This window comes from Erpetoichthys calabaricus, chromosome 1 (genome assembly GCF_900747795.2).
Source record: "Erpetoichthys calabaricus chromosome 1, fErpCal1.3, whole genome shotgun sequence".
Taxonomy (NCBI): Eukaryota; Metazoa; Chordata; class Cladistia; order Polypteriformes; family Polypteridae; genus Erpetoichthys; species Erpetoichthys calabaricus.
In genome coordinates this window covers 45,885,999-45,958,087 of record NC_041394.2, presented here as the reverse complement: position 1 = coordinate 45,958,087, position 72,089 = coordinate 45,885,999, and positions in this window count along the sequence as shown.

The following is a 72,089-nucleotide window of genomic DNA, read 5'->3' as shown; positions in this document are numbered from 1 at the left end:
GGTTGAGTCTGGGCTATTAATATGGTTAATAAGAGAAAAAAGTGGAGTCAGGGTGGCCGGAACAGGAACTAATGTGGCAGGAAGATGGATTCTGGGTACTGGAAATGTCGTCATCAGGGGTTGCCGGAAGTGACGTCAACAGTGGATGGGCCAGTGATGATGTCATTGAGAGATGGAGTCTTCAGCTGAACTGCAGAGGAACAAGAGGAGAAAAGATCAGGTGATTGTGCCAACCAATGGTCTCACTGACGAATAACACTATTTGAGCCTGTAAACTCTTCCTTAGGAGACTGTGTTCTTTTAATGTGAGAAGTGACATCCTTCATATCTTCTATAACTCTATGATGGCCAGTGTGATTTTCTACACTGTGATTTGCTGGGATGGTAACATCACTTCAAATAAGACCCACCGAATTAACAAGCTAATTAAAAGGGCAGGCTCAGTTATGGGACACACTCTGGACCACCTGGAGGTCGTAGTGAAGAAGAGAATGAAGACAAAACTGATGTGCAGTTATAAACAATGCTGCACATCTGCATGACACACCAACACTGAGGACTTTCAGACAACGAATCATTCAGCAGAAGTGTATTAAGAAACACTATGGGGGCTCATTTATACCAACAGCGATATGCCTTCATAACGCCTCACTATTACTGTGACAGCCAAGTCAAAGGTTTTTTTTTTTTTTTAAATTTCTTCCTTTTAAGTCATTCTGGTGTGTGTTCAGACTATAGTGTGTGTGTGTGTGTGTGTGTGTGAATATATTTATTTATCTATCTATACATTAATATATATATTTATTTATTTAAATACCTTTTGTAAAAAGCCAAATTACCCCAGGGACAAATTAAGTTCTATCTATTAATAATAAAAGTTAAATAGCTCCAAAAAACCAATAAACAGTACAAAAATGTGCAGAAATGACTCTGCAATTAATTAAAATCAAAGATCAATATAACAGTCCACTGTCATAGGTCTCCTTAATTCTGTTGTCTGTGGCCAAAAGCCAGAGTGAGACTGAGAATAACTGTGATTAAAATATTTTGCATTTCAAAAAAATTATTTGTTTCAATGTATTTGAAAAGTTCAAAAATTTGATGACTACAATCGGATACTACCTATCTAGCACCAGGCATAACCCCTTTTACCTCCAGAATAGCTCACGTTGTTTGAAGCATGGATTCAACAAATTCCTTCAAACGTTTATTACAGATTTTCATTCTGTTATCCTCCCATTCCACTTCATTAATTTTTTTTCTTTTTAAAATTTGTGCTGTTTGAATTGTGCACTATTTTTAAAAATTTGTTTTTACCGTAGGAATTTTGACATGTGCTGAATCTGATTCTGTTTTTTTAAGTATTTATTTCAGACGTATTTAGAGGTGTGTGTTTATTTCTTTTTTCAATGCCATTTTGTTTTGTGCATGGTGTGTCCAACTTTTGTAACTTGCGACTCACTAAGGTTACTGACCGGGACTATGTAGTAGTGCCTTGAATTGTGTTACAGTATAAAATGTTATCGCTGTGCACTCTTGAGTCATCCACGACTAGATGAATATTTGTATAGTCTTGTGTGTGCTTTGCTTTATGCTGTTTTGACTTTCTGAAATATAAACTTCTTGCTTTAGTTTTCTCGACTACACTTTTTGGTTTCTGCTTCTGCTTTGGAAAAAGATATGACTGATTTTTTTGGTAATGAATTTTCATTTCATCTCTTAATCCCAATTTAAGACTATTTCTGCTTTTACTACCAAAGGTGTTCTTGGGTTATCTGGAGACGGTGCAGACCATTAAAGTGAACTGAAGTCACAGTTATTCTTGGAGATGATGTTGACTTTGTGACCCTTGGCTAATCAGTATGGGGGTGAATGAGGTGTTCACTGGAGGGTGGTGGACAGTGCATGCAAGAATTCTTTTAGCTGACTGCATATAACATGTAAAAGAGTTTCACATTGTGTGTTTTTCTTATATTGTTTGATTACTTCAGTGAATACAGAAAACCTTGTACCCTAAGTTCTTGTCAATAAGCCGCGGCTTATCTAAGGAAAAAAGTTGTGAAAATGAAAAAATAGAATATCGGCTTATACATAAGTCCGGCTTATACATCCATCGCGGGGGTTGCGTTCCAGAGCCACCCGCGAAATAAGAATATCCGCGAAGTAGAAACCATATGTTTATATGGTTATTTTTATATTGTCATGCTTGGGTCACAGATTTGCGCAGAAACACAGGAGGTTGTAGAGAGACAGGAACATTATTCAAACACTGCAAACAAACATTTGTCTCTTTTTCAAAAGTTTAAACTGTGCTCCATGACAAGACAGAGATGACAGTTCCGTCTCACAATTAAAAGAATGCAAACATATCTTCCTCTTCAAAGGAGTGAAGCAAACAAATCAATATGTCTGTTTGGCTTTTAAGTATGCGAAGCACCGCGGCACAAAGCTGTTGAAGGCGGCAGCTCACACCCCCTCCGTCAGGAGCAGACAAAGAGAGAGAGAGGGAGAGTTTGTTTTTCAGTCAAAAATCAATACGTGCCCTTCGAGCTTTTAAGTATGCGAAGCACTGTGCAGCATGTCTTTTCAGGAATCAGCTTTACAAAAGATAGCAACGTGAAGATAATCTTTCAGCATTTTTAGACGAGCGTCCGTATCGTCTAGGTGTGCAAACAGCCCCCCTGCTCAATCCCCCTACGTCAGGATCACAGATAGTCAGCACAAGAGAGAGAGAACAGTAAGCCGGGTAGCTTCTCAGCCATCTGGCAATAGCGTCCCTTGTATGAAATCAACTGGGCAAACCAACTGAGGAAGCATGTACCAGAAATTAAAAGACCCATTGTCCGCAGAAATCCGCGATATATATTTAAATATGCTTACATATAAAATCACAATTTAAATGACCGCTACGCGCTCGTGTTGATTCGGCGACGCCCAGAGCAGAAAGAACGCGCTCCAACCGCGCCATGCGGGGAGTGAGAGAGACGGCAATATCTCACACTCTCTCCCCCCTTAAAGAAATTAAATGGGCGCGAGTGAGACCACTGACCTCCCTCCCTTCTATTAGTTATAGGTTATAGTACGTTCGGCTTATCCATGAGTCCGGCTTATCTATGATACGATTTTATTTTAAAAATTCGTATGATTTTTGGTCTCCGGCTAATACATGAGTCCGGCTTATAGACAAGAACCTAGGGTAATAGGAATAATCAGCCTTTGAGTACTCCTATCAGTTGCACAGAAGAAAGTCACACCAGTCACACCCATTAATTTAAAGTAAGATGGTTGCCATGCTTGGGCTTTCTCATTGTCCATTTTAATGATGACAACAGAGGCTGTCCAACTAAAATTAGTTGTAGCCAATTGTGCTGTTTCTTGTTTCCTGGGGCAGTCACAGGAAAAACACTCTTTCAAATGGCTTTTAAATATGGAAGAAACACAATCTCAGTTTGCTTACAGCTTGTTGTGTGGGATCAGCAGCGGACTGTACTGCATAAGACACTTATTGCACGTTGCTTTGAAGTTTTAAATTCAGCTCACTCCACTTCTCATTCATTCTCTCTCTGTCCAGATTCTTGTGTGTTTGAATAAAAAGCTCCAATACCGAATAAAGCCTGAATACTGTTTCTCCAAGTGCCAGAATAAAAGTATCTTTGCGTAGTTCTCTCCTGCCTGTCCTGAATGTCTGACATCTTATATTCCAAATTGTAACCTTAGATCTTCAAAGGAGTGTCTGTTTAGAATTCCAAGAGCTAAACTTAAAAGAAGTGGTGAGGCGGCCTTCTGCTGTTATGCACCTAAAATCTGGAATGGCTTGCCAATAGGAATTCGCCAGGCTGATACGGTGGAGCACTTCAAAAAACTGCTAAAAACACATTACTTTAACATGGCTTTCTCATAACTTCATTTTAATTTAATCCTGATGCTCTGCAAATTCAACTAATTATCATTACTATTCATTGTGGCTCCAAAATCCGTACTAACCCCTACTTTCTCTTCTGTCCTTTTCCAGTTTTCTGTGGTGGCGATCTGTGCCACCACCACCTAATCAAAGCACTATGATGTCCCTACATTGATGGATTAAAGGCCAGAAGTCCATGTAACCGTCATCATCAAGTCCTTCCATAAAAACCCTGAATACAATGAGGACTGATCATTTATGTTACGTAGAATGCCTAGAGGGGGCTGGGTGGTCTCGTGGCCTGGAACCCCTGCAGATTTTTTTTTCTCTCCAGCCGTCTGGAGTATTTTTTGTTTTTTCTGTCCTCCCTGGCCATCAGACCTTACTTTTATTCTATGTTAATTAGTGTTCTCTTATTTTAATTCTTACTTTGCCTTTTTTCTCTTTCTTCATCATGTAAAGCATCTTTGAGCTACATTAGTTGTATGAAAATGTGCTATAGAAATACAGTGGTGTGAAAAACTATTTGCCCCCTTCCTGATTTCTTATTCTTTTGCATGTTTGTCACACAAAATGTTTCTGATCATCAAACACATTTAACCATTAGTCAAATATAACACAAGTAAACACAAAATGCAGTTTGTAAATGGTGGTTTTTATTATTTAGGGAGAAAAAAAAATCCAAACCTACATGGCCCTGTGTGAAAAAGTAATTGCCCCCTGAACCTAATAACTGGTTGGGCCACCCTTAGCAGCAATAACTGCAATCAAGCGTTTGCGATAACTTGCAATGAGTCTTTTACAGCGCTCTGGAGGAATTTTGGCCCACTCATCTTTGCAAAATTGTTGTAATTCAGCTTTATTTGAGGGTTTTCTAGCATGAACCGCCTTTTTAAGGTCATGCCATAGCATCTCAATTGGATTCAGGTCAGGACTTTGACTAGGCCACTCCAAAGTCTTCATTTTGTTTTTCTTCAGCCATTCAGAGGTGGATTTGCTGGTGTGTTTTGGGTCATTGTCCTGTTGCAGCACCCAAGATCGCTTCAGCTTGAGTTGACAAACAGATGGCCGGACATTCTCCTTCAGGATTTTTTGGTAGACAGTAGAATTCATGGTTCCATCTATCACAGCAAGCCTTCCAGGTCCTGAAGCAGCAAAACAACCCCAGACCATCACACTACCACCACCATATTTTACTGTTGATATGATGTTCTTTTTCTGAAATGCTGTGTTCCTTTTACGCCAGATGTAACGGGACATTTGCCTTCCAAAAAGTTCAACTTTTGACTCATCAGTCCACAAGGTATTTTCCCAAAAGTCTTGGCAATCATTGAGATGTTTCTTAGCAAAATTGAGACGAGCCCTAATGTTCTTTTTGCTTAACAGTGGTTTGCGTCTTGGAAATCTGCCATGCAGGCCGTTTTTGCCCAGTCTCTTTCTTATGGTGGAGTCGTGAACACTGACCTTAATTGAGGCAAGTGAGGCCTGCAGTTCTTTAGACGTTGTCCTGGGGTCTTTTGTGACCTCTCGGATGAGTCGTCTCTGCGCTCTTGGGGTAATTTTGGTCGGCCGGCCACTCCTGGGAAGGTTCACCACTGTTCCATGTTTTTGCCATTTGTGGATAATGGCTCTCACTGTGGTTCGCTGGAGTCCCAAAGCTTTAGAAATGGCTTTATAACCTTTACCATACTGATAGATCTCAATTACTTCTGTTCTCATTTGTTCCTGAATTTCTTTGGATCTTGGCATGATGTCTAGCTTTTGAGGTGCTTTTGGTCTACTTCTCTGTGTCAGGCAGCTCCTATTTAAGTGATTTCTTGATTGAAACAGGTGTGGCAGTAATCAGGCCTGGGGGTGGCTACGGAAATTGAACTCAGGTGTGATACACCACAGTTAGGTTATTTTTTAACAAGGGGGCAATTACTTTTTCACACAGGGCCATGTAGGTTTGGATTTTTTTTCTCTCTAAATAATAAACACCATCATTTAAAAACTGCATTTTGTGTTTACTTGTGTTATATTTGACTAATGGTTAAATGTGTTTGATGATCAGAAACATTTTGTGTGACAAACATGCAAAAGAATAAGAAATCAGGAAGGGGGCAAATAGTTTTTTACACCACTGTAAATGTTGTTGTTGCCTGCCTTCTGTGCAACTCAGAAACCTAAACATGACAAGTGGTATCAGGTATGAGGTGTTGCACAAATGGATCCTGTGACAACTAGGGGATATTGCAGCACCCCAAACCCCAGACACAACCTCACAGTCCCAGTTTTATTCTTACAAATAGCTTTCCAATAGGCTTCAAACGTGACATAAACACAATAAAATTATTTTTCTCTCTCCTTTCGTCTCTCTTTAAAAGTCTCTTTGCCCAGTTCTCTCCTGCCTGTCATTTGTACAACTCAGAAACACAAAAATGACAAATGGTACCAGGAGTGGGATGTTGCACAAATGGACCCTTATCAACAAGCAGCTGTCCAGCATGCAGCCAAAGCAGCCTAACAACCATAGGATGTTCCCTGACCCAAAGGATAGGGCACCCATTTCTATTCATGCCAGAGATATGATCTTAAAGGGGACATCCTGTTTTGCTTTGAGCGCACAGTTACAATAATGTGCTGGGACAGTAGAAAGTGGGTTCTCATCGTGGCTCCTCTTTTGACCAGTGATGCTCAACAAGCTCTAAGCTAAATCTGCTTTTTCCATATTTGAAAGTTGTTCGAAAGAGTGTTTTCCCTGCAACTGAACTGACCCCAGTGAATAAAGTACAGCGCGCTCTATGACAATATATATAGTCTGTTCCTGGAAATGATATACAAAGATGAGATGGAGATCAGAAAAATCTTGAAATAATGACTACTGTTTTGAAGTAATCAAATGCTTGGAGAAGTGAATTTTTCATTTGATTTTGAATATTCAGATTGCAACCTGGTTCCTAATCACATCTAGATAGATAGATAGATAGATAGATAGATAGATAGATAGATAGATAGATAGATAGATAGATAGATAGATAGATAGATAGATAGATAGATAGATAGATAGATAGATAGATAGATACTTTATTAATCCCAATGGGAAATTCACATACTCTGCATTGGAATATAAATAATTTGGTAGGGTGCTGAAATAGCACATTTTTACTGCTTACAAATTTCATCTTTTATTACAAGCTTTACTTTCTTTGTAAAATTGTTTTAAAAAAAGTATGGATAAAAAAAAGTTGAAAAAACGCACACTTGCCCTTAATGTTATCAATAATCATCTGGTATCCTTCAGAGTAGTTGGTGTGATTCATTTTGTAAGGTGTTTAAAACAATGATATTCCTATTTTAAAATGTATTAATTAGCATACATAGAATTTGAGATCAATTGCAAAAGAAGACAGACAGGTCAATAGACGGCAGGTCAGGGCCTGTTTTTGTCCTAGATTTTTTTTTCTCAAAAAGTTGTCAAAGTGCTGTGCCAGACCTTTTTGTTTTGCACTGGAAAAAATACAAAGGTTATATTTCACAAGCAAACACATTTTGCCTTGAGCCATTGAGGCCCTGAAATGTGCATCCTTTCATATAATTCCACAGAGTTTGGAGGTTCACCAAGTAAATGTTGGTCTTGGCGTTCTCTCATTCTCATTGTGCAGTAATGATTTGCTTTTCCTGCGTGCCCTGTCAGGATGTTCCCAGTCATGTTCAGTTGCATTTTAATTCATGAGGTTTTTGGCACATGCTGTTGTCCTTTTCAGCAGATAACACACTGTAGGCAGATGTACAGTTCTCAATTTGGAAGCAATGACATTAATTTAGGGTTCTTCCAAATGTTTCTCTGAATATTCCCGTTTCTGATGTACAGTAATTATGGCTTGATTCAGTCCATCCAATGTATCTTTAATGAAAAATAAATGCTTGCTTTTCTAATCAATAGGCTAGACTTACCATTCTGTCCAGTGTACCCCAGAAAGGATTTATCAAATCAGAATAAATTCTGTAAACTACTACAAATGCAGGAGCACACTCACTGACCAAGACCACCAAGGAAAGAACACATTACACAAATTTAAATACCCTTTCATTGGTTGTCTGGCAGATTTATAACTTATTTTATGAATCATTTATTTTGCCTAGAAGAGAACCACTAGGGGTCACTCCAGTTTAAAAAGAGATGAAGATCTATCAATATCATTCTCTATTGTAAACTAAAACTGGGGGAGGTAGGCAGAGAAAGAACATAAAGCCAATATATAAACAACATGGAGTCCATGGTCTACAGGGTTTCACCCGTTCTTTAAGGCTGGGTGGCTCCCCTACTTACCACTACTAAAAATGTGGGTTCGCTTCCCGGTTCCTCCCTGTATGGATAGCGCTTTGAGTACTGAGAAAAGCGCTATATAAATGTAATGAATTATTATTATTATTAAAATGACACACACTTTTACCTTTTTGCTCCACTGGACACATTTTTGTGAACTTCTACTGAAATGTCCAAACACAGAAATTAGTTTTGGAAAAGAATAAACAGAGGTGCCAGAATATCCCCAAAATGATGCAGTCATGCAGTGACCCTACTTATAAACAGACAGAAAAGGAAAGGAACAAAATCAGTGACAAGCAGCAACCTGGTTCCTAACATTTACATTTATTTGCTTAATAGACGCTTTTACCCAAAGTGACTTACAAAAGAGGTTGACATAATTGAGTAAACATTGGTCTGGGGAACTGTTTGGGAACAAGTGGTATAGGACAAGGTTACAAAATTGATCATGTGAACAGAAGAGCTCAGAAAAAAATATAAGCTAGTTACAACTTCTATGTTATGAGACCCAACATATCAGTTAGACAAAAATTTACCAAATAAGAGAGTCTTCAAACTCTTCTTAAACACACTGAGAGAGTAAGAATTTTGAATAGAGACGGCAGATCATTCCACTAAGCCAGCTACATATGAAAAGAGTCTGGACTGAGATTTTACATCACCAAACACCCTTCAACAGCAGACCTGAGTGGTCAAGAAGGTGCACAGGAACTTTGAAGTGTCCCCATATATTGTATACGGGTGTGGTCCCAATGGCTACTCTGTAGGTAAGCATTAAGAATTTGAACTGTATTTGTGCCACTACAGAAAGCCAATGTCTGAAAAGAGGAGTGACATGTTCCAGTCTCAGCTGGTTGAACACAAGGAACCTCATGTATAAATGGTGCATATGCACAAAACTGTTGTGTACACCCATGCCACGCTAACATCGAAATTTATAAAAACTAAACTTGGTGTAATGCCATGTACATTTTCACGGCAGCCTCAGGCAAAGTGTACGCACGTTTCTGCACAGTATTGTAAACGGGCAGCACCCAGTGTCAAAAGCAGTCCTACCGTATTTGTGTGATTTCCCTTTTTTTCAAATTTGCATCCATGATGCATGATTTATCAAATACGCTGAAAAAAAATACATATCGTTTACAAATTTAATTCACTTGATTGTAACTAATCTGTAGCAATATAATGGTGCATGGAATGGCCAAACTATTTCAACTACCATGGCTACTTTAGCATTGTTAGAAGACATTGCAAGAAAGCATATATTTAGAGATCATACTGATTTGTTGTCCCATGACAATGAATGGCTTCTAAGTTAATTTAAATTTCCAATAGCTATGTTTTTGGAGCTGTATGGTGATCTGGTACTGGGTTTACAAAGGGAGAGTTTGAGGAATTGTGCTCTACCTGCTCCTTTGCAAGTTCTGTCCACCCTTGGGTTTTTAGCTACAGGAACTGGCGGACCGATCAGGTATTTCTCAGTCATCATTTAGTCACACTATGCCAGCTGTATAGGATGGTATTATTCGCATGTCATCAGGAGATTTGCTTACACTGTAGTTGAAAGGGCAAACATTAAAGTGCAATTCGTAGTAAAGTCCAGTTTTCCAAATGTAATCGGAGCAGTTGACTATAGGCACATTGATATAAAGGCTCCTTCAGAGAATTAATTTTCTTATGTAAATGAAAAAATTTTCACTCTATTAATGTGAAAATTATCTATGGTGGGAAAATGCATTTAATTGATATTGTGGCAAGTTATAAAAGTGTCTCACCAATAATTGTAGCAGCTTGCTGCTCAAACAGTGTAAACCAAGGAATTCCACTGCCTCCTCCAGTGGTGTTGATACTCAGATGATGAGCTGCAACTCACCTTTTCACATCGACTTTGATATCTGAACAATTCTTTTTTTTATTTCGGGCACTGTGTGACTTTCTGAAATTGAACTTTTCAACTCTGCCATACTGTGCTACTCCCATCATTTTGCCTTTATTGCTTATACCACTGCTTAAGCCACCAAAAAGTATGTTTTCCCTTGCCTCCACTTAAAAGAGCAAGCCCTCCAGTTTGCATTTGCTGAAATACTTCTTTTTTACACGTGCTTTTGTCATTGTTTTTTAACAAAACACCGAACATATTCAAATACAGAAGACAGAATTCTGGGAGGAGTCAGGGTGGGGCTGTAGGCTCATGCATGTGTGTTAAAATTCACTTTGATTGGGATTTATAAAGGTAAAAGTGCATAGAACTTTGCATACACAAGTTTTATGCATTTGAATTTTTTGTGTGTATACACATTTCTAGTTTTGCCCATATGCCATGTTTTAGTGTGAGTTCTACTCAAGGCATTATACATGAGGCCCCAGATGTGTTGCTGCCTTTTTAATCATCTGCAGCAGCTTGGTGACACATGCTAGTGCTGCTTCCGGCAAACAGCTGCAATAGTCCAGACGTGATAAGAGCAAGGCCTGGACAAAGAGTTGTGCTGTATATTCTGTCAGATATTGTCTGATCTTGTGTATGTTGCAAGACCAAGAGACTGCAGCAACATGGTCCCTAAAAGGGCAGCTGGTCATTGATCACCACCCCAAGGTGTACTGTATTGGCGGGTGTGAGCAATAATGAGTCAAGCTCAAAAGAGATGGGGAGATGAATAGACAGACGAGCTGGGATAACAAGAAGGTTCATCAAGAAATGGTGTTCATTCATCCAGGTTTACAATGTCAGTGAGCAATGCAGAGATTCTAGCTGATACAATGTGGTCTTCAGTTGATACCTACTGGTCCTGCCAAATACAGTATGTGTCAGATGTCCCTTCATCTACACTAGTACTGAATATCCCACTGATCCATGATATAGAAATGTTCAAGAAGAACTAAGTTATGAGAGGAGAATTTTTTCCTTACATTATAGGAAAAAGACACTTGTGGCAGCAATGGTGCCTCAAGAAAAAACCTATGTTGTACATGAAGAGTCAAAGGGCAGAGAGGTCTAGGAGTATATATGTTGTAAAAACTGAAATATTCATAAATAGGACACTGGAAAGAGAATTAGTGACTAAGGGACAGTATATACAGTACAATTTGTAGAAATATACCTTTAGGGGAACATTGGGTGAAAAATATCAGAAGCCATTTCCACAGAAAGAGGTTTCTAATGTGTAAGATTACAGATTTAAAAAGAATATGTTGGTGGTTTGAAACTTTTTGAGGCAAGACTGGGTGGAACTTATGAGGCCATACAGAATAAACAGGGAGAGGTTATGAATTGCCTTTGACTTACATCTCAAAGCATCTCAGTTAGAAGATTTGCATTGTGGTGAACTGCCTGTGGTCAGTCACAAATCTGCAATGTCAGGCTCAGAAGTGGCCTCCTTACAGTGTGAGCTAATAGGAGAACTTCTTTAGTCAGCGGTGAAGAATTTGCCTTCCTGGTGATGTCAACTGATCTCCATTTGTTTCTGTTCCCACGTTTTCTGCATAACATCGCTACTACACTTCATCTGTCCACAGTGCAAAATCCACACTTGTCACCAACTATCTCAGTTTGAAGATTTGCTCTGTGACCTGCTGGAAGTGAATCACAAACCCATAACATCTGGCTCGGAAATTAGCTATTTGCATATATATATATATATATATATATATATATATATATATATATATATATATACACCCCCTCCACGTAATGTTTTGCTATATATTGCCTTTCATTCTTGTAAGTCTAAGCATTATCCTCTGATGAAGACCCCTGGCAGGGGTTGAAAGCTCAGGAATAAAAACTACTTTATGATACGTGATTCATTTTTTCACCCTTTGTGGATCTCCAGCTGCAAATATGCAAACCGTATCACAGACTTTCTCTTCCATTTGTACAACCTTCGGGCAAGAAGCCCTCCAATGTATTAGATGATGGGAAACTTCGGCAATCCGTGAAACACACAGCTATGAACAACTGTTCTTCCTCCATAGTTGTATCAGGCATGATGTAACTCCGAAATGCTTACTATTCAAACCACCAACGAACACCCCGAAGATGTCAACCATCACGCAACAATTTACAAAATGAGTTTTATATGAACTTATTATGGAAACACACCGCCAATGAAGCTTTTACAGATCTGAAACTACAAAGCAACATTCTAAACTCTTCACAACATGCGGACAAACGATTACAGAGGAATGGACCAAACAGATCCAGGACATAGCTTCCAAAAACTGTATTTCTAAATGACATACACTCAACAAAAATGGAATAAACTCACTGGAAATCAACATACTAACAAACCCCAATCCGGAGTATACAACCTATCCAAAAGACAGCTCTCCACCACAGAACACAATATTCTCTCCAGAGGATTAAAATTCAACTACAAAGACGCATCTGACATGAACTACCTAGGTTCCTTGGAACACATCTTATTAACCGAAAAAATACCGACAGGAAATGCACAGGAAATAAGGTGCAACGTCGCCAGCCAGCTACACACAGGACAACCGACCACACATATTTCGGCAAGTGAACAGAAAGCTCTATGATCGCTACGGAATGACAACAGCATCATTATCACATCAGCCGACAAAGGACGCGCAACTGTCATCTTAGACAAAGAACAATACACCACAGCTATGGAAGAAATGCTTTCTGACACTAATACTTATCAACAGCTGAGTAATGACCCAACAAAAACTACACTTAATAGAATAAACAATGCTCTGACCAAACTCCGAAATAACAACCGCCTGGATGCACAGAATTATTACAAAATGAAATCCAGTGATGCTAACTGCCCTGAATTTTACGGGCTCCCAAAAATACATAAAACACCACTGAAATTCAGACCAGTGGTCAGCCTAATAGGCGGACCATCTTACAACTTGTCAAAAAGACTTTTCCAGTTACTCAAACGTTTAACTTATGACTCTGAATATTCGATGAACAGCGCTGAGTTGGCATTACAGCACTTGAAAGATGTATCCATCGCCGAGGACGAGATCATGGTCTCGTTTGACGTTGTGTCGCTATACACCATGATTCCGATTCACCTGGCCACAGAAACACTATTAATGAGACTGGAAAGCGACCCCACCATAGAGACAAAAACTAAACTGTCAATTAAAGACATAATGCACCTAATATCACTTTGGCAAAAAACTCACTTTCATTTCAACGGCAAATACTACACTCAGAAAGAAGGCATGCCAATGGGATCGCCGTTATCAGGACTTCTAGCGGAATTGGTAATGCAGCGATTTGAAAACATGGCTCTATCCCAGTTCACACCCAAAATTTGGATACGCTATGTAGACGATACATTCGTCAAATTAAAAAATGACCAGCTGAATGAATTCTACAACCACATCAACACAATATTCCCTGCAATCCAATTCACGATGGAAAAAGAAATTAACCGACACATCAGCTTCCTGGACATCTACATCAAAAGAAATAATGATGCCATCCTGACCACAAGTGTTTACCGTAAAGAATGCTATGCAGACAAGATATTACACTTTACCAGCAACCACCTGGTATCTCATAAACGGAGCTGTGTTAAAACTCTATTCAGAAGAGTCCACACCCATTGTAATACGAAGGAAACAAAAATGAATGAGAGACGCCATCTCTTCCATCTTTTCACTTCAATCGGATACTCAAAAACATTCATTAATCATAGCTTACACAGAAGACGCCAAAAAACTCAGCAAACAATCGACTTGAATCAGAACCCCCACCCCACCTGGCACTCACTCCCTTATCACCACAAAGTGTCTGAAGGTACAGTGCGCATCCTGGCCAAGTCAGGCTTAAGAATAGCACACAAACCAACAAACAATTTGCGCACGGTCCTCTTTAATGCTAAAAACAAGAGTTCGATAACAGAAACACGAAATGCAGGTTATAGCATTCCATGCAGTTCTTGCTCAGCAGTATACATAGGACAAACTTCAACAAGAATCGCAACACGTATACAGGAACATCGCAACGCCATCAGAAGAAAGGAATCACTTTCATTGATCTACACGCATACTAAATCAACAGGACATACATTTAACTGGGACAATGTACAAGTAAAATTTAAGGCCAGTACTAAAAGTGGCAGAGAGCTGGTCGAATCTTGGCTATCAAATGAGAACGTCATCAACAGACACTTGGACATAAATCCAGCATATGCAAACTTAAGAAGAACATGTTCATCTATACATATTAATAAAAGGCAAAGCCCTCACTGACTCACTGACTGACTGACTGACTGACTCATCACTAATTCTCGAACTTCCTGTGTAGGTGGAAGGCTAAAATTTGGCAGGCTCATTCCTTACAGCTTACTTACAAAAGTTACGCAGGTTTCATTTCGAAATTCTACGCGTAATGGTCATAACTGGAACATGTTTTTTGTCCATATACTCTAATGGAGGAGGCGGAGTCACGTATCGCGTCATCACGCCTCCTACGTAATCACGTGAACTAAAAACAAGGAAGACATTTACAGCACGAGTCAAACGCGGGAACGAAGGTAAATGACGTTAATATTTGAGTGTCTTTTAATACTGTGTAAGCATAAATATTAACACATGTGCAATTAAACGTGTGCATTTACAGGGTGATTTCTCAGGCTTAAAAGCTCGCCTTTTATCAAACGCGGGAACAAAGGTAAATGACGTTGTTCACTGTCTTTTAATACTGTGTAAGCATACATATTAACACATGTGCAATTAAACGTGTGCATTTACGGGGTGATTTCTCAGGCTTAAAAGCTCGCCTTTTACTAAAAAGGTAAATGCAAACTATTTTCATTCTGAAGGGCACAAACCACGTTAGATTTCAGACGTTAAACGTGCAAAAATGTCGGTACACCAGATAAATAAGCACAACATATTATCAGTTGTATTGTATGCTTACAATACATATAGAAATGTGTTAATCGTTAACTAATATTATGGGATGGTGTTTTTCGACTCGCGCCTTGATTTAAACGATTGCATTTCTTGGTGGGTTTGCGTAGCTTATTGTCAATATCTTTACACCTCTTTTTAAGACTTAATTTAAAAAGATTTTCTTTTGTTCTTAATTAAAATTTAAAAGCAATACTTCACCGCTTCGAAGCCCCTCTAGCGCTGACGTCCGAGGTTCGATTACCGTAAGCGAGTGCAGTGAGTGTGTACGCCTGATGAGCCAAGAATAAGGGGGAAAGACGTGTCGCGTACTCTTTGCATTATTTGACAGTAAACTATTTTCAATCATTCTATGATTTGCTTCTCACAACTGAAGGCACCGTGGCTGATGTTACGTCACTTGCTGGACAACCATAAGCGTTACCTGGTAGGTAACCAGCCACTCACTTCACTCCCTTACGGGAATCGAACCTCTGAGGTTTTCTTTTGTTCTTAATTAAAATTTAAAAGGAATACTTCACCACTGCTAAGCCCCTCTAGCGCTGACGTCCGAGGTTTGATTACCGTAAGCAAGTGCAGTGAGTGTGTACGCCTGATGAGCCAAGAATAAGGGGGAAAGACGTGTCGCGTACTCTTTGCATTATTTGACAGTAAACTATTTTCAACCATTCTATGATCTGCTTCTCACAACTGAAGGCACCGTGGCTGATGTTACCTCACTTCCTGGCCAACCATAAGCGTTACCTGGTAGGTAACCAGCCACTCACTTCACTCCCTTACGGGAATCGAACCTCGGACGTCAGTGCTACAGGCAAAGCCCCTAAAATTGCGCCACGGCGTGTGGTTCGTTTATTTGACAACATGTAGATTGGGGTAATTACATTCACGGCATTCGTAGTCTGATTCACAATCTGATTGTATGGGTGGTTACCTACCAGGTAAAGCTTATAGTTGGCCACCAAGTCAGGTCGAAGTGATCACTCGAGTGAAGGCAGCTTCACAAAAAAACAGATCCTTAACAAACTGTTATTAGTATATTTTCCCTCAATTTAAAAAGGTTTTCTTTTCTTCTTCATAAAAATTTTAAAGCGGTACTTCGCCGGTGCGAAGCGTGTGACACATACAGACATATTCATGAGTGCAGGTACTAAGAAAAGAAAGCACCGTGTAAACCTAAAGTTTAAATTAAGTTCATAGACCTACAAAAGGTTGCCATTCATTTGAGGCAAGATTGCTTTTCTTCTGTACAACTATACGTTGCATTCTCAAGAGTGTGCTTGTACGGCTTCGGATATAAATATATATATATATATATATATATATATATATACAGTGGTGTGAAAAACTATTTGCCCCCTTCCTGATTTCTTATTCTTTTGCATGTTTGTCACACAAAATGTTTCTGATCATCAAACACATTTAACCATTAGTCAAATATAACACAAGTAAACACAAAATGCAGTTTTTAAATGATGGTTTTTATTATTTAGGGAGAAAAAAAATCCAAACCTACATGGCCCTGTGTGAAAAAGTAATTGCCCCCTTGTTAAAAAATAACCTAACTGTGGTGTATCACACCTGAGTTCAATTTCCGTAGCCACCCCCAGGCCTGATTACTGCCACACCTGTTTCAATCAAGAAATCACTTAAATAGGAGCTGCCTGACACAGAGAAGTAGACCAAAAGCACCTCAAAAGCTAGACATCATGCCAAGATCCAAAGAAATTCAGGAACAAATGAGAACAGAAGTAATTGAGATCTATCAGTCTGGTAAAGGTTATAAAGCCATTTCTAAAGCTTTGGGACTCCAGCGAACCACAGTGAGAGCCATTATCCACAAATGGCAAAAACATGGAACAGTGGTGAACCTTCCCAGGAGTGGCCGGCCGACCAAAATTACCCCAAGAGCGCAGAGACGACTCATCCGAGAGGTCACAAAAGACCCCAGGACAACGTCTAAAGAACTGCAGGCCTCACTTGCCTCAATTAAGGTCAGTGTTCACGACTCCACCATAAGAAAGAGACTGGGCAAAAACGGCCTGCATGGCAGATTTCCAAGACGCAAACCACTGTTAAGCAAAAAGAACATTAGGGCTCGTCTCAATTTTGCTAAGAAACATCTCAATGATTGTCAAGACTTTTGGGAAAATACCTTGTGGACTGATGAGTCAAAAGTTGAACTTTTTGGAAGGCAAATGTCCCGTTACATCTGGCGTAAAAGGAACACAGCATTTCAGAAAAAGAACATCATACCAACAGTAAAATATGGTGGTGGTAGTGTGATGGTCTGGGGTTGTTTTGCTGCTTCAGGACCTGGAAGGCTTGCTGTGATAGATGGAACCATGAATTCTACTGTCTACCAAAAAATCCTGAAGGAGAACGTCCGGCCATCTGTTCGTCAACTCAAGCTGAAGCGATCTTGGGTGCTGCAACAGGACAATGACCCAAAACACACCAGCAAATCCACCTCTGAATGGCTGAAGAAAAACAAAATGAAGACTTTGGAGTGGCCTAGTCAAAGTCCTGACCTGAATCCAATTGAGATGCTATGGCATGACCTTAAAAAGGCGGTTCATGCTAGAAAACCCTCAAATAAAGCTGAATTACAACAATTTTGCAAAGATGAGTGGGCCAAAATTCCTCCAGAGCGCTGTAAAAGACTCATTGCAAGTTATCGCAAACGCTTGATTGCAGTTATTGCTGCTAAGGGTGGCCCAACCAGTTATTAGGTTCAGGGGGCAATTACTTTTTCACACAGGGCCATGTAGGTTTGGATTTTTTTTTCTCCCTAAATAATAAAAACCACCATTTACAAACTGCATTTTGTGTTTACTTGTGTTATATTTGACTAATGGTTAAATGTGTTTGATGATCAGAAACATTTTGTGTGACAAACATGCAAAAGAATAAGAAATCAGGAAGGGGGCAAATAGTTTTTCACACCACTGTATGTATATATATATATATATATATATGTATGTCTATATATAAATATGTAAGCTTATAAGTACTGCCTTACTTCTCTTTAAGAAAGGAAAATGTAATGATACTTGATTTAAACGATTCCATGTCTTCCTGGGTTTGCTTAGCTTATTGTCAATATCTTTACACCTTTTTTTAAGACTTATTGACTCAGACGGGCTTTCACGAAAAAAGTTAGGGCTTTGCTACAGGATACACCCTCCACAAGTTAAGCAAGTAAAAATAAAATATATATTTCTGTTTTATTTAAACCTTTTAAGTTCGTATGCATAGCCCCATTTGGCTGTTTAATTTTTTTTTTATTTCTTCAGTAATATTTAATCTCCTTAAAGAAAAAGAACATATCTATTTTACTTTTTTTGTATCTCTTGTAATATTTTAGTGTAAAAGGATAACCAGTATTTAAACCTTTTATGTTACTTTATAAATTTATTTTACACAATGTTGAAAAATTAATAAGAAAGCTACATATTTTGGCAGCTGCTGCTTTAATTTTCAATGAAATGAAAAAACCTCTCCAAGAGAAAACGTCAATGAAGAAGAAACAGTTTGCACTATCTAAAAAGGAGAAACCCTCATTTATAAAAGTTTGCTGCAGATGACTTAACTGAAAATAAATGAATAGTTCCTATGTGTATAATACATATTTATCTATTTTACTTATGCCTTTATTCCAGCAACTTGCAACATCTGAGGTACAATTTATTACATTACTTTTGTTTTTTGCAGCACAGGCAGGTGAAGTGACTTCCTCAGGGTCACACAGTGGTGTCAGTACCACGATTTGAACTGACAAGCTCCGGGTTTACTGAAATATTACTGAAAAAAAAAACGAAAACGGGCAAATAGGGCTATGCATACCATTATCCAACCCGCCATATCCTAAATACAGGAGCCAAAAAGTAGATATGTATATATACTGTATATATGTGAATGTATGTATGTATGTATGTATGTCTATATTTATATCTATATATATATATATGTAGATATGTAAATTTGTATATGTATATATATATGTATATGTGGATGTGTATATGTATATATATGTATATGTAGATATGTGTATACAGTGGTGTGAAAAAACTATTTGCCCCCTTCCTGATTTCTTATTCTTTTGCATGTTTGTCACACAAAATGTTTCTGATCATCAAACACATTTAACCATTAGTCAAATATAACACAAGTAAACACAAAATGCAGTTTTTAAATGATGGTTTTTATTATTTAGGGAGAAAAAAAATCCAAACCTACATGGCCCTGTGTGAAAAAGTAATTGCCCCCTTGTTAAAAAATAACCTAACTGTGGTGTATCACACCTGAGTTCAATTTCCGTAGCCACCCCCAGGCCTGATTACTGCCACACCTGTTTCAATCAAGAAATCACTTAAATAGGAGCTGCCTGACACAGAGAAGTAGACCAAAAGCACCTCAAAAGGTAGACATCATGCCAAGATCCAAAGAAATTCAGGAACAAATGAGAACAGAAGTAATTGAGATCTATCAGTCTGGTAAAGGTTATAAAGCCATTTCTAAAGCTTTGGGACTCCAGCGAACCACAGTGAGAGCCATTATCCACAAATGGCAAAAACATGGAACAGTGGTGAACCTTCCCAGGAGTGGCCGGCCGACCAAAATTACCCCAAGAGCGCAGAGACGACTCATCCGAGAGGTCACAAAAGACCCCCAGGACAACGTCTAAAGAACTGCAGGCCTCGCTTGCCTCAATTAAGGTCAGTGTTCACGACTCCACCATAAGAAAGAGACTGGGCAAAAACGGCCTGCATGGCAGATTTCCAAGACGCAAACCACTGTTAAGCAAAAAGAACATTAGGGCTCGTCTCAATTTTGCTAAGAAACATCTCAATGATTGCCAAGACTTTTGGGAAAATACCTTGTGGACTGATGAGACAAAAGTTGAACTTTTTGGAAGGCAAATGTCCCATTACATCTGGCGTAAAAGGAACACAGCATTTCAGAAAAAGAACATCATACCAACAGTAAAATATGGTGGTGGTAGTGTGATGGTCTGGGGTTGTTTTGCTGCTTCAGGACCTGGAAGGCTTGCTGTGATAGATGGAACCATGAATTCTACTGTCTACCAAAAAATCCTGAAGGAGAATGTCCGGCCATCTGTTCGTCAACTCAAGCTGAAGCGATCTTGGGTGCTGCAACAGGACAATGACCCAAAACACACCAGCAAATCCACCTCTGAATGGCTGAAGAAAAACAAAATGAAGACTTTGGAGTGGCCTAGTCAAAGTCCTGACCTGAATCCAATTGAGATGCTATGGCATGACCTTAACAAGGCGGTTCATGCTAGAAAACCCTCAAATAAAGCTGAATTACAACAATTTTGCAAAGATGAGTGGGCCAAAATTCCTCCAGAGCGCTGTAAAAGACTCATTGCAAGTTATCGCAAACGCTTGATTGCAGTTATTGCTGCTAAGGGTGGCCCAACCAGTTATTAGGTTCAGGGGGCAATTACTTTATCACACAGGGCCATGTAGGTTTGGATTTTTTTTTCTCCCTAAATAATAAAAACCACCATTTACAAACTGCATTTTGTGTTTACTTGTGTTATATATGACTAATGGTTAAATGTGTTTGATGATCAGAAACATTTTGTGTGACAAACATGCAAAAGAATAAGAAATCAGGAAGGGGGCAAATAGTTTTTCACACCACTGTATGTAGATATGTATATATATATGTATATATGTTTATGTATATATATGTTTACATAACCTCTTTAACACACTACTTCTCCGCTGCGAAGTATATCCGAAGCCGTGCAAGCACACTCTTGAGAATGCAACGTATAGTTGTACAGAAGAAAAGCAATCTTGCCTCAAATGAATGGCAACCTTTTGTAGGTCTATGAACTTAATTTAAACTTTAGGTTTACACGGTGCTTTCTTTCCTTAGTACCTGCACTCATGAATATGTCTGTATGTGTCAGTCGGTCAAATCCATGCGCTTCGCACCGGCGAAGTACCGCTTTAAAATTTTTATTAAGAAGAAAAGAAAACCTTTTTAAATTGAGGGAAAATATACTAATAACAGTTTGTTAAGGATCTGTTTTTTTGTGAAGCTGCCTTCACTCGAGTGATCACTTCGACCTGACTTGGTGGCCAACTATAAGCGTTACCTGGTAGGTAACCACCCATACAATCAGATTGTGAATCAGACTACGAATGCCGTGAATGTAATTACCCCAATCTACATGTTGTCAAATAAACGAACCACACGCCGTGGCGCGGAATGTAATTACCCCAATCAACATGTTGTCAAATAAATGAACCACACACCGTGGCGCAATTTTAGGGGCTTTGCCTGTAGCACTGACATCCGAGGTTCGATTCCCGTAAGGGAGTGAAGTGAGTGGCTGGTTACCTACCAGGTAACGCTTATGGTTGGCCAGGAAGTGAGGTAACATCAGCCACGGTGCCTTCAGTTGTGAGAAGCAGATCACAGAATGGTTGAAAATAGTTTACTGTCAAATAATGCAAAGAGTATGCGACACGTCTTTCCCCCTTATTCTTGGCTCATCAGGCGTACACACTCACTGCACTCGCTTACCGTAATCGAACCTCGGACGTCAGCGCTAGAGGGGCTTCGCAGTCGTGAAGTATTGCTTTTAAATTTTAATTAAGAACAAAAGAAAACCTTTTTAAATTAAGTCTTAAAAAGAGGTGTAAAGATATTGACAATAAGCTACGCAAACCCACCAAGAAATGCAATCGTTTAAATCAAGGCGCTGAGTGTCAAAACCGTGGATGGTAAAGAAGACAGTGTTAATGCCATCTCTGGTTGTGGTATCTATCTATCGATCTATCGAGTCGAAAAACACCATCCCATAATATTAGTTAACGATTAACACATTTCTATATGTATTGTAAGCATACAATACAACTGATAATATGTTGCGCTTATTTATCTGGTGTACCGACATTTTTGCGCGTTTAACGTCTGAAATCTAAATCTGAATGAAAATAGTTTGCATTTACCTTTTTAGTAAAAGGCGAGCTTTTAAGCCTGAGAAATCACCCCGTAAATGCACACGTTTAATTGCACATGTGTTAATATGTATGCTTACACAGTATTAAAAGACAGTGAACAACGTCATTTACCTTTGTTCCCGCGTTTGATAAAAGGCGAGCTTTTAAGCCTGAGAAATCACCCCGTAAATGCACACGTTTAATTGCACATGTGTTAATATTTATGCTTACACAGTATTAAAAGACACTGAAAAATTAACGTCATTTACCTTCGTTCCCGCGTTTGACTCGTGCTGTAAATGTCTTCCTTGTTTTTAGTTCACGTGATTACGTAGGAGGCGTGATGACGCGATACGTGACTCCGCCTCCTCCATTAGAGTATATGGACAAAAAACATGTTCCAGTTATGACCATTACGTGTAGAATTTCGAAATGAAACCTGCGTAACTTTTGTAAGTAAGCTGTAAGGAATGAGCCTGCCAAATTTCAGCCTTCCACCTACACAGGAAGTTCGAGAATTAGTGATGAGTCAGTCAGTCAGTCAGTCAGTCAGTCAGTGAGGGCTTTGCCTTTTATTAATATGTATGTATATATATATATATATATATATATATATATATATAGAGAGAGAGAGAGAGAGAGAGAGATAAATATAAACAAACAAACAACAAAAAGAAATACACAAAAAAACTTCTGGCTTGACTAAGAGAGCTGCTGCCGTAAATCACAGACTTGTAGGTAGTACTAAGACATGGTCAGATCTGCTCAATTGTTCTGCAGGTTTACATTTAAAGGCACTGATATTCAAATAAAGCAAGTCCAGCTTGTTATCTCCATAAATCTAACATGCAAATTGAAGTTTGCTTGTTCAGGTGTACATCTGGGTAAGTCAACAGGGTCATTCTAGGGTGAGAATGATTCTGTCTATAGAATACAGTCATCCCTCACCTATTGCGGGAGTTATGTTCCAGAACCCCCCCCCACGAAACGTGAAAATCTGCGAAGTAAAAACCATATGTTTATATGGTTATGTTTATATATTTTAAGCCCTTATAAACTCTCTCACACTCTTATAAACATTTTCCGCACAGTTATACAGCATAAACCTTTTGTATTCTCTTAGATATTAGATAAGATTCGTTGAAATTATGTATGTAAAGACACTGTTTATGTACAGTAAAACCTAAATATTATAGATAAGATATTGAGCGTCTCCGATATCACATATGTTACATGTTATGTTACAGCCATTATGATAGACAGGCCACCAACAATAAATACGTACAATGCAAGAAAAATTGTATACAGTAAAATGTGTGTACAGTGACACTAAATGTACGTACATGTACTAAGTAATGTACGTAGAAAATTAGTTATGGTTACTCACCAACAATGACACGACGACTTGTCCAATAACAATGAGTTTAATTTTACTGCACAACAAAGGAGAGCGTTACAGCTCTTCTAAAGGAGCCTCTTCAGGCGACTGTGTAGCACCGCCGTTGTTCTTCTTCCGGCAGTCTTCAATCCAAATCCCTAAAGCAGATTCCATCCAGACTACCGCCTTATTACATCCACTTACAACTCGTTTTGCGCCCTGGTTAAAGTACACTGCGGCCGTAGATCTTATATTTTTTTCTTCCTTTTTAAATAAAAAGAATCGTGGACTCATTGATGCCGTAATGGCGTCCTACAGCGGCGTAACTGTTCCCTTCCTTCAACATATCCAAAACTTTTACCTTTTCAGCAATCGTTAGCATCTTCCGTTGGCGCTTGGGCACGGCCCCTGAAGCAGTAGCAGGTGCAGATCATTTTGGAGCCATAACGAAGGGCTTGACTATGCACAAAGATAAACACAAAATAGCACAAAAGTTAACTCTTTACACAGTGAAACATGTTGATGCTGAATGAGCGAGATGAGGCTTCCTGGTTAATGCAGCGGAATCGAATTCGCCGCTCTGTCGCTGAGCCAATCAGCACACAGGAACTTAACTGCGTGCTCTGATTGGGTAGCTTCTCAGCCATCTGCCAATAGCGTCCCTTGTATGAAATCAACTGGGTAAACCAACTGAGGAAGCATGTACCAGAAGTAAAAAGACCCATTGTCCAAGCAGAAATCCGAGAAGCAGCGAAAAATCCGCATTATATATTTAGATATGCTTACATATAAAATCCGCAATAGAGTGAAGCCGCGAAAGTCGAAGCGGGATATAGCGAGGAACTATTGTATTAGTAAAGAGTGAATCACTTCTGCTCCTTAGTCAATAAGCATTAATAATGATGATGTAACCTGGGCAGTAATGATGAATCTCCCTGGGCACTAAAATGGAAAAATTCAGTAAGTATTTCAATGACTGGATAGTATTTTATTTTTACCATTGCTCATTCACTCATTTCCAGTACCCCTCCTGCCTTTTCCAGTCTGTCTGATTCTGTCCAGCATTAAAATACCATCTAAAATGAGAAGTTCAAGTTGGGTCTCCACATTAAACAAATGCCACAGTAGTTGAACTTTCTAACTTCTTCCATCTTTGCTATGTATTTTTCCCATCTTTGGATGAACTGCTGCTGCACTAAGGTGCAACAGACCATGGTGATCACAGTGCAACCAGCTGAGTACAGGAACATTTACTATATCCCACTTTATGTTCTCAGAGTCTCTTACACTCTCAGATGATATAGATATAAGTAGCCATCAGATTCTTCCAATCTTCTTTTGCATACTCAGTTCCCAGCTTGTCCAAGGGGCAGTTGATACAGGCTGACTACTTGGGTCTGCATCTGCGATGACAGAAGCATATTCTCGGTTTTAAAAATGTATTTAAAATTAATAGTAAAACAAGCCAGAGGGCAAATCTTAATATTTATATTAAAAATTACATACAATGGTTGATAAAAAAAGGAAAGTTGTCACCAAAAGAAAAAAAGTGAATGAGTGACAATGACAGACAGACAGACAGACAGACAGAGCTCCTGCAAAAGGTAGTCATTAGTGTGGCATCAGGAATAAACAATTAGAATTCAAAATGCTTATAGGAATAAATGAGTTCTTAAATCTGTTACCCTTTAACCCTTGGGAACTTAAATCTCAGGAAAAAGAGGATGGCTACTGTCTGACAAAATCAAGTCACTCCCATTCCTGACTTGGTTATAATACAGCTTAGTGACAACGGGCTGCTTAAAACCAGCAATTTTACTAACAGTTTTTATAATAATATTGTTTAGACAGTTTATGTGTTAATGCCAAGATTGCCAAACCAACATATAAAAGCAAATGTGACAATAAATTCAACAGAAGACTTTTAAAATTCTCATTGTGTTTTTGTTCACTATAAACCAGTTGAGTTTCCTTAGAAATACATTTCTGCTTCTTCTTACAAATTTGTTCTGTGTTAAGATCAAAGGTTGCCATGTTATCAATGATTATCCCTAGATATTTGTAGGGCTCCACTATCCCCATTTATTACTGTTGGGCTGAGGGGAACACCTAAAGGCTACAGTCATATCCTTGATCAATGAGATTCAAAGCTGTAAAAAGCAACAATCACACTATTGATCAAACTCATCAACAAGTGACCCATTACTGTACTCCTTACCTTGTAAAAAAATCACAATCAGTTATCTGCAAATTTCAAGATGTGTCAGTTCTTATGTGAACTCCTGGAGAAATTTGTGTACAAAATAAACAGAAGAGGAGACAGCAATCTTGGGGTAATTCAGTGAATACAGTAAACAGCCAACCACACTCACTGTGTTCAGTTAGTAAAAAAGTCCAGAATCCAGCCCACCAAGTTACGGTCAAAACAAACTCAGTTTGTCAGCTAAAATATACAATACTACAAAAAAGTTACTAAAGTAGGTGAAAATGACTAAAAACAACCATGTGGATGAGCAGAAAGACGAATGTTGGACCTCATATTATAAAATTACTGATGAAAAATTTTTAAAAATCATCACAAGTAAGAAAAGACATAACATTGCTGAGGTTTGCTGATGAATTGGGTGCAACATTAAAAATACCAAATAGAATTTCACCTGTGTGACAGTTACTGTCAGAAAAACACCGTGCCTTCAGAGTCTTATCAGCCTCCTGATGTTTGTCTAAATAACTTCTCAGAATGTCACAAAATACCTGAAGTACATCTTTCTTTCATTTCCTCTTTGACTTCCTACTCACCCACCTGAGAGAAAACAGATGCCTTTCTTAAGCCATGGATGTACTTATATTTTTCATTTCCTTTTTTACTGGACTCAGAACAATTAAGGTTGAATTGACTGATGAAATCCTCAGTGCAAAAATTCAGGACAAGACGTCAATCATAGAAATGGAGCAAGCAGCCATGTAGATATTAGAGAAGTGACTGGCAATAGAAGAGGTAAGAAAACAGGAACAGTATATTAGGGTGGAAACACTATATAGCATAACATTCACCAGTGTTGACATTACTATAAAATACATTATAATAAGGAATATGGTGTGCAAAGAGACAACAAACAGAAAAAAATCCCTACCTTTCCACTGTTAAAGCAATGCAGGCAGACATATTTAAATGAAAAATGTGAAAGACTTCTTGAAATGATAAAAGTAACTGTCAGTATGTGCTGCCCTTATATCCCAATTTATGCCCACACCCATAGCACTGTCCCTTACAGATGGATCAGAACACGCAAACAGCTTTACATAACATCTCATATGCATGACTAAGATCATTCTCCATCACAGCAGGCATTCATTCCATTTGCCCAAGGCACAACAAGAATGATGACTCACCGGGCAGAACATGATACCAAACCCTGCCTCCATGACAGGCACAGACACAAGGCACAGCTGTACATATTGTTTATGCATAGGAAAAAAATGAAAACTATATGAAAACAGCAAAAACTAAGCAAGTAACCAAGTAAAGATAGGTACACTTCTATCCAAACAACCAACAATGAAGTGATGAAGACCATGGAGCGGCTGCTGCTTCACCACCTGAGGCCACAGGTCCAACATGCCCTCGACCCTCTGCAGTTCGCATACCAGGAGAAAGTGGGAGCGGAAGATGCCATCATCTATATGCTACATCGATCCCTCTCCCACTTGGACAAAGGCAGTGGCGCTGTAAAAATTATGTTTCTAGACTTCTCTAGCGCCTTCAACACCATCCAACCTCTGCTCCTTAGGGACAAGCTGACAGAGATGGGAGTAGATTCATACCTGGTGGCATGGATCGTGGACTATCTTACAAACAGACCTCAGTATGTGCGTCTCGGGAATTGCAGATCTGACATTGTGGTCAGCAACACAGGAGCGCCGCAGGGGACTGTACTTTCTCCGATCCTATTCAGCCTATATACATCGGACTTCCAATATAACTCGGAGTCCTGCCACGTGCAAAAGTTTGCTGATGACACTGCTATCGTGGGCTGCATCAGGAGTGGGCAGGAGGAGGAGTATAGAAAACTCATCAAGGACTTTGTTAAATGGTGCGACTTAAACCACCTACAACTGAACACCAGCAAAACCAAGGAACTGGTGGTGGATTTTAGGAGACCCAGGCCTCTCATGGACCCCGTGATCATCAGAGGTGACTGTGTGCAGAGGGTGCAGACCTATAAATACCTGGGAGTGCAGATGGACGATAAATTGGACTGGACTGCCAATACTGATTCTCTGTGCAAGAAAGGACAGAGCCGCCTGTACTTCCTTAGAAGACTGGCATTCTTCAACATCTGCAGTAAGATGCTGCAGGAGTTCTATCAGATGGTTGTGGCGAGTGCCCTCTTCTACGCAGTGGTGTGCTGGGGAGGCAGCATAAGAAGAAGGATGCCTCACGCCTGGACAAACTGGTGAGGAAGGCAGGCTCTATTGTTGGCATAGAGATGGACGGTTTGACATCCGTAGCAGAGCAACGGGCACTCAGCAGGCTCCTATCAATTATGGAGAATCCACTACATCCATTAAACAGTGTCATCTCCAGACAGAGGAGCAGTTTCAGCGACAGACTGCTGTCACTGTCCTGCTCCACTGACAGACAGAGAAGATCATTCCTCCCCCCAAACAATGCGACTCTTCAATTCCACCAGAGGGGGTAAACGTTGAACATTATTCAAGTTATTGTCTGTTTTTTACCTGCATTTTTATTACTCTTTTAATTTAATATTTTTTTGCTGCTGGAGTATGTGAATTTCCCCCTGGGATTAATAAAGTATCTATCTATCTATCTATCTATCTATCTATCTATCTATCTATCTATCTATCTATCTATCTATCTATCTATCTATCTATCTATCTATCTATCTATCTATCTATCTAACATACTATTTGTGGCTTAGATTGCAGTCTTTGCCAAAGAACAACGCTGGTAAAATAGATTTCTACCCTTTGTTGTGTGGTAAAAGGTTTTCATGGGTTAAAATACATAGAAATTGTTAATATATTGTTTTGAAAAAAGATGTACCGGTAATAATAATAATAATAATAATAATATAGGCCAAACATGGCACTGATACAGCCAAAAAATTCTAGCTGGCTTGTGACCCTAGCAGCAATTTTTTTCCAAAATGTTTTCCTCGTCTCTGAACAAAACATATTTTTTTTAATCTAGGGATTGGCTAAAAAAAGTCAGTAAACTGAAAACTTGCCTTTAATTTGCTCATAAGAACATCAATCATGATAAAGACTTCCTCAGGATGTGAGAGCTGTACCATAATTATGACATGGTGACTGATGAGTCATGTATCATTGGAAAGCTGAGAATTTCCACCTTTATGCTAAGTTTGAATCAACTTCATATACTGTATTCAGTTGATTTATAATAAGCTAATAACATCCTGCCAGGTAAATCGGCTCAGTGGCATCAATAAAGATCCCCCCCATTTGTAGCATGGCACAAAAGCAAGTATCACATGTCTATGGAAATAGCAGATTTACTGTTCATGACACATTTTCATACATATAACCAATCTAAAATAAAGAGGGCCACAATTATGGTCTGTGGATCTATAAAGCACTCCATTTCCAGGGGGACAGGGAGATATAATTTATAGATTTATAGACTTTAGAGATTTTTCTGCAATGACACAGCACACAGATAATTTGACATATTTATGGAATAGATAGATAGATAGATAGATAGATAGATAGATAGATAGATAGATAGATAGATAGATAGATAGATAGATAGATAGATAGATAGATAGATAGATACTTTATTAATCCCAAATGGGAAATTCACATACTCCAGCAGCAGCATACTGATACAAAAAACAATATTAAATTAAAGAGTAATAAAAATGCAGGTAAAAACAGACAATAACTTTGAATAATGTTAACATTTACCTCCTCGGGTGGAATTGAAGAGTCGCATAGTTTGGGGGAGGAACGATCTCCTCAGTCTGTCAGTGGAGCAGGACATTGACAGCAGTCTGTCACTGAAGCTGCTCCTCTGTCTGGAGATGATACTGTTCAGTGGATGCAGTGGATTCTCCATGATTGACAGGAGCCTGCTGAGTGCCCGTCGCTCTGCCACGGATGTCAAGCTGTCCAGCTCCATGCCAACAATAGAGCCTGCCTTCCTCACCAGTTTGTCCAGGCGTGAGGCATCCTTCTTCTTAATGCTGCCTCCCCAGCACACCACCGTGTAGAAGAGGGCGCTCGCCACAACCGTCTTATAGAACATCTGCAGCATCTTATTGCAGATGTTGAAGGACGCCAGCCTTCTCAGGAAGTACAGGCGGCTCTGTCCTTTCTTACACAGAGCATCAGTATTGGCAGTCCAGTCCAATTTATCATCCAGCTACACTCCCAGGTATTTATAGGTCTGCACCCTCTGCACACAGTCACCTCTGATGATCACGGGGTCCATGAGGGCTCTCAGTAGGTTTCACAGTTTTTTATGAGAATCTATAATCACGTGATACATTGAACTGATCTATAATAAAAAATATTGGTCAAATAGGGTTTTATCATAATTTTTTGACATTTCTACAGCACCATTTTACTTAGTTTTTGATCAAAGATAATCCTTTTTTGTGTATTTTTGAATGGCTTCACCTGGTAACAGCCCACACCTCATTGTTACCACATGACGACTGGAAGTTCATTTTAAGACCCAAGTTTTATTTAAAGTTTTTGCCATTATTCTTTGGCCTTTAAACATAACCAAGGCATAATTTTAGGGGTTTGAGAGGCCAAAAAACAACATTTATTTTTTATTTAGATATATCATCCTCTTTAATAAAATCCCTTTGTGCGTCCAGGTGTCCGTGTGTGTGTGTCTTCTGGTGAAGTGCGCATGCACGGGGCTTCTGGTGAAGTGCGCATGCGCGGGGCACGGTGCGATGCGCGATATTACTGTCAGAGAAAGTTAGAGGCGTTTTACGGAAATACAAACCAGTATTACTGTGAGAGAAAATTAAAGGTACACAACACAGTGACGCATATTACAGCCACATACAAGCTAGTATTACTGTCAGAGGAGATTAAAGGCATATTACCGACGCGCACGCCTGTATTAACTCCAGAGAAAATTAAAGGTATATTACGGACGTACAAGCCAGCGGACGTACAAGACAGTATTACTGTCACAGAAAATTAAAGACACACAATACACGGCGGCAGCCCACGAAGAACAGTCAGCTCAGCAAGTAAACATCAACAAAATAAAGGCTGAAAGAAAGAAAAATACCACCAACAAAAATAATGAGGTCAAAGACCCTTGCCATTTAATATAGACTGTTCCTACTAATGTTTATGCACTACTGTTCTAGCGCCCGTTATTGTAACGGGCTAAATGACTAGTTCTTAATAATATTAAAAGTAAATACATTCTGTAGTTCACAGAGTCTTTATAAATAAAAAAGATTTATTCAGCACAAAAAATACTCTTCCACAAGAGTGGATCTCTGTAAGTACACAAAAGGCAAAAAGGAGTTTCTTGTAACACAAAAGGCAATCTAAGTAAAGAGGTCCCAATACAGATATTTGAAGAATGGTAAAAAAACAGAAAAAGGTGAAAAATCTAAAGAATCACAAAAGCACAGAACAATACAAAGATACTCACACCTGTGTCGGTGCAGGTCAGCTTTATGCTTCCACTCTTGTCTGGGAGCCTCCTGTCGATAATATAACTGGATGAGCTTGGCAAATGAGGACAACACACACACAAAGCAAAGGGACGGTGAAAAAGTGAATAGTGCTTTTATTAAAAGACAATTCAAGAACTAAAGTATTCAAAAAAATTGTACAGTGCTTCCAAAAATGCCCAATAAATAAATAATCCATTAAAATGAAAAGATGGTGGTGGAGAGAGACAGTCCATAAAAACAGTGAGCCACCAATGCTTCCCTTTAAACCTGAAGTCTCCTCCCCTTATCTTGTCTGGACCTTGTAGATGGAGAAGACGCCCACCGACAGGTGCAGTTAAACTTCTTATCTGGGCTCTGTTCAATGCCACCATTCCTTCAGTGTCTGCACGGCAACTCGATAAGCCCCACATGCCACTCCTGCTGCTCACCTTCGGCCTCTGAGGGGAGATGCCGTAAATCAGGCTGTGCCTAATCCCAAAAAAGCGCTCTGTAGGAGCACTCCTATCCCAATCCCTGGCTCCGACGGCCCTGAGACTCACTCCCGACCACCCGCCTCACTCCATAAGCTTGTGTGTTCTCGCTTTCCGTTTCTGCCTCTCTGTCTTCCCTTTCCTTCTAATTTCTTTTGCGTCTACACTGACCAGTCTGTTTTACCTCTCAATCCTTCTCCAATCAGCTTTTTTTTTTCTCTCGCAGTCATGATTCCCTTTTAAAATAGAGATGTGGCACAACAATGGGAATCAGTAGCTCCCGGCAGCAATTAGGGTTGTGGGTGATCCTGCATTTGTGCACTAGGTGCAAGGCTGTCTGCTCCCGCATGAGAACTGCTCTCGATATGCTATCATGCCACAAAGACACAAGTGCAGTAATTAGTCATTTAAAATGCACCAGCCAGGCATGGACCTCACTTTACCACATCACCCAATACATTTAAAATGAACCACCAGGAACTGTGGGAGACCCTCTGGATTTATAGGGCAGAGGGTAGTTACTTGTGGTGATTAGCAGGCGGCCCCGCCACATGGAATATAACACAGACAGCCTACATACATAATCAAAATCAAAAACAAACAATAATTCACATAATCAACACAACTAACATTAACATAAATAAAAGAATCAAGAAAGAACAAAGCAGACATTACACATGAATTTGAACCCCTGCCAGAATCCTGGCTGAAATATAACAGTGCTGAACCTCCTTTCACATGTGCTGGTGAAAGCCAACTCAGAAGGATTGGATGAAAGCAAGAGTTAATGGGAACCAAACCATAAGTGCACCTATTTTGATTCTGAGAACTACTAATTGTAACTTAATAGTTATGATAAAGCCAGCTAGTGTTTTATGGTATTGGTATCACTGTAACTGAAAGGTAACTAGCTAAAGACCTTATTCATCTTGACCACATGAATTGAAAGATCAGAATTCATATGTTATAGGCTTTTTCATAGAGGAGAGAAAAAGTTCTGTTTCTCTTAGCAGAGAGATAGAATTCATAAGTTATGTGCTTTTTCTATTGAAGAGAAAATGTTCCGCAACACTAGCTTAAATATACAATTTGCGTTGTTTGTTATTGTCCTTCATTTTTGTATCTATTATAAAGTGGAGACAAGATAATGTCAAAAGATTTGGGTAGTCTAGCTGGCGACCCTATATAATTACAAAAGTTATAAACAAAAAACATGCAACAAGTTGAAGACACGTCTTTTCAGACAAGAGCTTGAAATCAAACTCCCCTCAAAATGGCCGAACTTCTAGTCATATGGGTTCCAGGCAGGAAGTGTCAGGTCCAAGAGGGCGGACAACTGAAGTGACATCAGTGGTGGAATGACCGTCACGCTTCTAAGTGACACTTTATAAATATATATGTTTATATACGGTACTTCCATATATCCATCTTCTATTATCCTTATGTTAAAAATAAATTGTATTATTTGTTGTATTACAGAAAGTGTGCTAGGGTTATTTATTGAAACACAGCCAATCACAACATCTGAACCACACACAGAGAAAGTGAAAGTTATTTAATGTAGACTTTTGCCAAGTTAATAACATTGTCCATAAACTGTACCAATCACTTCATAGTTCTGGCATTCTGGTGTAAAAGACAGCCGGGTTCCATGCCCGGCAGGGACGCCTCTGCTGCATCTGTTCCGGGGGAGCCACCACGGGCAGCTCAATACCTCCCCCGGGACGCTTGGTGGCAGCCTCCCTGGCAGATGATGATTCCCCAGCCTGGCGCATGGCTCCATGGGACATGGAGTCCTCCACAGCCTGGTTGGGGGCTTGGATGGCTGCCAGGGGGAGCTGCATGGAGTCAGCAGCCTGGCTGGTCATATCTTCAGCCCCACCCGGAAGGGCAATTAGGACCAGGTGGCCAAGCACCTGGAACGCTTCTGGGTGGGGTATAAAAAGGGCCAGCCACCATCACTCGAGAGCCAGAGTCGGGAGGAGGAGGACTAAGCCTGAGGAGGAGTGGTGGTGCTGAGGTGGAGAGAAGAAGTGTGGTTTGTTGTGCTATATTGAAGTGCTTTTGGGACTGTGTTGGGCCTGTGGGACACGGGGAAGGCGTGCCCCATGGCTGAAGAAGAATAAAAGCTGTTTTAATTAAGTACGTGCCTCTGCCTGAGTCTGTGCCAGGTCGGGCGCTATATAGCGCTCATATTACACTAGTTAGAAGGTGATATAGAGGTTCCTCACACATCCTACATCGGGCAACTCTATTTAAAATGGTAGCATTATGTCCTCAAGTTTTTGGATTTTATGAGAGAATTTATTTACGTTAGTTAGAGATTCAAAATCTTTTTTACACAGTCAACACTGTTTATTTGACTTTGACTTCTGATTAGCAATTTGGGTTTGGTTTCTTCAGATTAATTATTTATTCAGGCACTTGACCTCCCGAATCAGAGTGTCTGGCTCGTCACTTTGCCCTTCCATCATTTCTGCCATTTTTTCCACCTCAGCAGTAGAATAGCCTACTAACCCATCCACTTTGTGTGTGAGCATCTTTCTTACTTCCAATATAACATATTTTACCCAAAACCATGTGGCCTCCAATGATGGTGCCTCTCTTAGCTAGACATTTTACAAGGTTGTCTCCATTCTGAACTTTTGTTAAAATTCCCCTCTTACCACAGTACTGTTCCTCATTTGCCAGCCTGCTTTCACTTAAGAAGGGCCATATTCTGGTGAAGCTGTTTTTGCAAGGGCTTTCAGATATTTGTTTAGGCACACCTATTGAAGGAAGATTTCTGAGAAATGATCAGTGGAGTAAACCTTTAGTCATGACCTGGATGTGGAAAAATAAAAGTATGTCTATGGGTCTGACTTTTTGATTCACCCTGTGATTTAATGAAGCATGTTTAACAGCAGAAGAAAGTTGCAGAGACTTCTTTGATTTCAGAGCCAACGAAAATAAAAAACGTTCCAAAACAATGCAGAAACCCATCCTGCCTTTTGTCTTAATCTCATCCTCTGGATACAAAATGAACACAGCACTTTTATCTGATCGAAGCCCTGCTAGACATGCACAGAATGTAGCCGATTATTCATCAGTCATGCTCATACGCATTGCAGATGAACCTTTTGGTTTGAAAAGCTCCCAGTTTCAGGTCACTCAATGTGTGTGACCCACACATTTTTGCCTGGTAAGCAGTGGACCCACTCAGGACAGTGGACTTGTCTTGCTCCAAGGTTTCAGGCAGAGCCTCCTCCTGTTATTAAACGTTTTGCATACCAGAGCTTATAGCCTCCTTTGAAAGAGAATGGGAGTTTAGGAGATTGTTTAAGGCCACCCAGTGTTAAAGCCACTGAAGCAGACAGGCAGTCTTCCAGGGCCACTTTGACGTGACAGGCATTCAGCCAGAAGGAAGAAGGCGTTACAGATGTACAGAGTGCCAGATACATTTTGATGATTATGCCTTTATTTTACACAACACCTTTTATAGTGAGAGCTATCCTAAGACACTTTGAAAAAGGATATTGCAAGACTAAAATAGTTTTTTTACCTTAAGCATCGGTGCGCACTTGGCGGCAGCTTTTAAAGCAGAATCACTAGCCACATTTGTTACAACTTAAATTAATATTAAAATGACTTTAAAAAGGAAACAGTTTTTTTGGCAATCGTCGTTAAATGAGAAACTGCTTGCTAGTCTATGCACTTTTAAAGTCTTTTGGAGTCTCCAGGAATAATGATGTGTGACCTGCACACATCTGTGTTTGATTCCAGTTATCCCACTGCTTATTGAAAGCAGCTGGGTTGTCGTATCACAAGCACCTTGCATTGTATTAAGGCACTTAGTCCAATCCTTTCTCTTTTATTTTTTTCTTCCCTAAAATGCAAACTGGATATCATCCCACCCTCTACCCAGCGGGCTCCTTTTTGCCCTGCTAGAAACCTACGTTTTTCAAAGCAGAAAAGCGAAAGCTGAATTGGGTGTGACACCATTGCAGCTTATTACCGATGCTAGTAAACTTTCAATGTGGCAGGAAGATGCTGAGGACAGCTTTGACACTTTATTGTAAAGGCAACCTGTTCAGGGTGCTGCTCAGGAGACCCAAAGACTGCTGTTTTGAAGAACAAATGAAAAAATTCTGACACATGTCTTCCATCTGTAGATTTCCGGGTTACAGTGCAATATAAGACAGGAAAGAGTGCTATTTAGGTGACACGTTTTACTTTTCTGTTTTATGTAGTGATGTCATTTGTGTGAAGTATTAGGCATAATTTGATTGCACCAAGGACCTAGAAATGGGTGTACTGACACTGCTACAGCATCTCAAAGATGGGAGTCTTGGAATCCAAGGATGAATACAAGGATGAAAGGGGTCCGTCTTCATAATGGACTGCACACCAAAAACTTGTGAATGACTGTGTTACAATTGACAATGGATGTCTGGATGATTATTTTTTCCCAGGGATGTCGCTGACTGGAGTTTTTATATCCCTGCAAACAAGGGGTCATCAATGCATTTGACATGGGGTAACCCTGGCTCATAAAGCTCACAAACTGTTACAGGCACACTCCCTTATTTACTCCTCAACTCCCTCATCCAATCATCCACTCGTTTAAATCAAAAACAATCAGTTAGTCAATTTTAAATCTGTCAATCGTTGGTCTTGTCCGTTACAGGAGATGAACATCTGAAGCGAAGCTCTGTTGCAGCGGCTTTACTTTTTCTCTTTTTTCTTATTATCCCGAGGTATCCTGTATTTACCCAACCCGAGGAGTTTCTACTACAGTATATAAACATGAGTAACAAGAAAGGGGGTCAGAAAGAAATGGAAAAGAAACCTAAAGCTACATCCAAGTCTAAACAGGCATCAAGTCCAAGTGCAAGAACAGGTCCTAGAACAGGCAGGCGAAAGCACAGACTTCCCAGGACCCCACTCCGCTGCATCGTCTCCAATCGAGAGCGAAAATGGGAGCGAAGGTGCAAGTGATGCAGGTCACAATAGCTCTCCGATTCCAGAAGATCACTTGAAACTAGACATGGCCTTGCAGTCCGTGCTTTCATCTACTCCTCACGAGCCGGAGGCATCAGCTGTAACTGGGGTTGCCACTTCACCCGCGGAGCACGAAAGCCGAAACGATTTGTCTGAACTGAAGGAAATGATCACAACATTGGCCACGGCCACGGTCACGGCCATAAGTGAGCTCAAGAAAGACATTCAGAAAAATATGAAGAAAGAAATAAATGGCTTGCTTAAGTCAAACGAGAAGCTGCGGCTGGAGATACAAGTGGTGTGGCAGGATAATAAAAACTTGGAAAAACACATATATAATCGCTTTGATGCAACCTTTATTCAGGAAAATGCGTCTAAACTGAGAGAAGTTGCCGATCAGCTGGAAGACGTTAAGCAGACATTCACAACTCAAATTGAAACAGCGGAATATTTTGCATCTACCGCTGATGGAAAAGCTACAGCTGCGAATTTCGAATGCAAAAAACTTGGAGACAGACTTGCGGCTCTGGAAGATGAATGCAGAAGGAATAATATTAGAATCGAAGGTCTACCTGAGAATCGTGAAAGTCCAAACCCAGTGAAACTCGTAGCTGAATTATTCTCAAAAATAATTGGAGAGGACTTTAAATCAGATACTGAGATAGCAGCAGCTTATTGCATACTTCGATCAAATACTTCTAAACCTAGGACTCTAATTGTCCGCTTCAAGAGATTACAATTTAAGCTTAATATAATGGCACTTCTCAGACAGAAACAAGAGATTATATTTGAAAATAACCACATCCGTATTTTCCCTGATTACTCACCCTCAACAACTGCAAAACGTGCAGCTTTTTACAACATTAAACAGCGGTTACGGAAAGCCGATATCAGATACAGCTTCTTGTATCCTGCCAAACTGAAAGTAGATATTCAAGACAAATATCACATCTTCTCAACCAAGGAGGAAGCAGAAAAGGAGTTAAGAAAGCTGATCCCGACACTTTTTTGAAATACGAGTGAGTCGCATCCTGTGATGGCATGGCAAGAAGGTATTACCTGCTGTCTGATCCACTTGCAACGATATGGGTACCATAATGATACATCCTTTTCTCTTCTTGGACACTTTTTGTTTATGTTTTAATTACAATTATAGGCGTATGTGTGGAAGAAATTAAAGTAGTTTTTTTTTTTTTTTACTATTCTAAAGGAGACTGTTTAACATCATACCCTTGGTTTACTGTTATTGTTATTATTGAATTACGGTTTACTATGCTTATCCAGGGCCACTTTTTAACACCATTCCCTGGGCTTACTGTCTTAATATTTAAGACTATTGAAGATTATATTTTATGCTTATAGTATTTAGACTTTATCGGCAATAGATTTCTCTACTTTTTAATCCTCAAACGCTGCTGCTGGGGGGCTTGTTTTGTTTTGGACGTGCTCTGTCTCTAGGTATGTCAGAGGATTGGGACTTTGTGAAGTGGGGTCCAGCCTCAAGTGGGGAGGCTAAATGGGAGGGGGGATAAGGGGGGGAGAGAAAGAGAGCAAGCTATATCTAATCTATCCTTTTAATCCTTGTAATTATAACTACCAACGTAACAATAAGCTGCATGGCAATAACTTGTGGGAAAATTGGAAATTAAGGTTAAAGCTGTCTCACTTCCAGTTAAGACTACAAAATGACATCAAAAATTCAGAATCAATGTCTCCATGATGGGACAGTTAACATTGTGAGCTGGAATGTTAAAGGCCTGAATCACGAATTAAAGAGAAAGAAAGGATTCTCTCACCAAACAGGCTAAAATAGTATTTTTACAGGAGACCCACTTACTAAGCAAGGATCATTTCCGGCTGCAAAAAGACTGGATTGGCCAAATGTTCCATTCCAGCTTTACAACAACAACAACAACATCTATTTATATAGCACATTTTCATACAAAAAGTAGCTAAAAAGTGCTTTACATAATGAAGAGAAGAAAAATAAAAGACAAAATAAGAAATTAAAATAAGACAACATTAGTTAACATAGAAAGGAATAAGGTCCGATGGCCAGGGTGGACAGAAAAAAAAAAAAAAAAAACTCCAGAAGGCTGGAGAAAAAAATAAAATCTGTAGGGGTTCCAGGCCACGAGACCGCTCAGTCCCCTCTGGGCATTCTACCTAACATAAATGAAATAGTCCTCTTTGTAGTTCAGGTTTTTCACGGAGTCACTTGATGCCGATGGTCATACAGACTTCTGGCTTTTAATCCATCCATCATTGTTGGAACATCATGGTGCTTTGGGTAGATGGTGGTGGCACACGCCACCACCAACAGGACACCGGAAAAGGAAACAGAAGAAAGAGTAGGGGTGAGTACAGATTTTGAATGAATAGTTATTATAATGAATTGGATATACAGAGTATCAGGAATAAATTACAGTGAAGTTATGAGAAGGCCATGTTAAAGTAATATGTTTTCAGTAGTTTTTTAAAGTGCTCCACTGTATTAGCCTGGCGAATTCCTATTGGCAGGCTATTGCAGATTTTAGGTGCATAACAGCAGAAGGCCGCCTCACCACTTCTTTTAAGTTTTGCTCTTGGAATTCTAAGGAGACACTCAGTTGAGGATCTGAGGTTACGATTTGGAATATAAGGTGTCAGACATTCCGATATATAAGCCGGGGCGAGATTATTTAAAGCTTTATAAACCATAAGCAGAATTTTAAAGTCAATTCTTAATGACACAGGTAACCAGTGTAGTGACATCAAAACTGGAGAAATGTGTTCGGATTTTCTTTTCCTGGTAAGGATTCTAGCAGCTGCATTCTGCACTAGTTGCAAACGATTGATGTCTTTTTTGGGTAGACCTGAGAGGAGTGCGTTACAGTAATCTAGCCGACTGAAAACAAACGTATGAACTAATTTCTCTGCATCTTTCGATGATATAAGAGGTCTAACTTTTGCTATGTTTCTTAGGTGAAAAAATGCTGTCCTAGTGATCTGATTAATATGCGATTTAAAATTCAGATTACAATCAACGGTTACCCCTAAGCTTTTTACCTCCGATTTGACTTTTAATCCTAATGCATCCAGTTTATTTCTAATAGCCTCATTGTATCCATTATTGCCAATCACTAAGATTTCGGTTTTTTCTTTATTTAATTTGAGAAAGTTACTATTCATCCATTCTGAGATACAAGTTAGACATTGTGTTAGCGAATCAAGAGATTTGGGGTCATCAGGTGCTATTGATAAATACAGCTGTGTGTCATCAGCATAGCTGTGGTAGCTCACGTTGTGCCCTGAGATAATCTGACCTAATGGAAGCATGTAGATTGAGAAGAGCAGTGGACCCAGGATAGAGCCTTGTGGAACACCATATAGAATATCATGTGTCTTTGAGTTATAATTACCACAACTAACAAAGAATTTTCTCCCTGCCAGGTAGGATTCAAACCAATTTAAGACACTGCCAGAGAGGCCCACCCATTGACTAAGGCGATTCTTAAGAATATTATGATCAATGGTGTCAAATGCGGCACTCAGATCTAAGAGGATGAGAACAGATAAATGGCCTCTGTCTGCATTTACCCGCAAGTCATTTACTACTTTAACAAGTGCAGTTTCTGTGCTGTGATTTGTTCTAAAACCTGACTGAAATTTACAAAGAAAACTAGAGGTGTGGGAATTCTCATACATAGAACAGTCTCATTTGTAGTATCAGATGTAGTATCTGATCCTGAAGGGAGAAATGATATTTTCTTGGGCATTTATTTAACTGTAAAGTAATTTTGATAAATGCTTATGCACCCAATGTCAATGATAGGGAATTCATGCAAAATGTATTTGCATCCATTCCCAATGTGAACACTCATAAAATTATAATGGCTGGGGACTCTAATTGTGTTTTAAAACCACTCTTAGATAGGTCTCCTGTCACAGGGGGGATGACATCTAACACTGCAAAGATAATTACACAGTTTGTAACTGACCACAACTTATCAGACCCCTGGCGGTTTCTAAACCCAAACTCAAGAACATACTCCTACTACTCACCAGTGCATCATTGCTACTCAAGAATTGATTATTTCTTTAAATAATAATTTGAAGAAATAATTTTAGATAATAATTTCTTGCCTATTATTAAATCTTGCAAGTACGATGCTATTGTTATTTCCGACTCTGCCCCTCTGATCTTGGAGCTAAAATCATTATGCCCGACATACTCATCTCGCAGATGGCGTCTTAACCCACTTCTATTAGCAGACGAGAACTGTATAGAATTTATATCAAAACAAATCAGTTTCTTCCTAGAGACAAATACATCCTCAGAGGTCTCTGCAGGAATACTCTGGGAAACTCTAAAGAGGACAGATTATTTCATATCTTTCCCATAGAAATAAATTAGACACCAATAAGCTATCAGAGCTAACCAGCAAAATAACTAGAATAGATCAAGAACATGCCAGGTGTCCAAGTAAGGCTCTTCATAGGAAAAGGCAGGCTCTGCATTCAGAACTCAACCTCTTAATATGGTACTGTATATATCAGACCCACAAAATACTGTGCCTGCAGTCTTAACAGTATTTACAGAATTTCAAAAGATCTCTGGTCTCAGAATTAATTTGAATAAAAGTGTGCTCTTTCCAGTGAATTCTCAAGCATAGAATATTAGATTGGACACCTTCCTTTTTATTATTGCAGATCAGTTTTAAAACCTAGTAAACATAAATCTCTTTATCAACAAAATTTCACCATCTGTATGGAAAAAATTAAGCAAGATTTGCATAGATGGTCAACTCTTCATCTCACTCTAGCTGGAAGAATTAACATTGTTAAGATGAATATCCTTCCTAAGCTTCTCTTTTTATTTCAAAACATTCCAATATACACCAATAAATAATTTTTTAACTGGAAGTGAGACAGCTTTTACCTTAATTTCCTATTTCCCCACGGGTAATTGCCATGCAGCCTATTGTTACGTTGGTAGTTATAATTATAAGGATTAAAAGGATAGATTAGATATAGCCTGCTCTCTTTCTCTCCCCCCCTTATCCCCCCCCATTTTGCCTCCCCATGTGAGGCTGGATCCCACTTCACAAAGTCCCGGTCCTCTGACATACCTAGAGACAGAGCATGTCCAAAGCAAGACAAGCCCCCATGCAGCGGCGTTTGAGGATTAGAAAGTAGAGATTGGTCTCGTCTGTTGCGAGAGATGGACATCTGAAACTGAGCTCCGTTAGCAGCGGTGTTATTTTGAAATATTATTTCTTTATTATCCTGAGATATGCTGTATTTATTCAACCCGAGGGTTCTACTACAGTATATACAAGCATATATAAACATGGTCGGTAAGAAAGGGGCTCAGAAAGAAATGGAAAAGAAAACTAAAGCTACATCCAAGCCCAGAACAGCAAGTCCAAGTTCAAGCTCAAGGTACGGCCTTTCAGAGACTGACCTGGAACAGATGGGCGAAAGCCCTGACTCCTCAGGACCACGGTCCGCTGCATCGTCTTCAGTTGAGAGCGAAATGGGGAGCGAAAGTGCAAGTGACGCAGGTCTCGATAGCTCGCCAATTGGGGAAGATCATTTGAAACTGGAAAAGGCCTTGCAGTCCGCGCTTTCACCTACTCCACGCGAGCCAGGTAAATCATCTGTAATAGAGCCTGCCGCTTCGCATACGCTGCACGAAAGCAGAAATGATCTGTCCGAACTGAAGGTGATGATCGCTGAGCTCAAGCAAGAAAAGAAAAGGGAGAAGGCAAGTGAAAAGGCAAGTGAGAAGCTGTGGCAAGAGCTGCGGCAGGATAATAAAGACTCTTTGAGAGATTATTATGTAAGCTAGATGTGATGGCACTCCTCAGACACAAGCAAGAAATTATATTTGAAAATAACCACATTCGTATCTTCCCTGATTTCTCTCCCGCAACAGCTGCTAAACCTTCTACAACATCAAACAGCGGTTACGGCAAGCCGATATCAAATACAGCCTCTTGTATCCTGCCAAACTGAAAGTGGATATTCAAGGCCAATACTACGTCTTCTGAAGCAAGAAGGAAGCAGAAAAGGAATTAAGAAAACTGATCTGGAGACTATTCTGAAACACAATAGTGAGTCACATCCTGTCATGGCATGGCAAGGAGATACCACCTGCTGTCTGATCCACTAGTAATGATATGGGTATTATAATTATACATTCTTTACATTACTCGGACGCTTTCTGTTTATGTCTTAATTACAGTTGTAGACGTGTGTGGAAGAAATTCATTTTTTTTTCTTTTTACTACCCTAAAGGGGACTGATTAACATCATACCCTTGGTTTATTGTTATTGTTGCATTAGGATTTACTATGCATATCCTGGACCACTTTCTAACACCATTCCCTGGGTTTATTATCTTAATACTTTAAGATTGCTGAAGATTTTATGTATTATGCTTATAGTATGTTAACGATTATATTTTAGGCATATAGTATTTAGACTGTATTGGCAATAGACAAATGTTAAGTTTGAATGCAAAATAGGAGGTCTGAAAATCGAAGGTACACCTTATGAAAATGATTTAGGAGTCGTAGTGGATACAGCAGTATCCACTAACCAACAGTGTCCAGAAACCATTAAGAAGGCTAGAAGAATATTAGGTTATATAATACAATGTGTAGAGTACAAGTCCAAGGAGGTTATGCTCAAGTTTTATAAGGCAAAAGTGAGGGCTCATTTGGAGTACTGTGTGCAATTTTGGTCTCCAGGTTACAAAAAGGACATAGCAGCATTACAAAAAGTCAAGAGAACAGCAACTCGGCTGATTCTAGGACTACATGAAGTGAATTCTGAGGCAAGATTAAAAGATCTGAGCCTTTTCAGTTTAAGAAAAAGATGATGAAGTATTTAAAATTATTAAGGGAAGTAATACGGTGGATCAAGACTGTTATTTTAAAATGAGTTAATCAAGAACACAGGGACACAGTTGGAAACTTGTTAAGGGTAAATTTTGAACAAAAATTAGGAAGTTTTTCTTTACACAGAGAACCATAGACACATGGAATAAGTTACCAAGTAGTGTGACAGGCAGTAGATCTTTAGAGGCATTCAAAACTAAATGTTATTTTAGATTGACTCTGTGTGGTCATAAAAGATCCCTGGGCATCATTCATAAACCATAGGGTGTATCCTGAGAGTTGCCTAAAAGGAAAAGAATAACTCCTAAAACACAATCTGTAGTAAGAAACCTGAGTGGAAAATATTCAGAAAACCAAAAATCACACAGTGAGAAACACTACATGCTATTGACTCCAAACAACTATGGTAAAATGTATAGCTGCCTGAGATTCTAGTGTTTTGGACTTAAATAGCCAAAATGGGGTCTTAGGAGTGGTAACATCAGGATGGCCCAGCCTTTTAAGGTTACCAGTCACAGAGCACATGGAATGTAATTATGTTTAAAGAGCTATTAAATGTGCTATTTCAATTTTAGACAGAAAAAGGTTAAAACTGGCAGATCAAAAATATTTGCGATGAAGCCAAAACAAGAAACAAAATATGTAGTCAGAATAATATGAGGAAAAGTCAAAACCAGAAGGAACATTAAACAAAAAGAGATTGTAGCAAGCACTAATAATGAAATGATTGCTTGGCCAAATTTTATAGATGTTGCATTATTATTCAAACATTACAACCTCAAAGGACATGTCCCTAAAAATGCAGGCAAAAATAAATATCAGTGTCATAGTCTAAGACCCCCAAAACCCTGAAACTTAGTGGCAGATCTCTAAAACTGGTTGAGAGAATAAGAAAAATTAAGAACAGAAAGAAATTTATAAGATAACATCATTACAAAAACCAAATGAATCCAACAAAAATAAATTAAAAAGATGAAAAATCCATCCATCCATCCATCCATTGTCTCCCGCTTATCCGAGGTCGGGTCGCGGGGGGCAGCAGCTTGAGCAGAGATGCCCAGACTTCCCTCTCCCCGGCCACTTCTTCTAGCCCTTCCGGGAGAATCCCAAGGCGTTCCCAGGCCAGTCGAGAGACATAGTCCCTCCAGCGTGTCCTGGGTCTTCCCTGGGGCCTCCTCCCGGTTGGACGTGCCCGGAACATCTCACCAGGGAGGCGTCCAGGAGGCATCCTGATCAGATGCCTGAGCCACCTCATCTGACTCCTCTTGATGTGGAGGAGCAGCGGCTCTACTCTGAGCCCCTCCCGGATGACTGAGCTTCTCACCCTATCTTTAAGGGAAAGCCCAGACACCCTGTGGAGGAAACTCATTTCAGCCGCTTGTATTCGCGATCTCGTTCTTTCGGTCACTACCCATAGCTCATGACCATAGGTGAGGGTAGGAACATAGATCGACTGGTAAATTGAGAGCTTCGCCTTGCGGCTCAGCTCCTTTTTCACCACGACAGACCGATGCAACGCCCGCATTACTGCGGATGCCGCACCAATCCGCCTGTCGATCTCATGCTCCATTCTTCCCTCACTCGTGAACAAGACCCCGAGATACTTGAACTCCTCCACTTGGGGCAGGATCTCGCTACCAACCCTGAGAGGGCACTCCACCCTTTTCCAGCTGAGGACCATGGTCTCGGATTTGGAGGTGCTGATTCTCATCCCAGCCGCTTCACACTCGGCTGCGAACCGATCCAGAGAGAGCTGAAGATCACGGCCTGATGAAGCAAACAGGACAACATCATCTGCAAAAAGCAGTGACCCAATCCTGAGCCCACCAAACCGGACCCCCTCAACACCCTGGCTGCGCCTAGAAATTCTGTCCATAAAAGTTATGAACAGAATCGGTGACAAAGGGCATGAAAAATAAAAATTCAAAAATAATAAAACAACAAATAAATACCACCAAGGCAAAAAAAAAAAAAAACACGGACTGTAAAACACCAGGGGGGTATTTTTCGTACGTGGATTACTCGTTTAGCCGGATGTAATTGTTGACGATTTGGCCTGATCCTGGATCTGTCGGTTTTTCGAAATTCTTGCTGGAACTGTTGTCATAGCAACACATCCTAATCCTCAAACCTGCTCGGAGCAGGTTTGTTTTCTGTAAACAAGGATTAGCTCACACACTTAATCAGTGTCCGTGCATGGAATTTATTCAGTCATGGCTTCACCGTTCATGAATGAGTGACCAATTGATATCGGCATGCAAATTATAAGAAGAGAATTTCATATAGAGAGTGTTTTGCGCAATCATCAAGTTCCTTTATTGCTCCCAGAGGAAATTCTTTTCAAAAGATACCGCTTTAGCCGAGGGGGAATATTGTACCTCAAAGATTTATTACCACTTTATGTTCAAAGTCAAACTAGGCAAAGTCGGGCTCTCACAACCACACAGACAGTATGCATTGCTTTGAGGTTTTCTGCGAGCGGTACTTTTTTATATACTGTAGGCGATGCGGAAAATCTATCTAAAAGTGCAGTTTGCCAGGCAGTTCGTAAAGTCTGTTTGGCTCTGAAATATTTCCTTCCGGTTTTCATAGTGTTTCCTGGACACCTGCGTGTTCAGACAATAAAAGAGGCGTTTCATGCCATTGCAGTTAGGTAATACATAGGTAAAAACACCCACAGTTCCATAAAGAATATCACAATCAGCCTAACATTCTCATTACCCAGGATTTCCAAATGTGATTGGGGCACATGGGACTGATCAGAGTGGAGTTTGATCAAACATTATTTGGAAAATGTACCTCTCCTTCTGATGAATAATCAGACACAGTGTCTTCATCAAATATTTGACCTTCATCAATATCTCGGTGGTCAGACACAGGTTCAAGGGATATGACATTCCCTGCAAATGACCCAACAAAAAAAAGAGGGCTGTATGGAACCTACCTATGGTACACATTGAGGACAAATATATGCAATGACCATCCTTTACCTGAAATGAAGTGACCACTGCATCCTGCCACTGGTTCTGGGGATGATCTTCCCCCTGGAATGCCCTCAGAAACAGGGTGATGGGCATTTTGCTGGAGAGCCAACTCTTCTGCAGGGGTTAGGTCTGGACCGCGAGGACCTCCACCTGTTTTTTGCTTGTCTGCCTTCTTATTAGTTTTAAAATTAATGTTTTTTATATTATATATGATTATTTATGTCAACAATTCTTTAAATAGTTATATACCAATATCTACCAATTTAAAGTATATTCTTGTACTTCACTTTAACCTGTTCCCATGTTCTCCTTGTACTCACGTTTGATCTGGAATTATGACATATTAAATAATAATTAATCTGACACATAGGAAATGAAACACTGCATTCAGTAAGTACAATGCACACTACTTAGTGTTTAATTTGTCGGCCACTTTTTGCCAGCCGTCTTTTCTGGTTTGGGCTGCTTTTGCAGTGTTACCGCTTGTGCATATCAAATCTTGAAATTCTTCATGTCCTTTGAATAAAAGGTCTTGCTCCGCTTGTGTGAAAAAAAATGCGCCTGTTCTTTCGTCATTTTGTTACAGCCTATCAAAGACTTGCAGATCATGTTTTCTAGACTCAATATATATGGGCTTTTCAATCAGCGCAGGCGCACACATTAATCTCGGATGATTAGATCCAGCTAGACTAATCTACTACACAGCTGCATTTGATAAACCGACTTATCCCGGATGAGTTTCACTGCCATTAAATCATCCAAGATGAGCTCAAGAACGAGCTTAAGAAGGATCCATATTACTAACCGAGAATGCTAAACCGGATGGATGCAGGGACATCCGGCCATGGGCCGTAGCCGCAAAAAGACGTACTGCTCAGGCGCCCCAAGAAATGAGGCTCCGCGAGAGGCGGCCGCGACCACAGAAAAAAGGAGTGAGCACAGAAAAAAGGAGTCAAAGAAATGAGGCCCCGCGACCACAGAAAAAAAGGAGTCAGCACAGAAAAAAGGAGTCAAACGCAGGCGACACATAGCGCCGCACGTAACCCATTGCACACAAAACTAGCACACAAAAAAAAAGAAGCCGCTCGCGCCCCCCTGCAAGAAACCCCCCCCCCCCCCCCCACAGGCACCAGACGGGACACACACAAAGAGGAGGATTCAACAAGCCCCTGGCACACAAACAGAAAGAAGACGCTCGCGCCCCACCAATCCAAATGCTCAGACGCCGCAAAAGCACACAGCACCGCACGAATCCCATTGCACACGAAACGGGACCCACACAAACAGGAAGATTTAACAAGCTTCTAACGCACCAAAAAAGAGAAGCTGTGACCGCCACGCCAGGCCCATTAGAGACGAGACATGGCACACGAAACGTTCACAACAACGACAAATCAGACCCACAAACACACTAACATCAATAAGAAGTGACACCCAAAGCCCCATTTCTAAAGGAACCGTCCATATTAAACATACGTCATCTCAACACCTTCACACTAGGCAGCATAGGTGGATCTCCTTACAATAAAACACTATTAACCGTTCAACTGCAGAAAAGGCTCCATATTAACAGTGAGTGCGATCCTCCTTATTACTTATCCATATTTCGCATGCTGAGGAACAAACAAGTCATGAATACACGCTCACGGGTACAAAACGATTCGGCTCGGATAACGGGACCAAACACACGAACCCGCATGAAACAACAAAATACACGGCGGCGCATCTGCATTACATCCTACAATAGTTCATTTGATTTTGCATCTACCGGAGTAAATATCAGGTCACCAAAAGGCAATGACCCATACTGCTTTCGCGTATGTGGACAAATATTACATCGCATTGGAACAGTGCACCCTGAAACAAATCAAGAACGCAAATATGCACAAATCACATCGGCACCTACAAAGCGCTTCTGAAACCGCGGAAGAAAAAATGTCTCGGCTCCAAAAACACATGTCACTCCTTATTCCAAATACCGGGCCCAATCACAGAAACATCGGTATCCACTATGACAATGCACAGTAACAATGCACGTGACATCCGTCTTGCCACACTATTAATTATAGATGAATGTACAATGGCATCCAGTCACTTACTCAACACCATTGATAAACTTCTACAAACGTTGATGAATAATAATATTCCCTTTGCGGGAAAGGTACTTTTATTAGGAGGAGATTTTAGACAGTGCTTAACTATTACTCCACTTACAATGCGCTCAGCTATTGTTCAGTCCACCTTAAAATACGCGGACAATTGCCATTGCATTGATGAATAATAATATTCCCTTTGGAGTGAAGGTACTTTTATTAGGAGTAGATTTTAGACAGTGCTTACCTATTGCTCCACATGCCATGCGCTCAGATATTATTCAGTCCACCTTAAAATACGCGACGACGTCATATAAACAACATGAGACCGAACTACAATACATATACAGGCGCGAGACCTAATTGGTGATAATACGAAGAAACGAACAGTCCGCATATTAACAGTGAGTTCGATCCTACTTATTACTTATCCATATTCCTAACGATAAAGATCAAACAAGTCATCAATTCACGATCACGGATACAAAACTAGATGGCTCGAGTAACGGGACCACAAACACGAACCTGCATCAAACAAAAAAATTCACCTCGGCGCGCTTCTAAAACCGCGGAACAGAAAATGTTACGCGAACAATTGGCTTTGCTTTCTAAAGATACACTTGGTACAAAACATGCGATTTCCAGATCCCGAATATAACAGTTGGTTATTACAACTAGAACATTGTTCACTCACCAATACAGATGGACTTCACCCAGATATTATTACAATTCCTCAACCCTTCATCTGCGACGACTTACTTACGGAGATATTTGGAACAGTGCTCTCATTAGACCAAATGCCCCTTTTAACACAACGCACTATATTATGTCCAAAAAATATTAATGTTGATCACATTAATAACCAGGTCATTTCATTACTTCCTGGAGAGGCACGGCTCTTTCTAAGCTCTGACAAAGTTGACTCTGATGACGACAATGAACATCTAAATTTCCCCTTAGAATATTTGAACACTATTAACCCAGCCAGATTACCACAACACAATCTTAACCTTAAAAACGGAACAATAATCATGCTATTAAGAAACCTTAACACTAAACAGGGTTTATGCAATGGCACACGTTTTAGTCGTCAACACCATGACACACAATGTTATTCAAGCGACAGTTCTTACAGGATCACATGCTAACAATACTGTTCTCATTCCTAGAATTGACCTTATGAGTTCTGACCTAGAATTACCTTTTACATTGAAACGCCGACACTTCCCCATTAAACCTCCATTTGCCATGACCATCAACAAATCACAAGTACAAACCATGGACAAGGTTGGCATCTACCTCTCTGAGCCCATTTTTGGACATGGACAACTTTATGTTGCCTTCTCACGTGTTCGACGTTCATCTGACGTTAAAGTTAAAGTTATAAATGCTCCATGCCAAGGAAGACTCATTCAAGGACAGGACACCATCTTTACTACTAATGTTGTGTACAAAGAAATATTCCAATAAACCATTACTCTGTGCCAAACACTGTATTTTTTGCTTTCTATATGCATCATCCACACCTGCACACTATTCTATATCTAATTCATACATCTCACTCTTTGTCATGCCCCAACGCCAGGGGTTAGCGAGCGAAGCGAGCAGGGGGCGGAGCCCCCTAGTAACAAAGATAAGGAAACGCGTCTATTTAAACATTTTGACGTGAACTTTAAAGGCATGTTGGAGAAATTAGTGGAACACATCGAAGAAACTAATTCCAAACTGAAAATGCTTGCTGACCAGATTAATGATGTTTCAGATCAGCTGGAAGACGTTAAGCAGGGACTCACGGCTCGAGTTGAAACAGCGGAACAACTGGCGTCTAACGCCGATTAAAAAGCCACAGCTGCGAATTCCGAATGCAAAAAACTTGGAGACAGACTTGCAGCCCTGGAAGATGGGTGCAGAAGAAACGAGAAAGCTCAAGCTCAAGCCCAGTGAAATTTGCAGTAGAATTACTGTCTAAAATAATTGGAGATGACTTTAAACTCGACATTGAGATAGCCACGGCTTATCGCACAAACAGACCAAGCACCTTTAAAACTAGGTCTTTTATTGTCCGCTTCAAGCGACTACGATGTAAGCTTGATGTGATGGCACTTCTCAGACACAAGCAAGAGATTATATTCGAAAATAATCTTATTCGTATTTTTCCCGACTTCTCACCATCAACAGCTGCAAAACGTAGAGCCTACATTGACATTAAAAAGTTGCTACGGATAGCCGATATCAAATACAGCCTCTTGTATCCCGCCAAACTGAAAGTGGAACTTCAAGATCAATATTATATTTTCCTATGCAAAGAAGAAGCTGAAAAGGAACTAAAGAAGCTGTTTCCGACACTTTTTTGAAAGTTAATAAGGAGCCGTATTCTATCAAGGCATGGGAAGGACCTATGATCTGCTCTCTGGATCCATGTTTAAAGAGACTGGTATTATAATTATACATCCTTTTCTTTATCTGGACTTTATATGTTTATGTTTTAAATAGAGTTATAGACGTGAGTGTGAAAATGTGGAAGTAATTAAAGTAGGATTGTTTTTTTTTTCTATTCTTTTCTTTTTTTTTTCTTTTTATTCTACTATACCTTAAAGTAGACTGTTTAACATCATACCCTTGGTTTATTGCTTTTTCTACTATTTATACTATTACCATTATACTATTACAGTAGGAATTACCAGGTTTATCCTAGACTAGTTTTTAAAATCATTCCCAGGTTTGATTCTTCTTTTTTTTTTTTTAATCTTAATATCTTAACTTAAAAGCGCTGAAGATTATTTCAAGCTTAAATACTGTTAATGATAATAGTTTCGGCAGATAATATTAAGAATTTAGCTGCAAACGATATCTCTGTTTTAATTCTCTAACGCCGCTGCAGGGTTGGGTTTGTTTTGTTTTGGACGTGCTCTGTCTCTTCGTATGTCAGAGGACTGGGACATCGCGAAGTGGGATCTAGCCTCATGTGGGGAGGCTAAATGGGAGGGGGGGATAAGGGGGGGGAGAGAAAGAGAGCAACTTATATCTAATCTATCCTTTTAATCCTTGTAATTATAACTACCAATGTAACAATAAGCTGCATGGCAATAACTTGTGGGAAAATTGGAAATTAAGGTTAAATTTGTCTCACTTCCAGTTAAGACTACAAAATGACATCAAAAATTCAGAATCAATGTCTCCATGATGGGACAGTTAACTTTGTGAGCTGGAATGTTAAAGGCCTGAATCACGAATTAAAGAGAAAGAAAGTATGCTCTCACCTAACAGGCTTAAACGCTAAAATAGTATTTTTACAGGAGACCCACTTACTAACCAAGGATCAGTTCAGATTACAAAAAGACTGGACTGGCCAAATGTTCCATTCTAGCTTTATAAAGAAAACTAGAGGGGTGGGAATTCTCATACATAGAACAGTTCCATTTGTAGCATCAGATGTAGTGTCGGACCCTGAAGGGAGATATGTGATGGTCATGGGCAACTTATATAACAGTAAAATGATTTTGATAAATGTTTATGCACCCAATGTTGATGATAAGGAATTCATGCAAAATCTATTTGCATCCATTCCCAATGTGAACACTCATAAAATTATAATGGCTGGGGACTTTAATTGTGTTTTTAATCCACTCTTAGAAAGGACTCCTGTGACAGAGGGGAAGACATCTAATACTGCAAAGATAATTACACAGTTTTTGAATGATCACAACTTATCAGACCCCTGGAGGTTTCTTAACCCAAACTCAAGAACATATTCGTTCTACTCACCAGTGCATTATAGCTACTCAAGAATTGATTATTTTTTTATAGATAATAATTTCCTGCCTACAATTAAATCATGCAAATATGACACAATTGTTATCTCTGACCATGCCCCTCTAGTCTTGGAGCTAAAATCAATAAGCCCCTCACACTCACCTCGCAGATGGCGTCTTAACCCTCTTTTATTGGCAGACGAGAACTGCACAGAATTTATATCCAAACAAATCAGCTTTTTCCTAGAGACAAACACGTCCACAGAGGTTTCTGCAGGAACACTCTGGGAAACTCTAAAGGCCTTCTTAAGAGGACAGATTATTTCATATCTTTCCCACAGAAATAAATTAGAAACCAAGAAAGTGTCAGAGCTAAGAAATGAAATTACTAGAATAGATGAAGAACAAGCCAGGCGTCCAAATGAAGTTCTCCACAGGAAAAGGCAGGCCCTACATACAGAACTTAACATCTTAACAACTAAAGAAACTGAACAACTTATTTATAAGTCTAGACAGCATTACTATGAACATGGAGAAAAAGCTAATAAGCTTTTAGCTCAACAAATTCACAAACAAGAAGTTTACAATGCAATACCAGTAATCACCAACAAGAATGGAGAAGAAATCATTGACCATAGTAAAATAATGCACACATTTAGAGATTATTATAAGTCTTTATATTCTACTGAGCCCAAAGAAGACAACACACAATCTAATGCATTTCTGGATACATCACAGATACCACAAATAGATGCTTTAAGTGCTGAGGATCTGGATAAACTTCTAACGCTATCAGAATTACTAGATGCTATAAAGTCACTACAAAGTGGGAAATCATCAGGCCCTGATGGTTACCCCGTAGAATTTTATAAGAAATTCTCCACTCAGCTAGCGCCCCTCTCATTGGCAACATTTACAGAAGCTAGAGACAACCAAATACTACCTCAAACATTTCGACAAGCATTAATTACCGTCTTTCCTAAACAAAATAAGGACTTGTTACAATGTGCATCATACAGACCAATTTCACTCCTGAATAATGATGTTAAGATACTCTCAAAAATCCTAGCTAGAAGGATGGAGAAAGTGCTGCCCTCGGTAATATTACAAGATAAAACTGGATTTATTAAAGGCCGACACCTATCTTCAAATCTCCGACGCTTGTTTAATGTTATATATTCACCAGCAAAATCAAACACCCCAGAGATATTACTATCATTAGACGCAGAAAAAGCATTTGATATGATTGAATGGAATTACCTTTTCACTGCATTGGAGAAATTTGGGTTTGGCCCGAATATTTGTGCATGGATCAAACTACTGTATACCAATCCACAATGCTGGAAAAAATACTGCTCAATTTCGAGGAAATAAACACTATTTCCACAATATATAAAATCTTATTAGAGTCCCTACCTTTCAAAGATCCAAGAGGACATTGGGAAGAAGATCTCTTAATCAATATATCAGAAAAGGAGTGGAAGGTAGCAAAGCAGAGAATTCACTCGAGTTTATATGCGCAAAGCATAGAATTATTCAACTAAAAATTATATATCGAGCTTATCTGTCTCGCTTAAAACTGTCCAAAATGTTTCCAGGGCAGGATCCAACCTGCGAACGCTGCAACCAAGCTCCTGCCTCACTGGGTCACATGTTCTGGGCCTGCACCAAACTAACATCATTTTGGACAGTGCCTTTCAGACAGCCTTGGTATCACAATCCCTCCTAACCCATTAACGGCTGTGTTCGGTGTTCTTCCAGATGGACTTGAATTGGAGAAGGATAAGCAAACGGTGATTGCATTCACTACACTTTTGGCACGCAGACTTATTTTGTTAAATTGGAAGAATCCTAATTCTCCTCTTATAAGTCAGTGGGAAACCGATGTTTTATATTATTTGAAATTGGAAAAAATCAAATTCTCATTTAGAGGATCTGTACAAAATTTTTTCAAAACCTGGCAGGATTTAATCAATATTATTTTAGAATAAGAGAAATAACTATTATAAAAAAAATCATCCAAGATGAGGCATCTGATCTCGGATGATTTAAGCGACGTATGGAAAATACCCCCCAGGTGTTCAAGTAAAAAAACCTTGGACCTGTAATCTAGCTAGGGATCTTACCCAACTTTCATTAAATGCAATAAAACATGTAACAAAACAACACGAAACAGAGGGGGCATAATAAAACAAGACATAAAAGAAACTAAACAAAGACACTTAACAACATTTTAATAATTAAAAGTAAAGTCAACCCCAGTCAAAGAAGCAGCCTGCAGATAGTGGTCCCTAGGATTGAAGAATACGAGGGGTACAATAAGGACAATGAGACAGGTATTAGTTTACAGGTAACAGTTATATAGTCTGTTTTTGACTTTTCTTCCTATCCCCAATTTAAAAAAGAATGTAAGAGGTTAGTTGAAATAGGTGAGGGACCTACAATCTTATTTTGGGCAGAAGCTACATGAAAAGCTTTAGTGACATTATTCATTGTTGTTTTACTGTGCCAATACACTTTGACATTTTAACTGCCTGCATCAGAGCTATACATTCAAAAATATTCAAGTTGGGTAATACAATATCTTACTCTGCACCAGGTTAATTTTAAAATAAAAAATACACTGTATGAAGATAGTTTTGTTTGAAAAATGCCATTGCTTTCATATCTACTTGACATGTAATATTCAATCTGAACTTAATTATTGTTGCTTCATCTTTAAATATCAGTTCCAAAGCTGTTAAAGCTCATTTATATTAAGACACAAGATGATATAGTGTCAAAGCTCATGCTTATCCCTTGCAGTCTATTTGTATTCAAGAAGGTACCTCAAAATTGTCAGATTAAAATATCCTAGTGTTTTACTTTATAAATAAATATCCAGTAAGTGAAGGTGAAACAAGAAAGAAGCCTAAAAGAGAGTTTTTAGAAAAGAAACAAAGAAATCTTTCAGTCTGGAAACCAGCATAGCATTACGTTCTCACACCCACTTAATACAATTCAGGGTAGTAGGGGCTAAAAACTATGTCAGTAGCATAAAACACAAAGCAGGATTCAGCTTAAGAAAGGGCCCTTCACTCTCACACCTATAGAGCCATTTTACCATTACCAATTAATGTGAAACAACAGAATACCTGGAGAAAACACCACAAAGGCACAGGGAGAACAAACTCCACGTAATGAGCACCTTGCATGGGATTCGAAGCCAGGACATTGAATCCACCAATGAACTACCGTACCATTCCTTTAATTTAGAAACTGAAAGGTGAACACTATCACCACAAAATGAATCCAGTGCTTGCATGTCAGTGACATGATTGTGGCGAATGTTACACATAGCCACAAAGAAAATATTACCTTTGATATTTTGGCAGTAGAGTGTTGTACCATGTTAACCATAGATCGATACAGGAAAAAGTAGGGTGAAATGACACCTTTTATTGGCTAACTAAATAGATTACATTTGCAAGCTTTTGAGGCAGCTAAGGCCCCTTCATCAGGCAAAGTGTAACAAAGAAACTGAAAAATACTCTAGCTTATATTGGGAGAGCAAAGTGATTTTTTTCTTTCATCTTAACAACCTTTTTGCTCAAATGTTAGCAAAATGAATACACCTGAGATGAATTAACCCTGAAAGAAGAGAACAATGAACTAATAAAATGCAGAGATAAGATAACCATCACTAGAGAAAGTCCTGTAAGGTTTTTTTGAAGTGCATTGTCTGTAAGATAGGCCACTGATGTAGTCAGCTAGTCAATCAGTCTGTTAGTCCACATATCTGGTCATAAAACTCTTGTCTCTATTTAGACCATTTTGTAGAGTGTTGAATTTAAGTATAAGTTTGTATTCCCATTCTCTCTGCTCCTGTTGGGTCTTGCAATTACCCATAAGCACAGTGACCCTCAGATCCTTTATGCTGTGGCCATTACTGTTAACGTGTTCTGCCACCGGAAGATCAACACTGTTCTGATTAATATGAAATCTATGTGAGTTTATTCGCTGGTGCAGTGTTTGACCAGTTTCTCCTACATACAGTCCAGTGTTGGAGCACCTTAAGAACCTCAAACAACTGATTGTCCGAAACTCTATGTGTGGCTCGGCAGCAAGTGGCACATTTCCCTGCCTGCAGAACAGGTGTGGCACCTGTGCACATATCTACACGACAGATCAGGTAGTTATACCACATTGCCAGCAGGAGCATAAAATAAAGGGTCCATTCACATGCAAATCTGCTAATGTGGTCTACCTAATCATGTGCTTAAGGTGCCCCAACACTGGACTGTATGTAGGGGAAACTGGTCAGACACTGCGCCAGCGAATGAACTCACATAGATAGATAGATAGATAGATAGATAGATAGATAGATAGATAGATAGATAGATAGATAGATAGATAGATAGATAGATAGATAGATCTTTATTGTCACTGTCACTTTTACAAAGGAACAACGAAATTGAAGGTGCAGTCGACTCAGTGTGAGGAATAAGAGTTAAAAGACAAGAAGAAAGAAAATAATAACAAACCTAATAGTAATAAAAGTACAATATACAAATTGCACTTGTTGACTTAAGGTCTACAGTTAGATCCATAAATATTTGGATAGAGACAACTTTTTTCTAAATTTTGGTTCTGTGCATTACCACAACGAATTTTAAATGAAACAACTCAGATGCAGTTGAAGTGCAGACTTTCAGCTTTAATTCAGTGGGGTGAACAAAACGATTGCATAAAAATGTGAGGCAACTAAAGCATCTTTTTAACACAATCCCTTCATTTCCGGGGCTCAAAAGTAATTGGACAATTGACTCAAAGGGTATTTCATGGGTAGGTGTGGGCAACTCCGCTGTTATGTCATTATTGATTAAGCCAATAAAAGGCCTGGAGTTGATTTATGGTGTGGTCCTTACATGTGGAAGATTTTGCTGTGAACAGACAACATGCAGTCAAAGGAGCTCTCCATGCAGGTGAAAGAAGCCATCCTTAAGCTGCGAAAACAGAAAAAACCCATCCGAGAAATTGCTACAATATTATGAGTGGCAAAATCTACAGTTTGGTACATCCTGAGAAAGAAAGCAAGCACTGGTGAACTCAGCAATGCAAAAAGACCTGGACGTTCATGGAAGACAACAGTGGTGGATGATCGCAGAATTGTTTCCATGGTGAAGAGAAACCCCTTCACAACAGCCAACCAAGTGAACAACACTCTCCAGGGAGTAGGCGTATCGATATCCAAGTCTACCATAAAGAGAAGACTGCATGAAAGTAAATACAGAGGGTGCACTGCAAGGTGCAAGCCACTCATAAGCCTCAAGAACAGAAAGGCTAGATTGGACTTTGCTAAAGACCATCTAAAAAAGCCAGCACAGTTCTGGAAAAACATTCTTTGGACAGATGAAACCAAGATCAACCTCTACCAGAATGATGGCAAGAAAAAAGTATGGAGGAGGCATGGAACAGCTCATTATCCAAAGCATACCACATCATCTGTAAAACACGGTGGAGGCAGTGTGATGGCTTGGGTGTGCATGGTTGCCATGGCACTGGGACACTAGTGTTTATTGATGATGTGACACAGGACAGAAGCAGCCGAATGAATTCTGAGCTGTTCAGAGACATACTGTCTACTCAAATCCAGCTAAATGCAGTCAAATTGATTGGGTGGCATTTCATGATACAGATGGACAATGACCCAAAACATACAGCCAAATCAACCCAGGAGTTTATTAAAGCAAAGAAGTGGAAAATTCTTGAATTGTCCTGGTTTTCATTGCTCTGTATCTACTGCCTGATGGCAAAAGCTGGAAGAGGCAATGACCGGGATGTGATGAATCCTGTGAAATGTCTATTGCTTTTTTGCGGCATCAGGAGGTGTAAATTTGTTCCAGAGTGGGAAGGGTACACCCAATTGTTCTCTCCGCTGTCCTGACGACCCTGTGGAGCGCTTTCTTTTCTGAGGAAGTGCAGCTGCCGTACCACACACACAGTCCATATATGAGCACACTCTCGATGGAACAGTGATAAAAAGCAAGGAGCAGATTTTTGGGGAGATGGTTCTTTCTGAGAATTCTCAGAATATACAGTCTCTGCTGCGCCTTCTTCAGCAGCTTCTTGGTGTTGGCGCTCCAGGTCAGGTCACCCTCCAGCTCAATACCCAGAAACCTGAACACCGGGACCCTCTCCACATAGGCCCCGCCAATGATGAGTGACTGGATGTCAGCTTTGTTTTTTCTAAAGCCAATAACAAGCCTCCTTCATTTTTTTGGTGTTGCGGAGCAGGTTATTGACTGTGCACCACTCTGACAGCCACTCCACCTCGTCCCTGTATGCCAGCTCACTCTCCTTGCCCGAGATGAGTCCGACCACCGTTGTGTCATCCACGAACTTTATAATCTTGTTGCTATGGTGAGTGGGGACACAGTCATATGTGTAGAGGGTGTAGAGGAGCGGGCTGAGCACACAACCCTGCGGCATCCCGGTGTTGAGGCTGAGAGCAGTGGATGTGTGGAGACCCAGCCTGACCCTCTGGGAGCGACCAGACAGGAAGTCCAGTATCCAACTGCAGGTGAGTGATGGAAGTCCCAAATCTGCCAGTTTGGACACCAGTCATTATGGGAGGATGGTGTTAAACGCCGAGCTGAAGTCTACAAAGAGCAGTCTGCCGTAACTCCCCTGTTGCTCCAGGTGGGTCAGGGCAGCATGAAGGGCTGTGGCCACAGCATCCTCCGTGGATCTCTTTGCTTTGTAAGCAAATTGAAATGGGTCCAGATCTGCTGGCAGATCTGCACCAGTTTCTCAAAGCACTTCATGATGACAGATGTGAGTGCCATTGAGCGGAAATTATTCATACTGTTCGTGATGGATTTTTTCGGCAGTGGAACAATGATTGAAGACTTGAGGCAGGATGGGACAGTGGCCTGGGACAGGGATTGGTTGAAAATCCTAGTGAAGATTCCGGCCAGTTGATCTGCACAGTCTTTCAGCACCCGTCCAGCCACACCGTTGGGTCCTGCAGCCTTCCTCGAGTTTACCTTCCTCATCGCACCTTCCACTGTGAGTATATTGTTGTTGTGAACAGGCTGCTGTGATGGAGCTGCTGTGGGTGTCGTCTCAAAGCGGGCAAAGAAGATGTTCAGCTCCTCTGCCAGAGAAGCGTCTCCCTCAGCGGCCAAGGAGTTGCTGGATTTGTAGCCGGTGATGTGCTGGACACCCTGCCACACCTGCCTGGTGTTGTTGCTCCTCAGATGGTACTCTATCCTCCTTCTATATGCTGCCTTGGCCTCGCAGATGCCTCTCTTCAGGTTCGCTCTGGCTACACTGTAAAGAGCCCCATCCCCAGACCTGAAAGCAGTATTCCTAGCTTTCAGCAGACTCTGGGCATCACTCGTCATCCAGGGCTTCCTGTTAGGATAAATCCTTATGCGCTGTCCCTGGTGACGTTGTCCGTGCAGAACCTGATGTAATCCAGGACTGCCGTAGTGTGGTTCTCCAAGTCTTGGTGATTGAAAACCTCCAAATCGGTTCTCTGGAAGCAGTCCTGCAACTGTTGGGAGGCCTCCTTGGGCCATATGGTAACAATCCTGGTCATAGTGGAAGCTTGTTTCCTGAAGGAAGTATATGCAGGGATTAGAAGCAAGGACTTGTGATCAGACTGGCCAAGGTGTGTTAGGGGTTTAGCCCAATAGGCCTGTCTGATGTTTGTGTACAACTTGTCCAGTGTTTTTACTCCCCTGGTTGCACACTTTATGTGTTGATGGAATTTGGGGAGAACTGCTTTCAGATCTGCATGATTAAATCTGCATGATCCCCAGAAATGATGTGAACAGCCTCAGGATACTTGCTCTGTTTACTGCTGATGGTGTCATGCAGAAGCCCCAGAGCCGAGTTAGCATTGTCCATGCTTTTATCACATCCCGCATCGATTATTGTAATTCCCTACTGGCAGGTGCCCCTTCTAATCTTATATCACAGCTCCAGCTTATTCTAAACTCAGCTGCAAGAGTCCTTACTCGGACCAGCAGCAGCGAGCACATCACACCCATCCTGCTCCATCTCCACTGTCTCCCTGTGTCCTACAGAATCGAATATAAAATCCTACTAATAACCTACAAAGCTTTAAATAACCTCGCACCAAACTACATCAGTGACCTTCTCCATCACTATGTGCCTGCCCGCCCACTAAGGTCCTCTGATTCTGGCAATCTTGTTGTGCCCCTCACTAATCTACACTCCATGGGTGACAGGGCCTTCAGCTGTATAGCGCCCAGACTCTGGAATGACCTACCAAAATTAATCAGGTCAACTGACTCCATGAATTCTTTTAAAAAACAACTCAAAACTCATCTGTTCAGGAAGGCTTTTAGCTCTACTTGACTTCATTACCTTTCTCTCAGTTTACTTCTCTGTCAAGATGCTAATGTAACCTGTATGTGTGCGCGAGACCATCAATTATGCTGTCTGTTTTTTTTTTCAGAATTTACTGTCTTAATCGTCTTTGTTTATTTATCTGGTTTGTACAATGCTATATACTGTATATTCTGCCGTTCTTAATTTATTCTGTAAGTGCCTTGAGCATGGGAAAGGTGCTATATAAATAAAATGTATTATTATTATTATTATTATTATTAGCATCTGGTGCTATATACACAGCAGTTAGCAGTATAGCATTGAATTCACGGGGGAGGTATGGAGAGCAGTGTCTGGTGACTATGGTGGAATTTTTGCACCAGCTATTGTTCACATAAATGCACAGCCCTCCTCCTCTTTTCTCACCGGAGCGCTCTGTCCTGTCTTGCCGGTGTGCTGTGTGGCCTGCTATCTCGATCGCCGTGTCCGGTATGAGTGGATTATGCCACGTCTCCATGATCAGCAGGATGCAGCAGTCCCTGATGATGTTTTCATTTGCAATCCACAGCTGCCACTCGTCCAGTTTGTTTGCCAGAGACCTCACATTTGAGGAGAAAATGCTTGGAAGCGGTGGTTTGTGTGGCTGCTTCCTTAGCCTCACTAGCACGCCGCCTCGGCACCTCCACTTTTGTTTACGTTATTTGCGCCACCGGCGGCTCCTCGAAGCTGGGATTGTAATCCACGGAGAGCCCGGTGTTCGTGCAATGTCTTCCAAGTGAACAACTTGGACGTGAATGTTGTGGACGTGGAGAAACTCGGATGTCGAACAACTCTCGCTCCGTAAGCCGATAGATAAAATATCCTGCCGGCTATACGTGTATTTATCCAGGCAGGGTAGAAAAACCAAATTCTGAGTCGGAGAGCACACAGCCGCAGCATCTAAGCACGTCACCATTGTTCAAGTTACTGCCAGTGTTCATTACAGTGACAAAGAACAGAACAGTGTTGATGTTCCGGTGGCAGCACACTTTAACAGTAATGGCCACAGCATAAAGGATCTGAGAGTCACTGTGCTTATGGGTAATTTCAAGACCCAATGGGAGCGGAGAGAATGGGAATACAAACTTATGCTTAAATTCAACACTCTACAAAATGGTCTGAACAGAGACAAGAGTTTTATGACAAGATATGTGACTGATTGACTAGCTGACTACATCAGTGGCCTATCTTACAGACAATGCACTTCAAAAAAACCTTACAGGACTTTCTCTAGTGATGGTTATCTTATCTCTACGTTTTATTAGTTCATTGTTCTCTTCTTTCAGGGTTAATTCATCTCAGGTGTATTCATTTTGCTAGCATTTAAACAAAAAGGTTGTTAAGATGAAAGAAAAAAATCACTTTGCTCTCCCAATATAAGCTAGAGTATTTTTCAGTTTCTTTGTTACACCTTGCCTGATGAAGGGGGGCCTCAGCTGCCTCGAAAGCTTGCATTTGTAATCTATTTAGTTAGCCAATAAAAGGTGTCATTTCACCCTACTTTTTCCTTTGATATTTTGGAAATAATGAAATGTATATGGCTAAGCTGAGTAGTGTGTGGATGAGTTATAATTTTGGTGCCTGATCATCTGTGACTCATGAACTTGTTAAATCTTCCAATCTTTACACATTACAAGACTTTTACTATAGCTCAAGGATATTGGCGCATACATTACAGTGAAGTCCTAGATATCTGGCATTATTCCACTCTAATTTGTAATTAAACTGAAACTTTTGCTTTGCGTGCAAATATTTTTTTATGAAAAGGAACATCTAATTTACAGATTACCTTTATATTTTTTGTGGAGTGTGCTTTTTCAAGATGAAGTCATACTTCCCAAGTACCAGTTTGTTATACACCATGTGCACATAATATACACAGACCACCAATAAAATATATTCAGTCTGTGAACAAAGTTGAAGTCACACCCATTTCTAATTATCATGAAGTCTATTTTCTCACATACACTGGCAATATCTTAAGGGCATGACTGGGAACTAGTCATCACCTAATAGATGCACTACTATTCATACTAGAATACATCTTAATAAAACTTTAAATAACCATTTTTTTCAATGGGATGGTAAATTGCAGTTCTCAAGCTTCTATGATACAGCATAATAATTTCTTGTTGAACACCATTCTGTCAATATTACATAAAAAGTCAGTATATGCTATATGCAAAGAAGTTAGAAATAACAAGAAAATATTCAAGGCAATTGGAAAAGAGGAAAACAATTATTCTAAGTGATGCAAATACTGGAGAAAATCCTGAAATTGAGAACACATTTGCTCATGCCTCCAAAAACGATGACATTTTTGCAGGAAATGTTGTACTCTTTTGGTTAAAAGGTAAGTTCAGCATTTTTCAAGACAAGGTTATTTCTTCACAATTGTTTTTAATCACACATTAGTTTGTCACATTAAATTATATTCTAAAGTGAAGCATATTTTATAAAAAGTTATGTTTCATGATGGAGCTAATGGGTACTGGAGTCCCATTACAAAGAAAAGCCATAAAACTTACCAAATATGCCAGATTTTCAGGTCAAAAATATTGTGTCTTAAGATTGATTGCAAATTTCAAACCAATACATCTATGTTGTTAAAAGAAAAGGAAAAAGCAAAACGCAAAAAACTGTTAAAAGATTCAGCCATTTTAAAAGAAGCCCGGCTGTGCACTTCACTTCTCAACAACCCTATTCGTCTTTCTCCACGGCACCCTTTCAGCCCCAGGGGTGTGGATTCAACCTCAGATGGTAACTGGCAAATTATTTTATTAATAAGATTGAATGTTAATTCCTTGGTGTGAATTGCTGTCGAGGAGCAGCGGGAGCCTGTCCCGTTAGCCACCAAAGGCAAGAACAAAACATGGACAGGGCATCAGTTCATCACAGGACAAACACACACATGCACAATGGTAACTTTATCAATGGCAAATTATTAAGTGTAATGAGGTTGAAATTTAGTAAGTTCGGTACAGATGTTGCAAAGCGTAGTGCAAAGCTGTCATTTCTGTCTCACAGCCCCGAGTTCTACATGAAGTTTGCATTTTCTTCCTGTGTATATAACATACTAGCTGTCCCCCATGGCCCCACCCATGTAGTAGTGAAGCGGGACAAACTTTAAAAACCAATTAAAAAAAACTGTAATAATTGGTATTGAGAACAATGTATATTGATAGCTGTCATATCCAAAGGCCTGTTGATATACAATGTTTTTGGTTTTGCTATCAGGGGTGAGAATGTAGCTGTGATCTTTTTGCCAACAATGTTAAAAGATGGCAAGGTATCTCTGTATCTGATCATGTTCAGCTCTGATGGGAGAGCGTCCCCCGTGTGGGGAGAAGAGCATGTGGCCGTGATATCTCTGCCAATAAGCAGGTACCCTCTAAAACACTCGTAGTTGTGATCTCTCTCTCAGAAAAAACATCAAACGTTACTCTTTAACAATCTCTAGATGATAATGTCTGCTGAACAAACAGGTATCGCTAGCTAAGCAGAGGCAAGGTACACTTCAACACATGGTGAGAGGTACAGCGACTCGAATGGAGGCTGGCGTGTGAGTGAGGATGAAAACGACTGAGGTCTCTCCTCCCCTCTTCTCAATCCTCAGCCTGTCTCTCGGATTGGAGCGAATAAATCGGTGCCTCAACTGATCTATAATACTTATAGATACTTGCAAAATTAACTCAAGCAAATTATAGAAAAAAAAAAAATCTAAATATGTTAAGTAGTTCTCTCGTGAAAAGTGGACAGACATACAGATGTTGAATTTTAAATTGTAGAGAAGTCTGGTATCAGTGTCAGTAAATGTACTCGCCCAAAAACATTGTGCTCAGTTCTTTTATTACCATACCATTTATTACCATTCATCATGTGTAGTCATTTATTAATTCTAATTCTGTAATTGGTTGGTGGCACTTCTGTCTGCTCTGTCACACACTCTGCCTGTTTTTTGTTTTCTTTATTGCGGTTGCACAAGACATGGCATTGGAAAAAGTGGCTTGGCTCTATCAAAAATCAAAGGCATTTATCAAAAATAATATGCACTGTGATTAGTTCAATTAATATTTATTATCATGTGTACAAAGTACAAGGAAACTCTTAGACAGTTTGCGCTCTGTTCACTACACTGCCACTGGGAGTGCATCTCGCTCCATAGATTATGAAAAATAACAACATTGAATGTAATGGGTGGCATTCAGCATTGGGTTGTCATAACTCTACCCATGATGGCTACTTGAAGAAGATAAATGGATTGACAACAAGAAACATATCTTTACCTGAAGAAGAACAGTACCAAAAATCTGGGGAAAAAATGTTTTTCAGTTACTTTTGTTGTCATGCCTCAGAAACAATGAAGGTAGTTGTGAAGAAATAATTTTGACTTGAAAAATACCAAACATATCTTTGACTACTGTGAAATGTTACTTTAAGTCTTTAAAATGAAATCTGGTGAAATGATTACTAAAAGAAGAGTATGGAAATTTAAGAAAATTAGTGATTACCTTACTGTATTCAGTATTTAATTTAAGCAATTTTCCAAGATACCTTAAACATCTAGGATGTACTTAAATGCTGGTTTTCATTGTAGCTTAATATTGTTGTCATTTACTCACCAAATTTTGTCTTGGTAGATTTGTGTAAAAACACATTTAAACTCACTCATCTGTAGCACCTTTTAAGTATTCTTTCTGCTAATATCGTCCCAAACATGAAGGCCAAAACCATAAACAACATCAAAACCCAACAAATAAAACACACAAAATAAATAATTCTAGTTAAGAATTATCCTGAATTAAGTGCATTATTCAATGCAAAACAAATCAATTCATGAAGTAAGAACATATAAACTAATTTCTGAACAATAATTTAAAAAATTAACCAATATTTGGTTAGTATAATTAACAACCTTCTAAAAAGAATAACAAAAATAAGTGTTCAAAAACACAAGTTAGAAATATAAACCAACAAAGTGTTGAAAAAATTACTGAATTGAAACTTGAAATCAAATACTACTGCATATTTGAGTACCCCAGAAGCATAAATGACTAAAAAAGACCAACTAGTAAACAAAAAGACAAATCTATCCAAAACCTCTGGCTAATTCAAAATGAGAAAAAAAGTCAAAAAACAGCAACATCTGCTCACTAATGCAGTAGCAACCTGCTCAGGCAACTGAAGATTAAAAAGTTCCCTTCTGGTAACTGTGGACATAATGGCTGCTGCACCTGATTAATACTTAAGAAGGCCTCACCTCCTCTAATACAGGGGTAAACGGCTGAGGGAAAAAAATGAAAAAAGGAAAAAGTCATGGGATCAGGAAGAAGTGAAAAATAAAATGAACAAAATGTAAACAGGAAATGTGTTGGGATTATGTCCTGTTTACATGTTTTTACTCATTTTTGGAAGTGTATTGCTGAGTCATTATTAAAGCTTTTTTCGGTTTGTGTTGAATACAATTCTGATGTAAGTTTTCTGTTTAGTTTTCATTTTAATACTGTTAGTATTTATTTGTGTCTTTTTCCAACTCCATTTTGTTCTTTATAGGTGCCACCATTTTGTGATGTGTGTTGTTACCATGTTGCTATGGTAATTGGATCAGAGGTCACAACACATGACATCATCAGTGTGACAGTATAAAGGTCATGCTGTTCGCTCCTTCTTTCTTTGAATTGATACTTAGTGTTCTTTTTTATATATTAGTTTTCCTGGTAGTTGATTCTTTGCCAATGTTATTTTTAGTACAACTTACAGTTTTGTTTTGGTTTGATGAAAGATTGGATTGTTGTGTCTTGTTTAATAACTTTGTTTGCTTCTTGATTTATATATTATGTACGGTGGCCCGGAGGGGCAAAGCGTGAAAAAAACACACACAATAAACATTAACAAAAAACACATAAAACAATTTAATAAAAAACACATAGAACAAATTAACATGAAACACATAGAACAAATTACCAAAAAACACATAAAACAAATTAACATGAAACACATAGAACAAGTTAACATTAAACACATAGAACAAATTAACACGAAACACATAGAACAAATTACCAAAAAACACATAAAACAAATTAACATGAAACACATAGAACAAGTTAACATTAAACACATAGAACAAATTAACACGAAACACATAGAACAAATTAACAAAAAACACATAAAACAAATTAACATGAAACACATAGAACAAGTTAACATTAAACACATAGAACAAATTAACACGAAACACATAGAACAAATTAACATGAAACACATAGAACAAATTAGAAAGAAAACGGAAGTGGACTCTCAAAACGGAAATGACATAGTTTTTAATTTACCAGAAAGGAGAAAAAGAAGAAGACCTGCACTGGTGGTATTTTTGAAGATACAGAAGCATTATCATTTTTGTCACATCAGTCTCGTTTTTTAGTATAGTTTCAGCGATTGGTTATAAAGCAAGCCTTGCGTTGGTATTTCATAGTTTTAAGGTGTTTTCAGTTCGTTCCAACATTGTTTAAAATAACAATGTTTTGTCCTTTTTGTGGCACAAATCTTCGGTTAAGAACAGCATATTGCCATAACTGCAGCCGCTCTCTAAGTGTATTGACAAGCGTTTTAGAAAATGATTCAGGTATGTTATGTTTTTAATGGCATACTATATATTAGACTTAAACTGACTGCAAGTAAATGGTAGTGATATATGCATAAGTTAATAACCATTGGGCATATTGTCTAAAGTTGCAAAAATAACATTATATATCGCGCTTATTCAAATTCAGTGACGTAGGGAGCCTCAGTATGTCCCGACAGCACTAGGCTAAAGTCCAAAAGTTTTGGACGAGATGCCAGTCCATTTTAGGGCCCATTCAATCACTTTTAGAAGTAATTCTAACGTTGAAGAGGTAAGCGAGTTATCAGAAATAAATGAAAAACGGGAAACTTTGTAAATTTGTAACTTTGAAACTTTAAAATGAGCAATAATATATGATTATTATATAATGTCGTTTAATTTTTTATGGGTTACTGTGCACTAAATATCCAGCCACACTAAATAATATACTGTTTTTTAATAGGTGTTGTGAATACCACAGACGTGTCTGATTTAATATATGAATATTTTCGAAAAGGTCACAAGTACGATGTGATTTTAGATTTCCTCAAGACGCATCATGGATTCAGCATAAGTCTCCGGACTCTGAAAACAAAATTAAGACTGCTTGGTCTTTCGAAGCGAGGCAATTTCACTTCTTTACAGGTAGTCCGTTCCACGATTCAAAGGGAACTACGTGGACCTGGACAGCTGTTTGGTTATCGGACAATGTTTCAGATTTTAAAACAAAAGTATCAGTTGCGAGCTAGAAGAAGTGATGTAATGAAGCTTATGTCAGAAATGAATCCCTGTGGAACTCGAGCAAGGAGGATCCGAAGGTTTTTCCGAAGAAGTTATCATTCTTTGGGGCCTAATTATGTTTGGCACGTAGATGGCAATGATAAGTTAAAACCATACGGTTTTGCTATTAGCGGGTGCATTGATGGATTCTCGAGAAAAATATTATGGTTGACATGTGGCCCAACTAATAATAATCCAGCAGTAGTGGCATCTAACTATATGAAGCTCATTTATGACCTTCGAGTTGTTCCGATGCGATTGAGAACAGATTGTGGAACAGAAAATGGAATAATGGCAGCAATGCAATGTGCTCTGAGGTCGCATCACAGTGACCGTTTTTCAGGAGAAGCAAGTCATATTTATGGGACATCTACATCCAATCAAAGAATTGAATCCTGGTGGGCACAGTACAGAAAACAAAGGTAAGCGCATTATCTTTATTTTAATTAATGCGCCGCACTTGATATAATTTAAACATTTACGAGTATTTTATTATCATTTTGTTTCGTATGTTTATAACATATGCTTTCTGTTAGTTCACAGTTCTGGATGGACCTTTTCGAAGATCTGAAAGACTTGGGCCATTTCAACGGCAGTCATGAACACAAATGTTTGCTACGCTTCTGTTTCACTGATATCCTGCAGAAAGACCTAGAGGAATGCAAGCAACTATGGAACCAGCATAGAATCAGACCTTCCAGAATGTCTACGTGCCCCCCAGGAATTCCCAACGAATTGTTCAGTTTGCCTCACAGGTCTAGTCCCTTTTGAATGATCTTTTATGTAAAGTTGTGTAGGTGGCGTAGTGATGATCATCGTTTCCGCATTACAGTTTAAGGAGATTTTGCTCCAAATCCATCCTATATGTGCGCGCGAGTGTTGCATTTGATTGGCTGGCAACAGGTACAGTTGTTATTTGTGCCTTTCCCAGCCTTGACGATCATATTTATTCACAGCAGTCGTCGCTTTCAAAAGTTGTGCTTTTTAAAGTACAATATTAGTAAAGCCATAACCCAAGCTGTTGCCCATCATAGCTAAAATCAAAAACACACTTATATCATTATAAGAGTCTTAACCAATACGAGATGGTTTTGCCTTAAAAGGAGGCAAGACAAAATCGACTGTTTTGATAACAGTGCAACACAGTTGTTAAAACCGTCACCTTTAGATTCAATGTGAGTGGTTTCAGGTTTCTCAAGCACCGAACACAAGGGAGTACTTGGAACGGTTTCTCGAACACCTTTTATCGGTGAGAAGGCAGTTACACTCGTGAGAATAGCATTTCTAGACTCTCACTGGCTTTCTCGAAATGAGTGACACGCGTGAATGTGTGTGAGAATCGGCTTGTTCGTTTTACAATATTATGAAATTCACTAGGAATGAGACCTTCCTCAGTAAGCCGTTCAGTTACCAGAACTTGCAATGCACTGACAGCCAAATAGCGTATAGAATCATGTAGTGATTATATATTTTCAAGTTTATTGTTTGAATGTCCATCAGGGATGCCGCTTGATTTAACGTTGCTTTGGCGCTTTCTGCAGTGGTTAGCTGCTTGAGGGATCTGGGAGAACGGAAGAGAATAAAAATGAAAACTGGAGCTTTTTTTGCGGCTGCAATAATAAACCGCTACAAGCATCTACTCACGCCTGTCTGTTTTCTGTGTCTCTAAAGTGGATCAAACAATGCAGCCTTTCACAGTACTCTATAGCATAGCCCTCGATCAAAGGTCAGTAAAATAGTGGAATACAAACATTTTAGGTTTATTAAGTCTTAAACGGTTACTTAAATAATGTGAGAGTTCATTTGACACTGGCACTTTGCAATGTGAGGGGTTTCATATTAAGCCTGCTTAACGACACACAGATTTGATTAAACCCCTCACTGACGAACCTCGATTCTGCGTTTGTAGGAAAAGATTTGCTTCCCTGTGATGGACTGACGCCATGTACACGGATTGTTCCTGCCTTATTGTGGTTCTTTAAATTGTATCTATATATTCTGTTTTAAACAAATACACACCTTTTTGGTTTTATAGCATAATAATTTATGCTTTTGTTTATACAGACTATGCACATTCAAACTTTGTTTTTTTAACAAGAAAGTTGGCAACATTTGTAGTTATTGTGTCATTTATCAACATTTACCAAACATGTTCTGATCATTTCCATATATTGGGATATTTAGCAACTTTCAGGCTTTCTTGTCCACTGAGCAAATTAAGGTACTGGTCCTAATTTATTTTTTTAGTATCAGTTTAAGTATATATATTTTTAAGCAAAGATTTAATTTTGCCATTGAATGTTTATATTCCTATATTATAGGTTTTGGTCAAGGGATTGTGGTTTTCACGTTGCACGGCAGCAGCTTCAGGACCTGAGGGACCAATGTGAAACTGTTGGTCTTTGTGGAGATGAAGATATACAAGATTACCTCACATATGTGAAAGAACAATATGACCTTCAAACACCACAAGTCTGGGAAGATGCCCTTGATTTATTCTTTAAATTGAAGGAAAAGACAAATGTTTGATAACAGCAATACAGCAGATGCAAGCTTTCAAAAAAAGCAAAACATGTATAAGTTAAAAAACACTTAGATCAGTTTTGTTAACTTGTGCAAAAAAGTACTATGGCAATCCAAATTAACATTTAGAGATATCTCAAAATGAGTTTCAGATATCTTAAAATGTAATTTACTTTTTAAAATATCTGAAACTCACTTTAAGATATCTTAAAATAATTTCCTTCACATTTTAAGGTATGTGCAATACATTTTGAGATATCTCAAATGCATTTCAAGATATCTCAAATACATTTTCAAATATCTCAAAATAATTGTGTCAGATAATTTTCAGATATCTTAAATTGACCTTTTGTGCATTTTAAGATATTTTAAATGCATTTCAAGATAACTCAAAATCATTTCTTGTAAAACTGCCTATTATTTCAATGGAACTTCTTGTTTATTACAAGATATCTTAAAATGTATTTGAGATATCTTGAAATGAGCAGGAAGTGATGTTGAGATATCTGAAAATGTATTTTCAGATATCTCAACATAACTTCCTGCACATTTTAAGATATCTCAAATACATTTTGAGATATCTTAAAATAGACAGGAAGTCCCATTGAAAGAATAGGCAGTTTTACAGGAAATGATTTTGAGATATCTCGAATTGCATTTAAAATATCTTAAAATGCATTTCACATATTTCAAAATGTACAGCACATCATTTCAAGATATCTTGAAATCTATTTGAAATATCATAAAATGCTTTTTAGATTTCTTAAAAAAGATGCATTTTTAGATATCTGTAATTCATTTTGAGATATCACTAAATGTTAATTTGGCTTGCCATAAAGTACAGAAATTTTGACTGAAGAACTTCAATCTGTTAACCACCAGCAGTAACAATAGCTTGGAACAATGTATACTTTGTATGTGCAAAATACTTCATTTATATTGTCAACCTTATTAATAAAACAGTCAGCCAACATCAATAAATTGCCTTTCAATTAAACAGCATTTTGCATTTAAAGATAAACAAATTGTTGATCAATAAAGCCCAAAGCCTAGAGAATTCAAAATTCCAAAGCTAATATGAAATTTGAAACTGTCATATGATGAATGTAGTGGCAAGCATAATGTATTGCTGCAAGTGTTGGCAGTTGGAAACGGGGAATTATCATGCAGGAATTTTATTGTTGGCCTTGGCTCAAATCCCAGTGGTGGAATCATCTTCAGTCCTGTTGCAAACATGACAATATCTTCTAAAGTTGGATCTGTAGACGAGATGTTACCTTAGGAGGACAAAGGGAACACAACAGAAATATCTTTTAATGATGTAACATCAAGGTAGGTTAAAGAAATATTCTAACCAAAAATTATAATTTCACAAATAATTTGAGTTTTTATGTTTTGATATTGTTTGCTGTTGGTCAGCATTAATCCATTTGACTCCTATTTTAGCAGCAATTTCCTTACCTTTTTTC